A 72,089-nucleotide genomic window follows, 5' to 3' on the forward strand; every position below is an offset into this window, starting at 1 on the left:
CTCTGCCGGTGTCCCCAAGTGCCACACCTACACATCTGTTAAAGCCCTCCAGGGGTGGGGACTCCATCACAGGCAGCCTGCTCCAACATCCATCTCCCTGACTGTGCGCATTTGGTCACACAGAACACGCAGAGTTCCCACAAGGAGTGACCATGTCTCATTCTGACCCAGAAGTGCCTCATCAGATGTCCAAACCAAGAAGGGGTCTTAACTCACATCATCCAGGCTGGCCAGCCCTGCTCACCCACCCTAAAAGCACCTTATTTCCTTTCTCAGCCCCAAAAACAGAGGGTTTCCCCTCAGGCTGTTGGGTCTGGATGAATTTGTGGTTTGCATTGAAGTCTTGTGGGTTTAGGGGAGACCCCTGAGGCTCAAAAAGCAATTACCCAAGAACTTCCAGGTAGGGTCCTGCCTGATGTCTGAAAGGACACCCCCGTCTCCTTAATTTGGGCACTGAATGACCAGCACAGAACTTTTTTCCTCCTCTTCTCTCCTCTCCCCAAGTACTTGTACAAGATTGCCTGTGACATTTAGAGCAGCTAAAATTATCTCAATTAAATATCTCCACTGGTTTCCTTTTGTTCTCTTCTCCTTTCTAGTTCTTTCCCTCCAGACAGCTGGAACATGTTCTTTAGACACTCTTTAAAGACATAAGGAAAAAAAAAAGCCCTCCCTACCCCAAACACCAAACAGCTAAAACTCACATAGCTTCAGCTCAGCTTTATTTAGAAACACAGGTGAAATCAATGTTGTGAAGAATATTTTATGTTGCTCCAGGATTCATCCACAGGAGACAGGAGAGTGGCCTCATCCTGCCCAGTAAAGTCATTCCTTTGCAAGTTGCAGCTCTGTGGAGGTGTGGGAGAAAGGGATAAAGAGCTGTGCACTGATTTTTGGGGGATACTTGGTACCATGAGATGAAAAAAGGCGTTGTTGGCCTCTGTGATATCCCCCCTCTTGCCCACATGTTCATGATGACAACACCTGACCCTGTCAGCTGACCTCTCATCTTTACAAACTCCCTGCCAATCTGTTCTGGGAGAGCAAATTCCTTCCCAGCATGAAATTTGGCAGCTGCCTCATCCCTCTGCTTGAAGCATGAATCACCAGAGTTAAGTAACAAACCCATTTATGCATCAAGACACCATCACTGTCCAAGCAATCATTCTGTGCTTTTCAATGTGAAGCCCATTATTTGTAGATTCTGTTTATATTCATCTTTTCCCCCCTCTTTTCTTCCATTGTTTTTTTGTTGTTGTTGTTGTTGTTTTCCCTGTACCTTCTGGATGTTTTGCAAAACAATGAAAAAAACTTCAGAAGGGGGCTGGGATGTTAAGCAGAGGCAGAAAATATTTCCCAGCCTCCAAGAATTGTTATTTACTATTAATTTTAGGAGTTTCTGGGAAATCTCTCAGGGAACCACACCAAAGAATGTTTGGCAAGAACAATTGGTTTGCTAATAAGGTTCTGGGCCACCTGGTTGGTGTATTAATATCTTATAAATATATTTACACACCCCTACACATTTTAAAGCACCTGTTATTTTTACAAATATTTTCTTGGTGCTGCTCTTCTGTCTTTTTAGCACCTATTTCGTTCCTCTGGTCTATTGACAGTTATTAAATAAGTGGTTCCCGAATGTGTTTGGTTTATTCTGCGGAAAATGAAGTTTTGCTGGGTTGAAATAGCAGTGGGTGATCCATATTGGAAGGAAGATCTGGGGAAAGCACAGGCACTGCGAGTTTGTGGGGGCAGAGCAGGAGCTGCCAATGTTATTAAGGCTGGGAAAAGCAGCAGGACTTGAGCTGAACTGCAGCACTGCCATACCCAGGAATTGGCACAAAACAAATTTAGGACAAGACTTGTGTCTCTCACTGCTTGCTCCAAGACTCTCAGATGAGGTTTCTCCTGCTGCCTGGTCAGCTGTGTCCATGCAGGACACAACCATGGACATGGACATTGCCCTCTCTTTTCCACACAGAGCTGAGGTGCTCTTATCAAGCTCAGAAAGTTCTGCCTTTAATAAATTCCTTTTTTTCTGGTTGGAAACTACTATTTGGTGAACACAGACCTCTGCTTTTCCAAAATTGCTCTGCCACTCCAAGCGAAATGCATCCAGGATGTTGCCCAGAGAAGCTGTGGCTGCCCCATTCCTGGAAGTGTTCAAGGCCAGGTTGGACTGGGCTTGGAGCAACCTGGTCTAGCAGAAAATCCATGGCAGGGAGATGGGAATGAGATGATTTTTAAGGCCCAAACCATTCCAGGGTTCTAAGATCTCTCAGGTCTCTCTCTTTCATAACAGAGTCACTACAAAACACTAAAACATGGGTTTTCTCAGAAAAGAGTGATTTAAACTTGGGGAGAACTTAAATTCCACATGTGGGGTTTGTCCTCACTGGGCCTCCCTACCAGTGAGTTTGTGGGTATTTCACCACAGGGCAGATTGCAAATATTCACCCAGACCCGGATTATTTCTGCGTTCCTCCACCCAAAGTCTGCGTTTGCAATGCAGGGATACTGCACCTCAGGACAGCAGAGCTGTTGTTCATAGCCTGAATTACTAAATTAAAAAAAAAAAAATGTAAAGAACCCCTAGTGCCACATCCCACCCTGAATGATGGACTGACAATCTCAGCATCTTTTAGACATCAGGCTTCAGGAGGGAAAGGGAAGGCTGTGTGACAGGCAGAGTTTGGCAGCTGGGCTTCATTAACTCTGTTTTTCAAAGCTGCATTTGTGTCTCCAGAATAACAATGAAGTTATCCCAGGCCTCTTATTCCATCCCCTCACAGCCATTGTGCCCTGTGTGCCATTATCTCTTTCTTTCCCTAACGCATTAAACTGCCATCAGAGAGGAGTTTTGCAAACATGGTTTGTTGCCTATTGGAGCCTTACATTTCAGAGGTTCTGCTGCTGCTGCTGCTGCATATTTTGTACAATTTCATTTTCAAGCGGTCCATTTTTTCCTAGTGGGCTCACTTGGGGGTCTGTTCAACCGGAGGGGAAAATGGAGCCGAGCAAACTTCCTGCTGAGAGACCTTTACAAACCTTAAGGAACCTTTCTCAGAAACAGGAGCTCCATGTTCTTAATGAGATCATTTTCATAAAAGCCTGCGGAAAGAGCAGAAAGAGAAAATAGTGACAGCAAAATAGAGATAATCACTAAAAATGCTTTTCAACTAAACCAGGAGCCCTCTTGGTGTAATGAGACAGAAAAATTTCAAGAAGCCTAAAGGAAGAGCATGTGTTTTGTTTTACACATCAGAGCCAAGTCAGGGTGTGAAAAGCAATCACATCTCAACCCTGCAGCTGGATGTCACTCCCGTGGTGCAGAGATGGGGAAAGAGTGGGGAAATGGGACAAAATCCCATCAAGGGCAGAGTTTGGTGCCAGGATGTCTCCAAGAGAAACTAACATCCGTGACAAATTTGATGTGCTGAGTTGCGTGGAAAATATCACCTCACTGTGCCTCCTTGTGGGTGATGCCCTGACCCCAATTAAAAAAGAGTGAATTCCACAAGAGGTGGTGAATCCATGCTGGCACAGAAAGGCCAGCACAGCTCTGGACAGGGACAGGAAGGTTGGGATAATTTGGTGGTAACTAATCACAGAATCACAGAATGGCTTGGAAATGGGTTGTAAAGGACCTTAAGGATCATCCAATTCCAACCCTCGTGCCTGGGCAGAGACACCTTCCACTATCCCAGGTTGCTCCAAGTCTCATCCAACCTGGCCTTGAACACTTCCAGGGACGGGGCAGCCACAGCTTATCTAGGCAGCCTGTGCCAGAGCCTCACCACTCTCACATGAAGAATTTCTTCCTAATCTCTAATCTAAACCTACTCTTCTCCATCTTAGAGCCATTTCCCCTTTTCTGTCACTCCAGGCCCTTGTAAAGCATGTCTCTCCAATTTTTTGTTGGCTCCCATCAGGCACTGGAAGGCCACAATTAGATCACTCTTGAGCCTCCTCTTTTCCAGGCTGAACAATCCCAATTCTCTCATTTTTTCCTCACAGCAGAGCTGCTGCATCCCTCTGACCATCCTGGTACCTCCTCTGGACTCACTCCAACAGCTCCATGTCCTTCCTGTGCTAGATACAACATTCCAGGTGGGATCTCTCCAGGCTGGAGCAGAGGGACAAAATTCCTTCCCTCACCTGCTGCCCACAGTTCTTTGGATGCAGCCCAGGACACAGTTGGCTTTCTGGGTTGCATGGATGTAATTCCATAACCTTTGAAAGCTGTTTCTGGCTGATGGCAGATGGGTATTTGAGAAAGTACAGGCAGATCGGCCTGGAGTGGTAGGGAAACTAGAAAAGATGGGAGGAGGGAAAGCGGGGACAGAGGGATCGCCTGTCATCTGTCATGGCCAGAGCCTGAGACGCCCACGTGGGAGTGGTGATTAAACACTTGGCTGGTGGCATGAAATGACACCTCCAGCACATCTCTGCCCAACATGCCAGCAGGGTTTCACAGGCTGACACCATCCTGATGCCTCCAGGAGCCAGAGCATGAGGACAAGGAGGTACCAGAGGAGATGTACAGAGGAACATCCAGCTCAAAACCCAGTCTGCAACATTTTCCATGAGTTAGTGCCTAAAAAAGAAAAAACAGCATGGTGTTATATCACCAGATGCTCTCCTGATCTCCAGAGATTTGTGGCCCAGGCCCTGCATGAACCAAAGCCAGAAGTTCCATATTTGCATGCTCTTCATGGAGTTTTTTTCCTCCATAGATCTTCCCAGTCATCTTTTAAACATTTTTACAATTGGGGGATCTATAAAATCCTATAGCATGGAGTTGCACAGATAACCAGACACTGTGAGGAAACTCCTTCTTTTTCTTTGTTCCAAGCTTGGCACTTGCTCTTTTCCAATGATAACCTTTAGTTCCTGCATCAGAAGAATCAATAAGCCATCAACGTCTAATGATTCCTCTCTAGATCCTAAAATACCCTTTCGTTCTCTAGATCCTATAATATCCTTCCCTTTACTGTTTCTTTTCCTTGACTGGTTAAACAAGGTTTACACAGCAATTCCCTGTGCAGAAGGGACTTTACTAATCCCTTCCACTGGTTAGTTTGTTGTTAGTTTTGTTTCACATCCTTCATGGGATGAAGGCACCAAAATCACCCCAAAGAGTAATCAAGATGCGAATGAAACAGGAGATTTTCCAGGCGGAATGAGGGCAGCAGGAGATATCCCAACTTCAGTCCTCTTTCCACTTCATTCTCTCCCGATGGAGCTCCAGCCCCAAGGTCTGAACTGAGATGGAAAAACAGGTTTAATTTCTTCCTCTTCAATAAGGAAAAGTCTGATCTTCCAACTTCTTCCATGTGACACGTCAAACTGGCACCACAAGTCTGACTTCTGATGACTTTGCCCACAGACTTTCAGTTCTGATGTTTCACCAGCTGAAAAAGCCAAGTTCCCAGCGAGTCAGCTCCTCAAATTTCTAATTTAACTGCAATGTAGCACTTCCTTCAAGGCTTGTTCTCTATCAGATCCTTCACTTCTTCCTTTCCACCAACACTGCTGAGCATTTGCAATGCAGCAGTGTAGCTCAGCTTTCCACAGGAATTTTGTACCCAGCTGAAGCTCGAGTATTTCCAGCAAGGCAGAGTGGGCTGTCAAATACCACAGTTTCCATGTTGGGATCATTTCTTCCTGTCTGAGGAAAGCTGGTGGGAAGCCACTTTCCTTGGCAAGAAGAAAGCTGGTGAAGCAAAAATGGGACAGCTGGAAGGGCAGAGCTAAGTCCCAAGTGAGCCAGGCTTCCACATCTTCCCTTTCCTAGGGAGAACCTGCAGATGGACCCTTGTCACCCACTGAGAGGGTGATGTCACCTCTATGGGGTGACAGCTTAGTTCAGCCTCTGAGAAAACTCTGAAGTCTCCAACTTCAAAAGTTCCTCTTCCTCTGGATTCTGGAGTGAATCCGGAGGAGACCATGGAGATGTTCCAAGGGCTGGAGCCCCTCTGCTCTGGAGCCGGGCTGGGAGAGCTGGGGATGTTCAACTTGGAGAAGGCTCCAGGGAGACCTTAGAGCCCCTTCCAGTGCCTAAAGGGGCTCGAAGAGAGTTGAAGAGGGACTTGGGACAAGGGATGAAGTGACAGGAAAAGGGGGAATGGCTTTAAATTGACAAAAGACAGGGATGGACTGAATATTAGGAAGAAATTCCTGGCTGAGAGGGTGGTGAGGCCCTGGCAGAGGTTGCCCAGAGAAACTGTGGCTGCCCCATCCCTGGAAGTGTTCAAGGCCAGGTTGGATGGGGCTTGGATCAACCTGGTCTAGCAGAAGGTGTCCAGGGGGTGGAACTGGTCCTTTAAAGTCCTTTCCATCCCAAACCATTCCATGTTTCCATGAAGACCAGCTTGGCCAGGTGTTACCACTGCAAACGTGGCTGCAAGAATAATTCCAGTCCTGGGTTTTTATCCACCACAGCCATTCTCATTCAAAGACCTTTGATAATTGTTGACCTTTTTGGTGTCTGGTAGTTGATGTTTGGGCCAGGTGTTCAAACACTAAAAAGAGGCAAGTGTCCACTGAGCCAGTTTGAATGGTAAAAGTTTGAAAGCTCATTGTGTTCCAACAGGTTTTGGGAAAATCTGAGCCTCAGCAGAGCTGAAGTAGCTCAGCTGGGAGAGCGTTAGACTGAAGATCTAAAGGTCCCTGGTTCAATCCCGGGCTTCAGCAGCCTTTTCCTGCAATTTTGTGGGCCCAGGGCTGGGCTTTCCATTACAAGAGAGAGACCTGGACATCCCGGAGAGATCCAGCCAAGGGCCAGCAGGACTGGAAAGGACTGGAGGGGACTGGAGCATCTCTGGTGTGGGGAAAGGATGAGGAACTGGGACTGCTGGCCTTGAGAGAGTGTGGAATTCCACTTCTTGACATATTCCCAAGTGACCTGGAAGTGGTCCTGGAGGAGTGGCTGTAGGTTCTGCTTGAGCAGGGACCTCCATGAGGTCCCTTTGGACCTCAACCAGTCTGAGCCTGTGACACAGGGACAGGGTTTTACAATTCAACTTTTTCAGCAAAAAAAGTGAGATAAAGTGATTTTTGTTCCTTCCACTGCCTGTTCCCAGTCCTATGCTATGGACTGCCCTGAGAAGAGGTAGAAAGGTTGACCCTGGCTTTTATTTGGTGCTCTTTTTTGGGGTGTAATGGCAAGGCTGTAATGGCAAGCAGGAAATCAAAACTCTTTTTTTGGGAAAAAGAAAAAACACCCTACCCAAGAGAGTGATTTTTAGCATCAATCACAACTGACCTTGAAGCAGCCCCTCTCCCTGAAATTTGTATTTTCCAGGCTGAAGAGTTCCAGTGTGTTTACCTGTTGTTTATAGGGAAACGAATCCCAATATCAGAGCTGAATTAGCTCAGCTGGGAGAGCATTAGACCGAAGATCTAAAGGTCCCTGGTTCAGTCCTGGGTTTCAGCAATGTTTTAGGAGTTGGAATCAATGACGCATCCCTGGAAGGATGCTCTGGCTTAGTTGACAAGGATGTGATGGGTCAAAGTTTGGACTCTATCTTGGAATCTTTTGCTGTCTTAATGGTTCTGTGATTTCATCCTTGTGGATCCCTTCCAGGTCAAAGTATTCCATGACTCTCCAACGAAGTTTTCTACTTTTTCTGGACCATTTCCTATTTTTACCCTAACCTTTATCAAATGATGGTGTTCAATGTGCAGACACCCCACCAAACTGAGTAACTCTGCTTTCTGTTTGTTCCTCTGTCCCTTTCTAATTCCTGTTCCATGGAGTGCTTCAGGCAAACACCAAAGACAGGACATGAAATGCCAGTTGTCCAAAAAGAGAAGTGAGAAACAGCAAACTCTGACCTTCTCAAGATCAACACCAATGCTCATCCAATCTCTTCTTCATGGCAGGACAGGGACTCCTCTTTCTCCTTTTCCTTCTCATGGTGCTCTAAAAGCTGTGGGCATCAGGCTGTCTGATCCTGCAGCAATCCAGGAAATGACTTCCCTAACCAGGATGGGATTAAAATAACAAACATCATCACCTGCTTGAGCCTTGAAGAGATACCAGGGGTCTTGCTGGGGAAATGGCTCTGCCAAGAGCCACCACCCAAATATAACACCGAAAACATGACACCACAGACATGACACCACAAATACAACATCACAAATGTAGCAGCTGCTCACCCACAGTGGACATTTGAAGACCTGGTGCCCTCAGGCAGGATCATCTGGCTCAGGGATGCACCAGCTGGAAATTAGCCTTTACTCCAGCTGTCTTTGCCTGGATTTAATTTAGGCAGGAGCCTCCTGGTCCCTAAACTGGATCAAAGTAGGTCAGAACTCCCTGTGTGGTCCATGTGCAGGACTAAATTATATCAAATTTTGTCCATGTCTTGGGCCTCATTTTGTTATGAAAACAGAGCTCAGGTGTTATGAACACCCCAAATATTGCCCCCAGATTTGAGAGCAGTTCACACACTGTGCTGATGGTCTCTGACTGCGTTAGCCCCCTGGAGAAAGGCAGCCCTGAGCCCCGAGGGCAGAGGCAAATCCCATACCAGAGACACTGATCTGATGGTGACTTTAATGGCTTAAACGTGACAATCTGTGTCATCCCAGACAATGCCCAGACACAGTTCCCTGCATAGCAGGAGCCAGGGACTACTCCCAGGAAGTGGTTTTGACATAAGAGGTCTATTTTTGAAGAAAGACCGAGAGTTGTGATTGTTCAGACTGGGGAAGAGAAGGTTTGGAGAGACCTCTAGAAACCCTTTCAGTGCCTGAAGGGGCTCCAAGAGAGCTGGAGAGGCACTTGGGACAAGGGATGGAGTGACAGGACACAAGGAATGGCTTCCCACTGCCAGAGAGCAGGGTTAGATGGGATATGGGGGAGAAATTCTTCCCTGTGGTGTTGGTGGTAAGACACTGGTACATATTTCCCAGAGAAGCTGTGGCTGCCTCATCCCTGGAAATGTTTGGCCAAGCTGGATGAGGCTTTGAACAACTTGGTCTAGTGGAAGGAGTCCCTGCCCATGGCAGTGATGCCTTTTCCTCGTCTTAAAATCAAGAGTCATACATGGTTAGAAGGGGAAAAGGGATTTTACCTTTGTATTTATTTTTAAGGATCCTTAGGTGTACACGTCCAGGTTATATGCATCGAGATGCACCCTGCTGAGTCTATCCCCCCAACATCAGGTATAACATTATAGGTTTTACTAATTAGCATATCTATCAAAGATTCCCCAATGAGACGCTCAAGTGAGCCCCCCTCCCCAAGGAACCTTCCCCTGGATGGTTCTATCTTGGTTTACAGAATGTGTTCTGGAGAGGACCTTGGGGTCTGGGGCACACTGATCCCTACCTACGAAGCTTCTAAAATGTTGAGTCTCTTAGCTTGACAAACAAGTCCAAGAATGTAGGCAAAAAGCACTAAGAATACAGAAGTTGTAAAAAGGTATAACAGGGGTATAAAAGAAAAGGCAAAAATCTTCATGGCATCAGCAGGGGGTTGGAACTACAAGATTTTAAGGTCCCTTCCAATCCAAACCATTCCATGAATCTGTGATTCTGAGATTTCTGTTGGGGTGGAGAGGGGATGAGGTTTTAGCCCTGCCAGATGGATTTAGTCCTAACAAACAGGACAGACCAGTTCTATTTCCTCTGGGCACTGTAACACCCCGTGCAGGGGACCTGTTCCCACTCCTCACTGGGTCTCTGCTCACAGCCAGCACCAGGGGATGCCCACTCAGAGCCGGCACCGTTGAGCCCATGGAGGTGACAGCAACATCTGGGCTTGTTCGCCTCAAACACAGGTTCAGCACATGGAGGTAACTCCAACGAAATTGTTTTCAAGCCTGACCCAGAGCTGGTGCGAAGGCAAAGGAAAGGCCCCCGCTGGTGCCAGCACTCGGGATTCATGTTGCCTCTGCAGGACACACAGAAATCCCACAGACCACAACGCAGCTGTTAGAGGAGATGAGAGAAGTTTTTTTTACTTCTCCTGACAACTCGTTCCCCTCCTGGCTGAAACAGCTTTGACTCACACCTCAGCGCCAGAAGTTGCCAAGTTTCCCTGGATTTGGCTCAGAGAAGGGTTAAAACCTGCCCGTGCTCCTGGGGAGGCTGCGAGGGAAGGAGCGGGATGAATAACTGCGGTGGGCGGTAGGAGCGTGGGGGCGGCTGCCCTGCCAGCACCTTCTCCAGCCCCCTCACACTCTGCTCCCTCCCCTCACCCCCGCTCAGGCCCCTCCAGGGCCCCCACACCGATCAATCAGCGCACGGCAGATCCCAAAAAACATCTTTTCCCGAGCCCCTGCTCCAACCCGCGGCTCTCCGCCACAAACAGCTCTGCCGGTGCCCTTTGGTTCTGATTCTCTGCCTTTTATTCCGGTGATTTCTGCTTCTTTCTCTTAATGCTTTCAGTCCTGGTTTGCTGCTGCTGTCCTTCTTCCCCATCCTCGTGAGCTTCCCTCTTCACCTTTCCCACCAAGAGCATGGGCATGGATCAATCCACACGCAGGGATCGATCCTCACTCACCCACCCTGACCTCATAGCACCAGAGCTGCATCTCACTGCTGATGAGATGAAAAGCCTGAATGGAAAGACCAGGCAGATAAATATATGGGAAATCCTCAGCAGGAGATTAAAATCTTTTACTCCAGGAAAAAAAAAAAAGGAAAAAAAAAGAAGCACCAAATAAAAACCAGGAAAGTCAGATTTTGCTGATTGTTTTTCTGATAGTTTGCATTCCCACAGAGTGATTTTGCTTTTGCTTTCTTTTTCATTAAATCATAGAAAGGTTTGGGTTGGAAGGGACCATAAATATCACATAATTCCAGCCCCCCCTGCCGCAGGCAGGGGCACCTTCCACTAGACCAGGTTGCTCAGATCTACTTTAATATATGGGATAATTGCACATTTGCTTTGTGCCTTGCTCTGCCAATGGCTGGCACAAGGAAAAGTCAATTCCCTCACTCATGTCTCAGTTTCACCCCTCAGAAAATTGGGCAAAGTTCTCCAGAATCCTGGGGAAAGCACTCTGGGATCCACCAGAGGGATCTCACCATGGCAGAGGCAGCACATGCAGACAAGAAAAGACACTGCCAGCCCTGAAGATTAATTTTCTAAATTACAAGGCAGCTACAAGATGAGGGAAAAGAGAGGATTATTATTCGCATGCCTTGGGAGCAATAATCCTGCGATTACCACTCCAGACACAAAGACATTAGGGGTTGGTTTGTGCAGCAGCATGGAGCTCTCGGAGCCGTGCCAGGAACATGCAGCTCATGCTGGGCTGGGAAGGGAACTCTCATTGTTGGGGGATGGAGCCCAGTCCTGCTCACATCAGGAGAAGGATCCAGCAGTGGGAGGCAGGAGCTGCCATCCAGACCCTCTGACAGCAGATTAGGTTCAGTTTTGTCCTCTCTCGTCCCACCTGAGCAGCTCAGGTTGGCCCCCAACATTTTGGTGGCTGAAGGCTGAGTTGAGGTCTGAGGCACCAAAAATCCTGAATGACTTTAGAGGGATCCTGGGATAACCAAGGTTTTTATGACTAAGGAGAAGTTTTGCCCCAGAGAGCCTCAGGAAGAATTCCATGACCTAGGAGCTCACCCTGCACCATCCAGAGGGGAGTCCAGCTGCTCCTATGAGCTCAGCTTTTCCAAAAACTGAGCTTAGGGCTGTAAATCCATCCCTGCCTGCCTTTGGCAGTGGGAATTGTCTGGATCTCTGGAAAAGCACAGGGTCTGAGTTCAGCTGGTGAAGATGATGTTGCAGGTGACTTATGCAGAGCAAATATGACTTGGAGCTCCTCTGCTCCAGAGCCAGGCTGGGAGAGCTGGGAATGTCCAGCCTGGAGAAGGGAAGGATCCAGGGAGAGCTCAGAGCCCCTTCCAGTGCCTAAAGCAGCTCCAGGAGAGCTGGAGAGGGACTTGGGACAAGGGATGGAGGGACAGGAAAGGGGAAACATCTTTAAATTGATAGGGGGCAGGGCTAGATGGGATATTGGGAAGGAATTCTTCCCTGGGAGGGTGGTGAGTCCCTGGCACAGATTGCCCAGAGAAGCTGTGGCTGCCCCATCCCTGGAAGTGTCCAAGGCCAGGTTGGATGGAACTTGGAGCAGCCTGGGACAGTGGAAGGTGTCCCTGCCCATGGCAAGGAGGTGGAACTGGGTGATCTTTGAGGTCCCTTCCAACCCAAACCATTCTAGGATTCTATGATTTATTCTATGTGTGCATCAGAACACTTCTTTCACTCAGGTCATCCAACAAAACCCTGGAAAAAATTGATTTAGGATTTCTCTCATTGTCTAAGCTGTGTCTTAAAATGGGATGTGGACACATACCATGAAAAAAAAAGCAAACTAAAAACAAACAAACAAACAAAACACAAAAAAAACCCACAAAAAACCAAAACCAAACAAAAAACCCAAACCAAACAAAAAAAATCAACCACACACAAAAAACCAAAACCAAACAACAATAAAAAAACCCCTAACAAAAACAAAAAAATAAGACAAAAAATTCAAATGCAACAACTGTTCAGGACTTGCTCTGAACAACAAACACTAAAACTGGAGAATAAAAAAATGCTTTTTAGACCTAGCTCAGTTCCTCACAGGCACTAAAGTAAACAGACTGTCAAAATACCTTTAAAAGGTCTTGGCTTTACTATCTGTGGCCGATTAATTAAATAAAATTGAGGTAATTAATGAGGCTGTTAACTTTTGGGGCTATGGGTTCTCCTTTCTCTTAGGTTTGAATAGCAAAACCTAATTCTAGTTATGACTGCAGGGTGCAAGTGGAGGAAAAGGAGAGAACGTGAAGCACTGCTCATTCCAAGGGGAAGTAGGCTATTTAAATATGCAAATTGTGCTCAGAAAAGCAGAGAGAAATAGGATTGTGGAGCTTCCTGCTGTCGCTTATTAGATATGGAGATTTTTATTCCCCTGCCCAGGGTGGGATTCAGACTGGGACAGGAGTAAAAACTCTTCTGGCAGCTTCTGGGAGCATCCAGGAGGTGACAGCTTGGGGAGAGTTTGAAATTCCACGCAGAAAGGTGGGTGGATTTCAGTTTGGTTCCTAACAAGTATCTACAGCACAGAAAACATCCTTGGCAAAATGCTGCAAATTCGGGAAAGTACTTAATGTAAAAATATATGAGGATCCAGTAGAGAAGTGATTTTAATTACTCTACAGCATGTAAGGCTTTAAACTACACTTAGATCAGCTCTTTAAGCTCCTTGACTTGTGCCACACAGGTTGGAAACGTCTCTTTTGCTTTCGAAATTCAATTTTGTCTTTTAATCCCTCATTCCAAGCAATTGGAAATATTTAGGAGAAAGCTTGACCTGCTGAGTTGTTTTTTTTCATGGGGAAAAAAGAAAAAAAAGGAGATTTGAGAACACTTCAAGTCCCAGACAAGCAGCAAAAGGATAAAATTAGGAATTAAAAGACAGTAGGAAGAAATTAAAAAACGACTTCATAATGAGCAATATCCCTGTCTGTGGTCAGAAGATGCTGGGCAGGTGTCCCATCCCCCAGGGATTTTGGTGGAGCTGATTCCTCATTCCCATTTCTTTCACCCTGACACGGGGAAACTCCTTGAGTTGTTTCGCATTGGTGCCTCTGCCTCCGGTATTTTCATGCCAGCCTGGTTCCGTGGGTGATTCTCTGCTCCAGTTTTCAAGCAGAAGTTCTCACGAATTGATGGAGGAGGCTTTGGCACCTCCACAGGAGGAGCGAGAGAGGGAGAATTTTATGGAGGAGGAGAAGTGAAATGGGCTTTGGAAAACCATAAAATTTGCATAGAAAACGGCGGTAGTTTTTTTTTCCCTCAGACTCTGCTTAATCAGCTGCTGGTTTTGAAGTGACCCCATTAAAGATTCTCATGGGCATCCACAGATGTGCTGGGCTGCTGGAGGGAAGCTGGGTTTGCACCTGAAATCCTCCAAAAGTGAAGTTCAGACTTTCCCTCAGCTCCAGATTTGCCCTGCAAGCTCCCTTCTCTTGGAGCCAATCCTTTAAATAAAAACCAAGAGCAGATGTACAGAAAACCAGGAGTAAAACGCTTGAAAATCCACTGAGGGTACTTTTTTTTTCAGCCCAAGGATTTTTAGCTCTTAAGGTCTCAGATCATCACCTCTAACTTTAAACTTGGAGATGAAGTTTCTAAGTTAAGAGCTGCTTTTCTTTTCATTTTTTTTTCTCCAGCCTCTCAATATAGACAGTAGATTTAAAACTCAGTTCCGTTACCATTTTAGTCCTTTTCTGGGGGAAAACCTGTTAGCTCAGGGTATGAAGTGGGGGTCAGATTTCCCTAATAAATAGAATAACACCTCTCTGCTGCCTGGTAATTTTTGAGTAAAGGTGAGGGACCTGCACAGAACCTCAGCCCAAGTTCATGGATGACATCCAAATGTCCAAGCCTTGGACAGCTCTGGATGTTTCACAAACTCACAGAATATTTTGAGTTTGGAGGAACCCAAGAGGATCATCAAGTCCAACTCTCCAGTGAATGGCCTGTACGGGGATTTTTGTCTCAGGTCTTCCCAGTGGTGGTTGGCTGAGAAGGGGTAATATTGAAAACAGAAATAATATCGAAAATAGAAACAATATAGAAAATAGAAATAACACAGAAAGTCTTTGTTCTGCCAGCCCTGTGAGGGTTCCTGCATTGGAAACACAGTGACACAGGAGCCTGGAGCTTGATGCAAGGACCTTCCTAAAGATGTTTTTACAGAGGAGCAGGACCTGACAGCAAGAGAAAATATGTCCAGAAATACAATTTATCAGCTTGTGCATGTGCTGATGAGGAATACAATGACTGGATGGGGTTCTGAGTGACCTGGTCAAGTGGAAGTTGTCCCTGTCCATGGAGTGTTGGAACTAGGTGATCTTTAAGGTCCTTTCTAACCCAAACTCTGATTCTGTGATTGTGTGAATCAGGGGCTAGGGCGACCTGTGAGAGCCTCAGCTCAGGTGTGGAAAGTGAGTTATGACTTCCCAGGTGGGTCAAACATCTTCTCTTGGAGGAGATGGAATATAAACTATTAAAAAAAAATAAATTAGATAGAAGATGTCAGGAGAAGGCTCCAAAACCCCACAAACACCTGCAAATATGCCTACAGTCATCTGCAACATAGTTCCATCTGAATCAATCCTCCAGCAGCGCTGAGGAATTTGTCCTGTTCCAGGGCTGGCAGCTGTCAAGATAAATTGTTAAAAGTCGGTCTCACACACTGCAGCAAATTAAACAGTGCTTGAAAATGTGAGAGAGAGATTTCCTGAGGAATATGTGAGAGATTCATTAATCCAAATGAGCCAAAACTTCTGGATCATATTGATAAAGATGTCAAGACACCTCTTTGAAACCTTTGTCTCTCTCACCTGCCCACCTTTGGTGCCCCCAGATCAGGTTCAATCCAGAAAGTCCCTCTCAGAATGCAGCCGTGGCATTTCACAGGATCCTCCTGGTCTCTCAGCTCCTCCAGGGACAGTTTGTTTTCCCTTCCAGGTGGACTTTTCCCTCCCGGCTCAGGCTGGCCCCCTCTGGCAGGTGGGTGTGCTCTGGCGAGGGGGAGGGAGGCACAGACAGAGCATGGCAGGGCTCTGGGATGTGTTACTACTTATTCCCACTCCTTGTTTGAAAGGTTCTGCTGTCACTCCAGGAGACACGAGATCCCTCCCATGTCTGTCTTTCCCAGGAACTTTATTGTTGGAGGGGATAGGAGAAGAACAGTTGGGATAGGCTGAAAAATGAGATTACTGATCTTTTTCCTTCCCTGCCATGGCTTTCTATGAAACTGGGTGCTTCGAATCATGGAATAATTTAGGTTGGAAAAGACCTCCAGGATCACTGAGTCCAACCATCAACCCAGCACTGCCGAGGCCACCACTAAACCATGTCCCCAAGTGCCACATCCACAAGGCTTTTAAATACCTTCAAGGATGAGAACTCCATCACTGTCCCAGGCTGCCTGTGCCAGCACTTGACAAATCTTTCAGAGAAATTTTTCCTAATATCCAACCTAATTCTTCCCCTGGTGCAACTTGAGGCCGTTATCTCTTATCCCATTCCTCATTACTTGGGAGAAGAGACCAACACCCACCTGTCAGGGACTTGTGGAGAGCCAGAAGTTTCTCCCATATCCTCCTTTTCTCCAGGCTAGGCCCCCCCCAGCTCCCTCAGCTGTTCCTGGTGCTCCAGAGCCTTCCCCAGCTCTGTTCCCTTCTCTGGACACGCCCCAGCCCCTCAATGTGTTTCTTGTCATGAGGGACCCAGAACTGAACCCAGGTTTGAGGTGCTGAGTACAGGGGGATGATGACTGCCGTGGTCCTGCTGGCCACACTATGCCTGATATAATGATTTAATAATGATTTAAACTTTCTGATAATGAAACTTTCCAGTGAGCCTGTTTATAACCGGGATTTGAGGGAATGGGGGTCTCCATGTGAATACAGGAATGGAACAAAGACGGCTTTCAATCACTTCAACTTGATGCAGATTGATTTAGGGACACCTTTATCTTTTCCCTGCTTCTGTGTGATGGCCACTTCTCTTGCCAAAATGAGCAAGTGTCCACAACCAGAAGCAGAGCCCATGAACCAAAAGTTATCAAAATGACCAAGGAAGTGTTTTAACAGTTTTAGACAAGATCTTCGTGGACAGGATTATCGATTCAATAACCAAGGTTATTAAACATGGTAGCACCAAGGGAACAGATCTCTGAGCACCTCTAGTTTTGGCAGCTGGGATAACCAAAATAAAGATTGTTCCATAGCTCCCTGTATCAGAGTTCTGGGCTACCACCTCAAAATCAAAGGCTAATACAATTTCAAAAGAAGGTTAAACCCCAGGTGTTTCCCTGAGTTTCGTGGCTTATACAAGGCCTCAGATTTCCACTAAAAAGAAGAAGGAAAAAACCAAAAATCCACATTTAAATACTAATAGTGGAAGGAGAACGGGGAAGAGAAGGTTTTGATTCATCATGTCTTCTTTATCCACTTTGTTATGTCTAATGAGACCTGAGCATCCTCAGAGGGATCAGCCACGGTGGCAACAGAGAGGGTTGTGCAGCAAAACAAAAATCAGGGATGAGAAGGTGGTTCCTGGCCAACACATGGCAAAACCCTTTTCCCAGACATCCCACTACAAGCCTTTTCTGGCATCTGTTGCCCTTTCTGGAGGACAGGAAAGCGCTCACTGACAGCTGCTCTATATTGACTGGTATGAGCCTCGGATTTTTCTCTTCCTTAACCAGTTTAAACCCCTTCCTTACAGTGCTGACCTCTGGCTCAACCACAAATTCCTAATCCTTGGTGTTCACCTCCTTCAGATCCATACCATCAACACTCAACCTCGCTAACCTTTGTCGTGATAGGCAAAATATTCCAAGTTTTTCTCATCTCCAATAACCTCTCCCTTTCCAGATGAATCCCAAAGCCTTTCCCAGCCATTTGAAATGTCCTGTATCAATGGTGATCCAGGATTCTGGATCTCCCGTCAATCGCCTGCTTTCCCACATGGTTTCCTCAATATTTACCTCATCTTGCAGTGTTCCAAGATGATCCGTCCTCTCCTTTCTAATCACTCCCTCCTCCCCATTTCCACCCCACTCTGAGGTGAATCCACCTGCAAGTCCCAGGAGTTTCTTAGGAACAGACTGCTGAGCACAGCTCCCTGACGCTGGTGCCGCCATTGTGAGGGCTGTATTTTCCTGGATAGCGTGACTGTTCCTAATTCTTGCAAATAAAAGGAATTAGAGAAACAGAGGACTCAAGAGGTGTATGAGTAATCCAGCATCATCCCTGGGGACACGTGCTGGGATAACACACAAAAACAAGCTGGGAACACAGAGTACTTTCACCTGCAAGCTGACTCTTCCCACTCTCTGGGAAGGAAAGGGAAGTGTCAGTGCTACAGCAAGGGAAACTGAGGCACAGGGATTGGCAGAAATTCAGCTGGTTTGGTGGAGAGCCTAAGGCAAGGCTCTTCATGATCAGTTTGGGTTGCAGCTGCCTGAATTATGCATTAAAGTTCAATTTATTTGCATAAAAGGAAGACAAAACTGTGAACTCCATCCTGGGGAAGCCATGTGAGGAGCAGCTGAGGGCACTTGGTTTGTTCAGCTGGAAAAGAGGAGACTGAGGGGAGACCCCATCACAGTCTAAAACTTCCACATGAGGGGAAAAGGAGGGGTGGACACTGATCTCTGCTCTGTGGTGACCTGTGATGGAACCCAAGGGAATTGCCCGAAGCTGTGTCAGGGAGGTTTAGGTTGGATATTAAGAAAAGGGTCTTCCCCCAGAGGGTTGTTGGTCACTGGAACAGCTCCCCAGGGCAGTGGTCACAGCCCCAACCCTCAGAGAGCTCAAGGAGTGCTTGGACAATGCTCTCAGGCACATGGTGGAATTGTTGGGGTGTCCTGAGCAGGGCCAGGAGTTGGACTCGATGATCTTTGGGGGTCCGTTCCAACTCAGGTTATTGTGTGGTTCTGTGGTTCTGTGATTCTGTGGTTCTGTGGTTCTGTCATTCTGTGATTCTGTGACTCTCTGACTCAGAGCAGTTGTGTGTTCCCGTGCATTTGGATCTCTCCATGATTATCCCAACTTGGCTCTTCCTCACCTCACCACCCCTACCCTCATTAACATCCCAGTGAAACCTCTCCCATGTCTTGCAGCCAGATGACCAAGTGTTGCCTTTACCTCTTCTTTGGGTTGCCCTGGAGCCTGGTTTGGGGTCATCTGACCAAGGACGAAGCCCAAAATCATTCTGCCACCCAAGGACACTGTTGCGGCGCAGTGCTCTCTGTTTGCATGGAGCTGGGATCCGTTCCACCCGCCGACTTCCCCACCTCCGAAGTCTGCAGCTCAGCGAGGGGAAGGAACATTCCATAGAAGGGAAGCAATCTCTGCCAGGCGCTGCAGAAATGGGACACAGATGGTGCCTGAAACGGGAACGGAAGTTTATTTGGGGGCTCTGTGCGTGACGTCGCACTGCAGATCCTGCAGCAGATGACAGGCACCGGGATTTCAGAGCGGGTGAGGAGTTCAATTTGAAGGAGCCTCTATACACTATTAGAGCTGTTAGTTTGACTGAAAAAAAAGGAAAAAAGGAAAAAAAGAAAAGAGGAAAACTTCACCTTGATAATATTTTAAGGATAGGAGTGTTTAAGTTTGCTTTTTTTCATGTGTTGGTCTGGTTCTTCTGACACCCTAATCTTGATCCCTGTTTGTTGGATGCTTGGTCAGCCAGGATGGTTGCACGGATTGGCCAGGTGGACACTGCTGATAGAAAAACCTGAGGATGACTTTGGCCTGGCTTTTCCCTGCCCTACACATAAAATTTTGTCTTTGTCCTCTACTCACTGAAGAGTTGGAAGGGATTTCTAGACATCTTCTTGTGCAACGCTCTGCTCCAGCAGGGCCACCCAGAGCCAGTCATCCAGGACCACAGCCTGACTTTTAAAAATTTCTCAGAATGGAAACTCCACAACCTCTCAGGGCAACCAATCCATCTCATCATTTCCTCATAAGAGAGGGGCTCCAGTCCTTTCATCACCTTGAGTCGGGCCTGTTCAGCCTTGAGAAGAGACAACTGAGAAGAAACCTCATCCCTGTCTGTCCCTGTCTGCAGGGAGGGCTCAGAGCATGGACCAGGCTCGGCTCCAGGGGGCCCAGCAATGGCACAAGAGGAACAGGCGGGAACTGATGCCCAGGAAGTTCCACTTGAACCTCAGAAAAAACTTCCCTGTGCAGTGATCAAGCCCTGAACAGAGACCAGAGAGGGTGTGGAGTCTCCCTCCCTGGAGATATTCCAGAACTGTCTGGACACAATCCTGCACCATGTGCTCTGGGATGGCCCTGCTGGAGCAGGGGGTGGCACCAGATGACCTCACTGTTGTCCCTTCCAACCTGACCCATTCTGTAATTACCTTCCTGGCCCTTGGCTGGATCTCTCCGGGATGTCCAGGTCTCTCTCTTGTGCTGGAGAGCCCAACCCGGGGCCCACAAAACTGCAGGAAAACGCTGCTGAAGCCCGGGATTGAACCAGGGACCTTTAGATCTTCAGTCTAACGCTCTCCCAGCTGAGCTACTTCAGCTCTGCTGAGGCTCAGATTTTCCCAAAACCTGTTGGAACACGAGGATTGTTCAGCCTTTAGTTGACTTTAGTTGACAGATTTTAGTTGACTTTAGCTTGGGAATCAAAGAATTGTTTCTGGGAACGGGAGAGAGAATGGCTCAAGACACCTGGAAGTGTTCAAGGCCAGGTTGGACGGGTCTTGGAGCAACCTGGGATAGTGGAAGGTGTCCCTGCCCATGGCAGGGGGTTGGAAAGAGATGATCTTTAAGGTCCTTCCCAGCCCAAAACATGTTGGGATTCTGTGATAAAACACAGAATCTGGAATTAAACAGCAGCCTTGATGTGGGAACCAGCCGGGAGCAGTAGCATTAGACAGAATTTCCTGACACCTTTTCACAGAGCCCACGGGACGATCTGGAATTATCCATGGAGCCTGGCCAATCTTTTCACATCAATCTGTCTCTCTCCACCTAAGGAACAGGAACCAGGCATCTTCATGCAGTGATATGGGAGATGTTTGGCCAGCCCACCAGCTTATCCTGCAAATAATTGGCTCTCAGGACAATCTCCCATCCTTTCCCAGCTCCAAATTCACATCTTCCCAAAATACATATGTGAAAAGCACAGTAAATTTTCCATGTCTGTTAAAAATCTGGTAGTGAAAGGTGTCAGAAATATATTTAATCTGGGTTGGAATGTTCATCTTGACAGCAGCTGATATTTCCTCAGTGAGATTTATTAGATAACAGTTCCTGATATCTCGGGCTCCCAAACTAGGCTGTGGAAGCTCTTGAAATATCCAGGCACCAGGATCATTCCCTAAGTGGGTTTTCTTCCTCCAAGACCACTTCTAGCACTGGATCCCGATGGTGATCCCACCCATGGCCACTGAGGAATTCGTCATGGGTGGCTGAGGGTCTCAGCATCTTTGTGCTTGTCAGATGGACAATTTTTGGATAGCTGAGCAGTGCTACAGAATTTCTGCTTCTTGACTTATAAATTACCTCCTCTATGTGACCTAAAACATTCCAGATCCAGCTTTTGAAATCTCTGTAGTGCCAAAAAAAAGGTGCACATAACAAATCCAGGGCGTGGCTAAAGACCACAGCCAGCAGACAACATAACCCCAAAACCAATTCTCAAAAACCAATTCCATTTTGTGTCTGGTAGAGCTGCTGATATGAGAGGAATCTACAATACTGTCCAGGAATTTGGAGCCACAGGAGGGTGATTAGGCCTCAGCCCTGAAATGGGAATGAGCCATCCTTGTCTCCTTCATCTCCACTTGGACCTCAGAATCCATAAGAAGAAGGAAGTTGGGGATTGGCCCCAGTAAGTTTTTCCTATTGTCCATGAAGGAGGATGAGGAAAAAATCTTATGCTGTGTCCTCTGCAAAATCATCCCCAAACCCAGGCTGTGTGTTCAGAGCAGGGCTGGTTATTTTTATCTGCAGAAGGTTTTAAAAGGAGCAATTTCTTGAGCTCAGTGACTGTGGATCTTACAAGTACAGCTTGGATCAGATTTTAGGAACAGAACACTCTTCCTGGTGTATTTTTCCACACTTGGAGGCTGAAGGAAAGTGAGAATTGCACAGACAGATGATTTCTTAGCTGACTATTTTGGAGTCTCTCCTAAGTGTTTACTTGCATGTAAAACTTTGCTTTGAAGGGTTTTTAATGTCTGGAGTGTGGACTTGCTCCAGGCTTAATTTTTCTTCAAAGATTCTGTCTTTGAAGGCAAATCAAAACAGACCAATGTCTATTTTGAAACATCAGTGCCTCTAATTCTGTGAAATAGTTCTGGTTTGTTCTTCCCTGAAGAGCTGTGAGCACTGACCAGCTGTACCAGCAATGACGATTTCCAAATTCCTGGAAGACCAGGTGGGCACATTCGTGTGACAGGGAGCAAAGACCATAAGAGAAGATCTGACAGGACATTTTTTCTGTAAAACTCAGCAATTTTGAAAAGGTTTCTCGGGTGGGATTCATCTCACCTGACTTCTCAGAGGCCAAAAAGGCAAATCTCTACTCCTGACCCAATCACAGAACTGTTTGGGTTGGAAAGGACCTTCAGAATCATTTCAGTCATGCCCAGAGCAACCAGGTTTCGTCTCTCCATGGGGTTTTCCAGAATCTGTATTAAGCCAGTGCAGAGATAGGCTGAGTCCTATCAGAAGTTATTTCCCAATTAATTACAATAAATAACCCACAGCACTTTTAAGTCTTCACAAATCTGATTCATTTTCAGCTTTTCCTGAATTTTTGAGAGGGAGATCAATGCATTTGGATTTAGGGCTATCTGGCTGGATGGAGTCAGAGCAGATGAAAGCCTTCCCAAGGCCAGTGGTGCCACCTAATGGGAAAATTCCCAGGGAATCCATGACTCGGAAGTTCAGTCCTTAACTGGAGTGTTGCTAGGTGACGTAGAAATGGAAATGAGGAGCTCTGACGTCAGTCCCTCTTTACTGCTGCCTTACGACCATTCCTCCGTCAATCCATTCCCTTTTCCCAGGCATCCGAGCCACAAACCGGAGACTGCCCTTGGAAATTCGTTCTATTTCCTGCTTAAATCCAATCTCAGCAATCCCTGAGGCTCCTGAAGCGTTTTTGTCCTTCATGACGCTCAGTCTGTCTGGAGAGGAAATGATCCCAGATTTTGGGATTATGGAGAGCCAAGCAGAAAACGAGATGGAATGAGGGGCTGCCATGGGAGAGACCAGGACCCTGGGGGTTTTCTTAGTTGCAGATTTTGCAAATGAGGAGCGAGACAAGTTCTCTGCATTGCAACATCCACACTCAGATCCATCTGGAACCACACTGTGGCTCTGCAAAAGAAGGGATAATGTCTCAAATACCTCAAAAGTTCCCATCTGGCAACCCCCTGCAGCCATTCCAAACCATGGATAACCATGAGCTGCCAAGCCTATCCTGGTCTCCAGGTTTTATTGTATTCCCTGACTGTGTTGTCTTCCCAGCACCTACAGCTATTTTTCCATGACAGTCTCAGTCACCACTGCATCCCTGACACTTTTATTTTTCAGGAATATGTTACAGGGTTTAGACCAGGTCTTCCTCAGGTCTCACCTCAGTTCTACCATTAATAAATGAGAAGTTTTAATCTGTCTCAGACAGGCTTTATTTATTTCCTTTTCTCTGAAGTTCAAAAGTTATTTCCAAGATTCTTTCAATTTTTCCTGGGATCAAGATGTTTGCAAGGGCTCATAAGAAGGAAAATATGTAATGTGATGTCGAAGCGTTGTTTCTGCTGTTCTGGGGAGAGGGCAAGAGTGAAGGGAGAGGAGGATCCAGTCCCTCTTTCAGTGCCTCGCTGACCCAAAATGTCCCCACTACAGGCAGGAAGTCAACTCACAGAGCCCCTGTGCAATTCCATGGCTGGAGAAAGGATTAACATTTAGGGCAAAGGGGAGAAACTTTTAATTAAGCAGACTCGATTAATTCTAGCAAGGAGCTGAGCTCTGCTGGTAATGATGACTCTGCAGCTGTGCCTGGTGCTGCTCAAAGCCTGGAACGCTGCCTGGCAGAGGTGGTCAAGCATGAGTGATTGTCCTAAAAGCATCATAAAATCATGGAGTGGTTTGGGTTGGAAGGGGCCTTAAAGATCATTGAGTTCCCCTCCCCTGCCATGGGCAGGGACACCTCCCACTGTCCCAGGTTGCTCAAAGCCCCACCCAGCCTGGCCTTGAACACTCCCAAGGATGGGGCAGCCACAGCTTCTCTGGGAAACCTGTGCCAGGGCCTCACCACCCTCACAGGGAAGAATTTCTTCCCAATATCCCATCTAGCCCCGCCCTCTGGCAGTGGGAAGCCATTCCCTGGGTCCTGTCCCTCCATCCTTTGTCCAAAGTCCCTCTCCAGCTCTCCTGAAGGCCCTTTAGGCACTGGAAGGGGCTCTGAGGTCTCCCTGGAGGCTTCTCTTCTCCAGGCTGAACAAACCCAGTTCCCTCAGCCTTTCCTCATAAAAGACAAGTTCCATCTCTACTAACCTTTGTGGTTTCCTCTGGAATCTCTCCAGACTAAACAGCCCCAAACTGCGTTGACCCAACATTACCACCAGTTTATAGGGCAGTCCATGGCATAGGACTGGGAACAGGCAGTGGAAGGAACAAAAATCACTTTATCTCACTATTTTTGCTGAAGTGCTGCAATTTTAAAACCCTGTCCCTGTGTCACAGGCTCAGACTGGTTGAGGTCCAAAGGGACCTCATGGAGGTCCCTGCTCAAGCAGAACCTACAGCCACTCCTCCAGGACCACTTCCAGGTCACTTGGGAATATGTCAAGAAGGGGAATTCCACACTCTCTCAAGGCCAGCAGTCCCAGTTCCTCATCCTTTCCCCACACCAGAGATGCTCCAGTCCCCTCCAGTCCTTTCCAGTCCTGCTGGCCCTTGGCTGGATCTCTCCGGGATGTCCAGGTCTCTCTCTTGTAATGGAAAGCCCAGCCCTGGGCCCACAAAATTGCAGGAAAAGGCTGCTGAAGCCCGGGATTGAACCAGGGACCTTTAGATCTTCAGTCTAACGCTCTCCCAGCTGAGCTACTTCAGCTCTGCTGAGGCTCAGATTTTCCCAAAACCTGTTGGAACACAATGAGCTTTCAAACTTTTACCATTCAAACCAGTTTGCCCAGTACCCCTCTGAGAAGAACCATGGAATAGTTTGGGTTGGGAGGGACCTTTAAGATCACCCAGTTCCACCCCCTGCCATGGCCAGGGACACCTCCCACTATCCCAGATTGCTGCAAGCCCCATCCAGCCTGGCCTTGGACTCTTCCAGGGATGGGGCAGTCAGAGCTTCTCTGAGAAACCCATTCCCCTCAACACTGACTGTGAATGGTGTGACTGACCACATAACAAAGAAAGAGAGAACAAATCTCAAGAAAACCCAGGCCAGGAGCAGCCTCTTCCCACAAATAAGAGATTTCCTTGATGGACCATCAGCTGGGAAGCCGACATGGAAAACAGACTTGAAAACTTTTCAGTTCTCTTGGGCTATTATGTCATATATTGCACCAAAATGTGCAATTGTTTAACTGCACTTAAATCACTCTAAACTACATAAATTGCCTCCAATGATCCCTCTTCTTTCCAAATGCTGGCATTTTTTTGTTTCAGAACACAGCAATCTTGCTATCTTCTATATAATTACGTAACATATGTAGTTCATCGCTGCCTCTCCAATAAATAAGTATTATGTTCCCCAGTATGCATCCAGTAACACCTCATTTTCCCCGTCTTCAATTGTTTTAAAAAGAAAGGCATTTGGAAATGACTGGGGGGAAATTGGTGCTTAAATGTAAAGGGTTTGGGATCAAAAAATAAGAGAAATTTGCCCATTTAAATGTTCTAAATGTTTTTGTTTAACAACTTGATTTTTAATCAAACTCCCCAAAGCTGCAAAGAACAAAGAATGTGTTGTTTGGTTGTGCTGCTGCTTGGGAATCCAGCTCCAGCTTCCTGAACATTCCTGAGCATTCCTTGTGCCGGGGATTTCAGAGGGAACCTGGAGAGGGCCCTCATCCAAAGCACTCCAAAATCTGGGTGTAGAGTGAGGATAGATCTGGGAATGTAAGCAATGGACACCTCCAAGAGGTGACACCCTCTGGCTTCCCTCAGCTCAGAAGGAAAGCAGAGAAACCACAAAGTTTCCCTAAAGTTTACACCAGGATCCTGAAAAGCTCCAGAACATGGGGAAGTGGAGGAAAAAGCTGAAGTATCTTTGACATCATCAATTCGCTCAGTCATCAGTTCACTCATGTGCTTCATTCCCGTGGAAGATCCATGGAATCTTAGAAACATGGAATGATTTGAGTTGGAAAGGACCTCAAAGACCATAATGTTCCACTGCCTGCCATTGACAGGGACACCTTCCACTATCCCAGGTTGCTGCAAGCCCTCTCCAACCTGGCCTTGGACACTTCCAGGGATGGGGCAGCTGCAGCTTTTTCTTGGCAACCTGTGCCAGGGCCTCCCCAGCCTCACAGGGAAGAAATTTCTTCCTAATATCCAATCCAAATCTACACTCAGTTTGAAGCCATTCCCCCTTGTCCTGTCACTTCATGTTCTAGTCAATAATCCTTCTCCATGTTCCTATTCAGCCCCTTCAGGTACTGGAAGGCCACAGTTAGTTCACCCCAAGCCTTCTCTTTTTCCAGGCTGAAAAATCCAAATTCTCTCAGCCTTTCCTCACAACAGAACTGCTCCATCCTTCTGATCATCCTGGTGCCTCCTCTGGACTCTCTCCAACAGGTCCATGTCCCTCCTGTGCTGGGGACCCCAGAACTGGATGCAGCACTCAAGAATCCCTCCTCACATTAGATCTGGCTGCTTCAAGGGTGGGATCCAAAGCTTTACCCTGTCTAAAGTCTGGGTGAATGATTCAGCTTCATTCTTTGTCCTTAAAAAAACAGGTAATCTCTGGCAAGGAGAAAAACCTGAATGTAAGAGATGGAAAAGGATTATGGCATGTGGCAATGAAATGCATGGAGGATGGGAATTTCTGCATTTTCATGGATATCACAGCTGTGATCCAATCCTGACGTGCAGCTGTATCTCAGCACTGGGAATTACTTTTCCAACCGTGGGAGACTCCTCCAGGTACTCACCCCTTTCACATATGAGGTGTATGCTGCAACTTCCCATGGCTTCTCCTCCAAAATTCCACTATTTCTCATGGCTAAGCCCCAGCTGTGAATTTGGCAGCTCCTGCCATGCACAGTGAGCTTCCCTGGGTAGACAGACATTCATTGCCAAGATCTGAGACTGTGAGCGCCAGCTGGAGGTATTTCACGGGATTTGTTGGGAAAGGGGAAACATGAGCCTCCAAATCTTTTTGGAAGTCAGGTAGTTGAGAGGTCTCCACTTAGGATCCAGGCCTGGAAATCTCTCCTGGCTAAGCCAACCTACTCGCATAAAAGTTTGTTGCTGGAGACATGTGAGAAATAAATTGGATCTTGCTCTTGGAGTTAGACAGGAGATGAGGTTCAAGTCCTCAGCCTGTCTGAGAAGAACTTTCAGAACCTGCTCACCAGGAATCCTGGAGACTCTATCGTGGCCTTCCAGTACCCAAGAGGGGATACAGGAAAGCTGGAAAGGAGCTTTTTGCAATGGCAAACTGTGACAGGAAAAGGAGATGGTTTTAAGCTGCAAAAGGGTAGATGTAGATGGGATAGTAGGAAGAAATTCTTCCCTGTTGCTGTGGCTGCCCCATCCCTGGAAGTGTTGAAGTCCAGGTTGGACGGAGCTTGAAGCAACCTTGGATAGTGGAAGGTGTCCCTGCCCATGGCAGGAGAGTTAAAACAGGTTAATCTTTAAGGTCCCTTCCACATAAAACCATTTTATGCCATTCCCAGCAAACACAGACAGGATCAAGCCCTGCAAATAACACAAGCCTGGTGGAGCAACCTGAGTGGCTCCATCTCCATTTTGACATCTGAAATATGGGAATAATTGGACTTCTCTTTGACTCGGCTGTTAGAAGGGCACTGCTTTAAGCCAGAAATGTCCACAAGCCATAAACAAGATAATGGCATCAATAACCCAGCCCCAAGCTGTGCAATTGATTCTCCACGGATAATGCATCCAGCGGGAAATGGACCCGAGTGACACCAAGATTGATGGGAAGATTGACAGCTTTGAGGCGTAGAAACATTGACCTAAAGGGACTTTTGGTAGCTTATCTGGGCCCTGTGTGGCAGGACTGACACTGGTGTCCAGGATCAAACATCCAGCCAGGATCTGGAGGCAAGGAAGGCTCCTTTTTCCCCTTCCCCCCATATTTCTCAAGTTAACAGCTGCCAATAAACCCTCTGGACAGTCCAGATGTAAAATAATAGTGATATGCCCTCCCTGCCCAAAACATGATTTTCCTTCCCCCTCTCCCCTTCTCCATTTTCCAGCTTCTCTTGCTGGCACCAAACTTTCACCCTTCATCGGGAGAGGAGAAAAAAAAACCATTACAGCCACAAAATGCTGCACTCTGGCTTTCAAACCCCTTGTGCCCCAGGTGGGAAATGACAGCGAGCAGAGCCGGTAAACAGAAAATAGCAGAGCAACTCCCACTCTCCGAAGCTGCTGCCTCTCCCTCCAAAGGCAGCTCAGGGATGAGTCAGAGCTAAAAGCATCTCTCTCCCCGTGGGGCCGGGGCTCTGCCTGGCCCACCTGCCTTCCCCCGCCGAGGAGGTGGCTGATGCAGCCCCCCGGGCACTGCCTGTGAGTCAGGAGACCCTTCGGAGTCAGAAATATCCCCAGGGAGGGAGGTAAAGCCACTTGCGAGCTCCTTCTCATCTGACATTTAAAGGGTATTTTATCCCAGCATGGTTTTAGAGGGGTGGAACTGGGGGAGAAGGCTCCATCAGTCTCCTCATTGCTCTGGGAAGTCTGTGATGCCCAGTTCTTTTGGGGATGGCTGAAAATCGGGGCCACCTGAGGTTTTCAGGAAGGTGGTCAGACCTTCTGCCCCATCAACAGCTTTTCCCTATGAAAAAATTTTTTCAGGATCAATGATCAACCCAAGAGCAGCATGAGGGGGAGATTCCAGGGATTCACCTGTAAACCTCTGTCACTGATAGCAATTATGCAAATGGGCATAATTAAATCTGTGAATAATCTCTATCCTTCATGATGGCTCCCTGGATTATTTTATGTCTTCTTTAATCCCTCTCACGAGACCTTCTCCCATTGAAATGTCCTAGAGCTGGTGGCAAAGGGTGGTTTTTGTATTTCTTAGGAATTCAAAGATTTATCCCTTCCCTAAAAAATGGAAAATCCTTCAACTGAGGGTTCCCACTTAAAGGAAGACAAGTCTAAATACAAGGTTATGAAGGAAAGGGCTTCTTTTTTATTTAATACAGAGGAAATTGAAGGGGGAAAAGGTTTGGCCCTCAATGAATTTTTAAATTGTTTCAGCACCAAACCCTATATTTCTGTTAGTAAAGGATTTTAATTTCATCAAATAATCATGGAATGGTTAAGTTTGGAAGGGACCTAGAAGATCATCCAGTTCCAACTCCTCTGCCATGGGCAGGGACACCTTCTGCTATCCCAGGTTGCTCCAAGGCCCACCCAACCTGGCATTGGACATTTCCAGGGATGGGGCAGCCACAGCTTCTCTGGGAATTCCATTCCAGGCCCTCACCACCCTCACAAGGAGGAATTTCTTCCTAATACCTGATCTAATCTACCCACCTTTAGCGGTTTTTTTGTCCCAAATTAAAGGGTGAAGTTCAGTTATACTCCAAATAAAGGTTCTACTGATGTTTAACGAGGTAGAGGGAAGATAACCACCCCTAAAAACTCTCAATAGCTGCTAAACTGTGCATTTGTCACGCTTTAGATTTGTTCCAAACATATAACTATGATCAGCAAGCAACAGCCAAAGGGAAAAGGAGAAAAAAAAAATGGAAAAAAATATGTTGTTGGAAAGTTTTGAAAACAAGCAAACTCTGTGTTTGCTGAGTCTTCCCCCATCTGCTGCATTTCACTCTGTTCTCACAATCTTGAGTAACAGAGCCCAACTAATTGCACAGTTTTGCCTGCAAATCCACAGCCTGGTTGCTTTTAGCCAACTTTTTTTCTTTTTTCCCAGCATCTCTCCAGGATGTAGAAAGGCCATAATTTTCCCACCTTCCTAATGCAGGCAGAAGTGGGTGGTGGGGGGTTGTTGTGTCCATTAGGAGAGGACAGGAAGATTTGTCCACAGAGAAGGTGGAGGAGCAGCAGTTGGCATTTCCCATGGGTGGTGAAGCCTAAAAGTGAAACCTGAACTATTTTTGGTGGGGATTCCAGGCCACATCCTCACCCAGGTGGTGTTTTTGGAGCTCTGGGTATGACCCACCACACGTAGGGAGGATGTTGTGGATTTTGGGATATTCTCCTTTCCTTCTGGGTCATGTGGGCAGTGCAAGTCCACTCTCCCCCTTCACTTGGTTCCAGCAACACAGAAATAACAGCAATAGACTCAGAATTGTTTGGGCTGGAAGGGACCTTAAAGATCCTCTCATTCCAATCCACTACCATGGGCAGGGAGACCTTCCACTAAACCAGGTTGCTCCAAATCCCATCCAGCCTGGCCTTGAACACTTCCAGGGATGTGGAATCCAACCTCCTGATGATTAAACCTCTGAGAAGGGGCCTGAGGTTTCATCTGAGAGCTTTTTCCTTCCTAAAATGGAAGAGAACAGGCTGGTAACTGATAACACATAGGGATTAAAAAAACCCCCGAACTTCTGTTAATTAAATGGCTGAGTTTGAGAAATGCCAGCCAAGTATTGTATGTAGAGAGGGATTATAGGTACCCAGGCTTAGAGGCAGATATACATTCTTAAAATAAAAATTATTCTTTCCACCAAATAGCACAAATATCTGTAAAACTGTGGCCAGCCTTGCCAATAAAGGATATTTTCCCAGCAGTAGTGGGAGTCTCTATTGCTGGCAGGATTCTGTCATGCAGGACATGCCAGGATATCTCCTTATCACAACTGACAATGTGAAAACTAATTGGGATAAAACCCCCACGCAGCTGCTGGGCTTCCCCCAGGAGGAGACACAGCCCACGCGTGGGGTGGGTGGGTGTTTGCAATGTAGGTCACGCCAAAAAGCTCTATTTTGTGAGGGCCACCTTCCTTCTGGGTGAGTGACAAGTGTGTCCCTCTGCAGCCCCAGCAAGTCTGGCAGACACCATCACCTCCAGGGCTGTCTGATGAAACCGAGGATTTTACGACAAAAAAGAAGAGTTGAGTCTGTAAAACTCAGAGCTGGGGGAGAGAAATTGGAGCAAGGTGAACAGTTCATACCTGAACGAGTTTTTTTCAGCTCGTTCTGGGGCAAGAACATTGCAGGGTCAGGATGTGGAGGAGTCACCATCCCTGGAGGTGCTCAAGAAACGCCTGGATGTGGCACTTGGTGCCATGTGCTGGGTGACAGAGTGGGGATCAGTCAAAGGTTGGGCTCAGTGATCTCAGAGGTCTTTTCCACCTAAAAGATCCTGTGATCCTACAATTCCCAGCACGCCAACAACCTGAACCTTTTCCATATGTGCATTGGAAAAGGCTCTAATGCCAGAGGAATCCTAAAAGTTCCACTCGTCTGATTCCTTTAGAGGGGTGGAGCACTGCCCTTGTGAGGAAAAGCTGAGAGAGTTGGGATTATTTGTTACAGTGCGGATACTGCAACACGTGTATCAGACAACAAGGCCTGTGGAAAAGAGATATCTATGGACTGATTCTTGGTAGATATTTTCAGAGATGTTTATTTCTCCAGCCGCATGGCCGGGATCTGCTGAGGAACTGTCGCAATCACGGGACCCGAGGGTCCTTTGCCCGCGCAGGGGAACACAAAACAACCAATGGGGAACGAGGCTGAGCAGGGGCGAGGGAAGCTCCGTGCCTCCCCTCAGGGCCCCTCTGGGGGCCACATGGCAGGGGGGAGGGACCCCAACATTTCACCCGTTTCTTTTTAACAAAAAAAGATTTAAAACTTAACATTGAAAACAACTGGAGAAAATAAGTATCTCTGAAAATACCTGTCAAGAATCGGTCCATATATACCTCTTTTCCACGGGCCTTGTTGTCTGATACAAGTGTTGCAGTATCCCCACTGTAACAATTATTTATCATGGAAAATAGAAGGATCCAAGAAAATCTTACTGAAGCTTTTCAATATTTGAAGGGGGTTTATAAGAAAGATGGAAACAGAGTTTTTCATAGGGTGTGTAGGACAGGACAAGCGGTGATGGTTTTAAACTGAAAGAGGGGAGATTTAGACTGGCTCTAAGGAAGAAATCTTTTGTGTTGGGAGTGGTTAAACACCAGATGAGGTTATCCAGAGAAGTTTCCATCCCAGGAAACATTCAAGGTCAGGTTGGATGGGGCTCTGAGCAACATGATCTGGTTGAAGATGTCCTTGGTCACCGCAGGGCATTGGACTAGAAGACCTTTAAAGGTCCTTTCCAACACAAACCATTCTATAATTCTATTAAAAAGGGGACTGAATGTGACCAGCTCAGATGGAGTTCTCTAAGGTGGATCCCAACCCAAATTCCTCTAAATTAGCAATTCCAGGGACACAGTCCATCCTGGTTCTTGCATTAGATTGCCAAGAAAGCAGCCTAGTCATGGTCCTCCCTAAAGATAGAAAAGTGCCCCCACTCCCCATTTCTTTCACAGGACCAGAAATTTTGCTTTTAACTTTTTTTGGTTGCTGCAGCCTGAGGCAGAACTGAGGTGGGTTAAACCCTGCCTGGCCTAAGAACTTTGAGCTGGATGTCACAAACCCCCACAGGTCCAGACTGCTTAAAACTCTTTTCCAAAGGGCAAAGTCTGCAGTGTCCCATCCTTCTGGTGGGTTTAATAACTTGGCTATGAAATTAAGGATGTGAAATGCTGGATGTGACCTTTTGCCCATGGACATCTTTGTTTCTCTTATCTGCCACAGCCCAGATCAGACACTGTGTTGGACACACAGCTCTAAAATAGGATAATAAATAATAAACTCCTTGAAAAAAAGAGTTTATTACTGAATGAGAAACTTTCCGAATTTATAGATCATAATACTACTAATAAAAACAATAATAATAGTAATAAAAATAACAATAAAAGGGGCATATCTTGGTTGATGGCACCTTGAATCACACTTCTGCTTTTGTTTCTAGGCCTTTCCCATCTGCCTATTCCATCCAGGTCCTGACCTCTCCTAGTTTTTTTTCTTTCCTTATGGAAATCCCTGTCCCATCCCAAGGACCACCCAAGTATGGAGTTGGTGGGAATCCTCAGGCACAAGGAAACGTGGTGAGCCGTAGCCCGTCCACGATGGATAAATTCTAGTCAGTGATTTGGATGTCCAGCTTCAAGTGATGCCTTTTCCTGGTTTTAAAATCAAGAATCAAACACGGTTAGAAGGGAAAAAGTGATTTTACTTCTGTGTTGGGAAGGATGAAAGTTTGTTAAGAAAGTTTCACAGATATGTAGGCTTGGCAGAAAGATCTCTGAATGTAGAAACTGAAGATGAGATAGAAATGAAAGCAAGTTTTGATATAGAGTAAAAGATGTTCTGCTGAACCAGTGGTCACTGAATAACTGAGAAGGCAAAGGATGGAGATGAGTTGGAAGGAGATTTTTATGATTAGGACAAAGGTATGTGACTACAAACAAAGACGTTTTTCACCAAGTAAATAAGTCTCAAGAAGAGCATAAGTAAATAGAAAACATGTTTTTACCAAAAAGAGAGATATCGCAGGCAAACAAGAAATGTCAGTGTGGCAGGTAGAAGAAAGGTCTGAGAATTTTCCATTGTAAGCTTAAATTGTAACATACTTACTCTTGTGATTGGATAATAATGACTATAATATGGTGATGGTAGTAGCTATTATAGGCTATAGGCAAATGTAAAGGTATTGTGTATGGCGCTTATTGGTTGTTATGTATTAAGATACTCTGCAAAGAAAAGTATAAAATGCTTTGTAACTTGAACAGAAAGTGGCTTCAGGTATGCCTACAGCTGGAGCTGGCAGCTGTAGGGCTGGCTCTGGACACCCACTCCCTGAAATGCTGTAACTTCGCCTATGCAATAAACAGCTTTCAAGAGAGCCACCTGAAGTCCAGACATCCTTAGTGAACACTTCTCCTATACTTCTGTACTTATTTTAAGGATCCTTAGGTGCACCACATCCAGGTGGAATGCGCCACAATGCACACCCCCAAAAGATCGGGTATAACATTATAGGTGTTACTAATTAGCACATCTATCAAAGATTCCCCAATGAGAGGCTCGAGTGAGCCCCCCTCCCCAAGGAACCTTCCCTTGGATGGTTCTATCTTTGTTTACAAAATGTGTCCTGGAGAGGACCTTGGTGTCTGGGGCTTTCTGATCCCTAACTACGAAGCTTCTAAGAAGTTTATTCTCCTAGCTTGACAAAATAAGTCTAAGAATGTAGGCTAAAAGCCACTAAGAATACAAAAGCTATAAAAAGTTATATAAAAGGGGTATAAAAGAAAAGGCAAAAAATCATCATGGCATCACAAGTGCTTCTGGAAATAACTAAAAGACACCTTCACCCCACTTTCTCAGGGTGCCCAGCTCCATCCAGGAAGGTGCCAGCAAACTAAACGAGGAGAGATCTAGATCAGATGTTAGGAGGAAGTTCTGTACTCAGAAGGTGGTAAGGCCCTGGCACAGGTTTCCCAGAGAAGCTGTGGCTGCCTCATCCCTGGAAGTGTTCGAGGCCAGGTTGGATGGGGCTTGGATCAACCTGGTTGGAATGAAATGGTCTTGACGGTGCCTTCCAACCAAACGTTGTACGATTCTATTCTATGATTCCGTGGTAAGTAACCACCTTCTTTCCCTTTGTGCTTGCCTGGAAAATCCAAACACATTTCAGGACACCAAAATCATGGGGAAATGATTCTGTCTCTATAGGGAGAAGTCCTCTCTGTCCAGAGGACACACTAAAACCTCCCGGGAAATAGCAACAACCACTGTTTCTCTCAGGGATGTATTCCAGGGGTTTAAAAAGGAAGAATTCCAAGGGTTTCAAAGGCGACTTGAAGGTTGCTTCTTGTCTGGTTTCTTGGGATGGTTTGGTAAAGGGGCAGTGGGTCTGAGTCTGATCTGTTTAATTCAATCTACCACTAATTCAGGTGACAAGATCTTTATTAAAGCTGGAATTGGGGATAATTTGCATTTAGAAGCAACTCGAAATGGCCCTTTTTTTGGCATCAGCTCATTCGACACAGAGAGAGCGAAGGCCACATTTAGCCATAGTTCTTGTGTAGAAATCAGAGACCTGCTGGAATTTACTAAGAACAGAGCTTAGATTGAAAATTGTCATCCCTCATTGCAATTTAACATGGTAAGAAATTTAACTAAGGCATATTTAAATGGTAATTAAGAGTGTTATGGGGTTTTTAATTGATAATGTAGCAGCTCTGAAAGTCCCAATATTATGTGCCAGACACATTGATGTGAGGTCACAGCTCTGAAGAGTATTTAGTGTAAAGCTCCAGCCCTGCGTCACTCTTGCCACTAAAATTTTCCACTAGACCTAAATTCTCATGTTAAAAACAGATGAAAATTGCCTGGTTTGTAAATTCAGAATTATTCCAGAGTTTGTCTTAGTTTCACAAATTATTCGGTCTCAGACAGACAAACAAAAAACAGCAGGAAGCAGAAAATGTGTAGGAGATGCAGCCTCTCATTTAAAAAATATTTTGATTTTCTGATTGGAAATGACATTTATTCCATCAGAAGTACTTTTGAATGTAAATCAAAATCCGAGCACTGAAGTGAAACACTCCCTTTGAGTGAAAGCATTATCAACTTTCCAGTTTACCAGAGGAAAACAATGTTTGATCAGACTCTATGCAAAATAGGCTACTGGGCTTTTTCTTTCTGCTGCAGACCACAAGGAAAATAGTAAATCCCTTTTCCACAAGGTCTCCTATTAAGGGGGTTCATTTCTGGGTTGGGAAATGTGTTTATCAGAAATGAAGATGCAGGATCTGGAGGGACTTCATGATACTTTTAAAAATGCCCTGACAAAGTTTCCCACTTCCAAAAAATATTTGGAAGCTTATCTCTCCCTGGAACAGCAATATTCAGAGTGGTTAGAAATTCCTTTCAGTATTCCACACACAATCCTTAATAAATTGGTCAGCCAGCAAGATGTGGAAGCTGCAGAAAATATCACAGAAAGTCAACAAGTTATGAAGACATCATTTAAAAATAACACTGGGTTACCCCACTTTTCCAGCAAAGTTCCTCAATATGTGCATGATTTCCAAAGCTGGGCTCTGCCGAGACAAAATTCCCACTTGAGATTTATGGAGTGGACTTGGAGGTGCTGGAGGAACCTGGATTTTCTGCCTTCTAAAAGGGGATTTACAGGCATGTGGACACTTCTATTTCTGCCTCACTGCTAAAGTAGAGCACGAGCCATCCATGCACTACATGAGGGGAGAAACACATCCACAGTTCACAGGGAAAGTAGGGAATGTCAGAGTCTCGGCTGAGGAGATGAGAAAGGTGCTGTTTGCATTTTAAAATGCTAAGAATAGGTATTCACTGCAGAAATGGAAAGCAGATTCCTGAGGGCTGCCCAGATTGGTGTTTATGAGCCTGAGGGTAGAATCTGGGGGGAAGAATCCTTTTTTTCTTTTCCTGACTTGGGTAAGGGGATTTTATAACCAAACAGGGCAACTTCTGCTCTGTGCTGCAGACCAGAAAATCAAATTTGTGAATTACAAAACAATGGAAAAATAATCTTTTTGTACTCAGTGGTGCCTGGCACATTCAACTTCACCTTGAGGGTTTTATTTGGTACTGATCTGGTCTCTTTGCTCAGCCCCAATAAATAACAAGAGAGATGTGACTCTATTTTCCAGAGCAGTTTTCATCTGAATGGAGCCTAAATCTGAGAGCCTAAATTTATGAAGGTGTTTGTCTCTTCTGTCTTGTTTACATGGCTTTCCTCATTCCTGGAAAAATCAGTCTAAGCTGATTTTAAAGAATTCTATTCAAAGAGACTGAAATTCCTGGGAAATCTACACCACCATTAGACTCACCTCAGCATTACGAAGTTTCTTCACAGCTTTCTTCTGCAGGGCAAACTTGTGGCTTCTTGTGGTGCCTTCCACAGTCACCGAATCATGGAATGGTTTGGGTTGGAAGGGACCTTAAAGATCATGGAATTCCATCCCTGCCATGGGCAGGGACACCTGCCACTATCCCAGGTTGCTCCAAGCCCCATCCAACCTGGCCTTGGACACTTCCAGGGATGGGGCAACCAGAGCTTCTTTGGAAAACAAGAGGCCAGGGCCTCACCACTCTCACAATAAGGAATTTCTTCCTAATATCCAATCTAAATAGCCCTCTGTGAGTTAAAAGCCATTTCTGCTTGTCCTGTCCCTCCATCCCTTGTCCCAAGTCCCTCTCCAGCTCTCCTGGAGCCCCTTTAGGCACTGGAAGGGGCTCTGAGGTCTCCCTGGAGCCTTCTCTTCTCCAGGCTGGACATTCCCAGCTCTCCCAGCCTGGCTCTGGAGCAGAGGAGCTCCAGCCCTTGGAGCATCTCTGTGGCCTCCTCTGGACTTGCTCCAGAAGCTCCCCATCCTTCTTATGTCAGAATCTCCAGAGACGGAGACAGTGTTCCAGGTGGGGTCCCTCAACCTTCTGATCACACATTATAGGTCTAGAAATAATCCCATCTCTTCCATTTTTCCTGCTCCAGGGTTTGGTAATTCTGCATTCAATGAAGAGAACCTTGGAACCATGAATGCCACAGTCCCTCTACATCCAAATTCAGGTTCCAAAACTTGTTCTGAACTTGAGCAAGGGTTCTCCTACACCGACAAACTCTCTGGTGTTAAGGATTAGAGCTTAAGGGATTGGAGCACATTGAGTGAGCCAAGATGAACTTCAGCCCTTGGCCAAATCCTGAAGAGAGCTGAGAGAGGTCAGCTTTTAAAAGCTTTAGATTAAATCTGATCTATGGCTGATTGGTTTAGGAAGAACTTATTTATTTAGGGGGTGCTTTTGCTGAAGACTGGAATGTGGAAAAATGGTCAGATAGAGAAAGGTGTTAAAACAGGCTTCAGAGTAGAAACAGAGAATCAAAGAATCAGAAAATGGTTTGGGTTGGAAGGGACTTGAAAGATCATCCAGTTCCAACTCCTGCATGGGCAGGGACACCTTCCACTAGACCAGGTTGTTCCAAACCACATCCAAGCCCTTGAACAATTCCAGGGATGGAGCAACAAATACTCCTGCAACCTGTGGTTCAACTCTCTCTTTTCAAAGCTTGGAATTAATCCAAATTTGCTCATGTGCAAACAGTGGGATGGTCACCGCAAGCTGATAAATGCTAAGCTGACCTTCCTAGGCCACAAATCTACCATCACCAATGTTCTGGAGATTAATTCCAACCAGTATCCCCAGTTAGTCAGAACAGAGACCAGCAAGAGCTAAAAAAGCCCAAAGAAAAGCAAAATATGAGCTGTCCAGCAGTGAAGTCACTGCCAATGCACAATGCACAATTCCATTTTCAGGACTGCGCTAAAACACCAAAAGCTGCTGCCTGTAATATTCAAAGAGCTGTTGTTTTAGCTTTCCACTTGTGTCAGCGTCTGGTACCTTTTAAGATGACACCTGATTTGTAACTTGCTCAACCTGATGCCTCCTGAGCAATGAAATGTGCCCCTGGGATATTCTTTTTTCCTCTTCCTCTCCGTCTCACATTTTACATCCCTCATACATTTCAACAAGTTCATAATAACCTTGCTTTGCCTCACTACTCTGATTGCTGCCATCCCTGGGTTATTTAGCGAGTGGAGGTGCTGCTGCAGAGAGGACAAACAGATTAAGGAATTCAGCACTTTGCTGCGCCAATAAGAAAATTGCCTCTCTCTCTGCACATGGAGAAGAAATGGGGCTGGAAGTGGCACAGCAGTCAACCTTCGCTCTGCCTTCTGGATCGTGGGGACAAAGAAGCAGAAAATGACATCTTTCTCCTGAATTTTCAGAGAACATTGCGGTGTTCTGGCTGCAGAGAACATATCATGGAAATAACAGTGTTTTTTTATCTTTTACATTTTATTAGGCATGATGGGGGAGCCACTGTTTGAGAGCACCACCTAAAAACACATTTGGGCTGAAAAAACAGAGCTTTAAATTCCTTTATGCAGAAGGCATATGTTTGGAGGCACCAAAATTCTCCCATCATTTGGGAACCCCAGGTTTGTAGTCAAAATCCATCGGCTGAGTCTTGCAATATTCCCAGTGCACCTGGATTAGTGCATCTCATTATGGCAGTAAGTATCCAATAGATTTAACCTTTAAACATTTATGGAATCATGGAATGATTTGGGTTGGAAGGGACCTTCGAGATCATCTCATTCCAACCCTATGCCATGGGGACACTTTCCTAGACCAGGTTACTCCACTTGAATTTTTCACCAGCTGAGGCCACAGGTGTTGCAATGAAATACTGGAGAATTTCAGCAGTATGGAAGTTGATATTTCAACTTCTTAGAAAAATTTAAAGAGTTTTAGAAGCTGTTTTGGGATCGAATTCCTCTTAACACATTTTCAAAATCTGGAGACCTTCCAAAGGAATGAGGGCCTGTGGACATTTCATCAAGTGCTTGTGTGCTCCTTCCAACTCAGGATATTCTGTGATTCCATGTGGTAAATGCCGGACTGTAAAGTCTCATCCTCAAAAAGTAAAATCCCTGTTAACTCAGAAGTTCACCAAAATAGAAAATTCAAAGTTAAAAGTATTTCTCCAGCACCAGATGACTTTGTTCTCTGGAAAGTAGGGCTTGTCAAAGAAACCTGTTATCTCTTCAAGGAGATTTCATGTCTGAGTGATAAAGACAGTCATGATGATAAAACCTACTTTGGTTCCGCTGGATTGTAACCAGGTGCCTTCAGGATTGAAGCTGCTGCCAAATAAAGGAACAAAAAGACACATCCAACATCAATTAAAACCTGTCTCAGTCCAGCAAATTCTAATTTGAAAGGGGAGCAAAGGATTTGCAGTAAATTTTATCTTCACTGCAATCACTTTAAGAGAAGATTCTGGGCAAATATTGTTCAATATTTTTATCCCAAGGAAAAATGGATTGAAAGAGAGTGGATTTAGATGGGATTTGGGGCAGGAATTCCTTACTCTGAGTGTAGTGAGGCCCTGGCAAAGGTTTCCCACAGAAGCTGTGGCTGCCCCGTCCCTGGAAGTGTCCAAGAGGAGGTTGGACAGAGCTTGGAGCACCCTGGGATAGCAAAAGGTGTCCCTGCCCATGGCAGGGGGTAGAGCTGGATGGTCTGTGAGGACCCTTCCAACCCAAACAACTCCATAATTCCATCATCCTGTATGAGCTTTAAGGTGCAAAATCACATCAGTTCATGAAATTGGATAAAGAGTAGATTTCTTGTGTAGTTTTTCAGCGTTTAACAGAATACCTGAGATATCAAGGAGAAAAAACATTATCATTTGGAATTGTGCAAGAGAAAGTTGCATGAATCAAAGAGTTGGAAATTTAATTTAGTTGAATTTAGCCTTGAAATAAGACAGTATTTCCAAAAAGTGGCAATAATTATATTCACTGGGAGTTTAAAGGTGGAGGAAGTGGACTCAGAATTCCCTGGAATCTCTGAGACAGAAATAGGAGAGTTTGCTGAAAATCAGGATTTACCATTTGCTGGTCTTTTTGAAAGACATCTTCTAAACTAGGAAAAAAAGCAAAAATCATCCATATTTCCATGAAACTGGAAGTTCCCAGATCCCAGAAGTTGCTCAGTAAATCTGACGCTCCTGTACACTTCATTACTAGCTGGCAATTAGCAAGTGCATTAAATGCTAGTTAATGAGAATGCTAATTGCACTGAGCAGCTGCAGGTAGCTCCCAGCACTCCCAGTTCCAGGGCAGATCCTCCATCTCACTGCCCAAGGCTGGGAAATATCCATCTCCCCAAATCCCCAGCTCTGGAACAGCCCTATCAGAGCATCTGCTCCAGAGCTGGAGAGGGCACAACAGATAAACACCCAGAGCTGGATAAATCCAGCAAAGCACCAACATAATGTGAGGAAAAGTGATCCTGGCTTTGAGAAACACAGCTCTGGAACTGACCAAAGATTGTGGAATCCCAATACTGGGCACTGGTGAGGCGCCTCCAGTCCTGGGGTCAGTTTTGGGGCCCTCATGACAAGAAGGACATTGAGGGGCTGGAGTGTGTCCAGGGTAGGGAACAGAGCTGGGAAGGGTCTGGAGCACCAGGAGCAGCTGAAGGAGCTGGGAGTGCTCAACCTGGAGAAAAGGAGGCTTGGGGGGACCTTCTTGCTCTCTATAATTCCCTGAAAAGAGGTTGTGGTGTGGTGAGGGTCAACCTCTTCTCCCAGGCAACAAGTGATGGGACAAGGAGAAATGGTCTCAAGTTGCACCGGGGGAGGCTCAGGTTTGACATTTGGAAAAATTTTTCCACTGAAAGAGTGACTAAACATTGGAGCAGGCTGCCCAGGGAAGGGGTGGGGTCACCAGCCCTGGAAGTGTTCAAAGACCAGGCCAATCTGGCACTCTGTGATGTGATTTAGTGGACATGGTGGAAATTCATCTGGAGGTTGGACTTGATGGTCTTGGTTGCCTTTTCCAAACTCAGTGATTCTGTGAACCTGAAGAAAATTTTTAATAAAATCTTTTATTTAAATGATTTGTCATTTTCATGTGTTTTTGTGGCAAAAGGATCATAACGGGAGCAGCCAGGTTGATTCTGGGAGGAGGGAAATAATAATTCCATGGGTACCTGTGGCAGAGCAGGCCCTGGTGTTCCTTTGAGAGGGGAATTCTGCCATGGAGTGGCTGGATTGCAAAACCAGTCAGACTTTCAGGGGTTTCCTTCCCAAAACTTTCACACCTGTGGCTTGCAGTGATGAAAGATCAGTGTTCATCCCAATCTTCCCTTTGTGACAAATTTCTGTCACTGTGGCAGCGTTGGGAACCCAAAGTACAGATAAACCACTACAGCTTTTGATGTTAATTCCAACAGAACCTTCCAGCATTGAAAGTTCAGCATCATTATCAATACAAAACCCTTTGAGTGCAGCACTCCACCCCCAGCCCTGTGCTCCACACAATTCACTTTACTTTTATTTCATCTAATTACAAAGCATTACTCATGAGAATGACGGATTTTATTACTCACTATTATACAATTTCTGTGTTCTCCAGTCCTAACAAAAAGAAAGTACAGAAAAAGAAGTTATTTGAGAAAAAAAAGGCCCCTCTTAATAATAAATAACTTAATTTTAAGAAATAATTTTGATGCCAAGACACAGCTTTTGCTGAATTTGCCAGTTTGGTTCAAACTTTTCCCATGTTTGACATCTAATAAATGCCACATAAAGCAATTTTGTAATGAGCTTCAAATTTGTCACTCTCGTGACTAATTCTTTTTAATTAGACTTAACAACATATAAGAAAAAAATGTCATCATTTAAAGTGAAGTCAGTGATGTATTGATTGGATAAGGACTTAACAGCATAAGTAGTTTGTTAGAAAATTACTCAAGTGAGCATATTTTTAATTTCAGGCCATTTCTTTTCACTCTCCTGCGTCCCACTGTACCTAACAGCAAGATCCTTCCTGATTTTCCCTACATCCCACACTCACAGGTGCACAATGCTTTAGGAAATTCTGCCATAAACATGGTCATTTCAAGCATATGAATTTAAGTGATTAAATATTCTAATAAAATGAGGCATTTTGAAGACATCCTTATCCCAATTATTTTGACCACAGTTGATACCTGGCTGTAACAGCAAAGGCAAAAACAATGGAAATTTCTCCCCAGATATCCAAGGAAAGAAAATGTGAGAAGGCAGATTGTTGACATCACCTTTCAGCCATACATCTGTGACATCACTTGGGATCATCCTGTGCCACTACACAAAATCTGAAGAAGTTTCCAAGATTTTTTTTTTTGCTTGTGTCGAAGTGTCTGAAAAGCTCCTCTTTGGGAGTTGAGATTAGTCTTTGTGCAGATCTCTCCTGTTCAGAACTCCACTCCTTTATGTGAGAGTTGCCTTCAGCATAAATGCATTGCCCGAAATGGTGTCATCTTAACCCAGATCTTTTCAAAGCACCACTGGAGTTTATTCCTTAGCATCATGATGGGCATGGAATATCTACAGTGATGGAGGGTTGTTGTACTTTTATCCATGTTTGCTTGAAATAGAATCTCCTCCTCTTGCTCTGCTTTTTGTACAGAATGAAATGAAATCTTACTGAATTGTCATTTAAGACGGCCTGAGGAAAACATCAGATCCTGAAAAATCTGTCCAGATTTAAGGCATCCTTCAACTCCTTCAGTGCACGGGTCCTTCCCAGAGGAAGAGCAGCCTTGAGGGATAGCTGTGGGATCTTTCAAGTAATTCCCAACATTTGTTTGCAAGCAGTTGCTCCACCCTGAGCAGTTTGGATCTCAGAGAACTCTTTTGGGAAGAGGAGCAGGAAATTAAATGAGGTTGGGAATTCAGTCTTATATTTCTCCTTTGTTTATTCCAAAAGTGCTGCAAAACAATTAATTTAGTCCTACTCATTAGTCCTATGCTAACGAACATCACTGTTAACATCTGAGTGATCTCCTGAATTACTTAGGAAAGCACTGCTCTTCCCCTTGTGTCCATTGCCAAGGGTTGATTTATAGTAATTAAATAGTTGATTTATAGTAATTAAATAGTTGATTGATAGAAAGAAATAGTTGATTTACAGTAATTTGTGAAGAATCCAGGAGAGCATGGATAGACCTGGGATCTGCATCGGGACAGAAGTCTGAGACTGGAGTTTCTTTTGGCTTGAAACCTGGAATTTCTCAGCAGCAATTCCACAACGTGATAACTCAATGCAAGAATAATGAGGAATTATTAAACCTGTAGGACTTATTGTGGAACAAATATCAGGAAAGTTTGGGAATATCAGGAATACCATGACCACCGAAGCAGATGGATGTGCTGAGTACCAGTTCCTGACCAGAGGAAGGAAGACCAGCTAACTTTAGCTGATATCTGCTTGTGTTTTCCTCTGTTTTTCAGGAGCTGAGGGGAAGTATTATTAAGTCTGTAAGATTTTCCAGTGTCAATCACCCATTTTATTCCACCCAGTCCATTCCTTTTTTCCTTTTGTTTTGTCCTTGGCAGTATCCTATGGAAACACTGGGTAAGGATGATGTAGCAAGATAAAAACAGTGACTGTTTGTTTAGGCTTTGAAATCATCCTAGGGATTTATGTGTTTAATTCTGAAGTAATTTGTGCCCATCTTTTCCCCTTGTCTAATAAATCTATGGGACAAAAACTGACTGTGACACTCAGGATTTTTAAAAGACTTCAGTGCCTTCTGCAGAAACGCCTTTGGAGCAATTTTGACAGAGAATTGCCGATGTATTTTGCCCTCCCATCCATGCTTCTCTAACAGGAATGTTGTACAAGATTAGGTGAGTTGGTTAATCCATAAAGCTGACCAGATGGGCTTCTTGTCATTCCACACAGGATTTCTGGTAATAATTACCATGCTCACGGTTCCTTCACTGATTAAAAAAAAAAAATTAAAAAAGCAAAACACAAGAAACCCCAACTTGTTGGTTTATTTCTAGCTTGAATTGCAGAGTTAACTTATCTTGCTTCCAAAAAAACAGAGTTTTACTCATGTGGTCCAGTAAATAGAAAATATTCCAAAGCAAGTAGGGAGGTTGGCCCCAAGTCAAGCCCTGCTCAGGCCCAGTGCCAGCAGACCACTTCAGCTCATTAGAGTTGTAAAAATGTGTCTGATCAATGGATTGGGATTGTATGATGAACCCTGAATTAATACATATTGGTTCTGACTACACAAACTTCTTCCAGCAAGAAATTGAGTTTGGCTGGTTTAAAGCTCAAGCTGCTGTCTGAGACACTGGACAAATCTTTTTCACATTAATCCATCCTTTTCTCTTCCTTCTCTTTGCTTCCCAAGGATATGAACACTGATTAGGTCTGGGAGTTTCTTGCACTGTGGGGCACAAAGGTGATGGTTCTGCTGATGATGTTTCCAAGAGGCCTTGCTTGCACATATTAATATGCACAAAAAGTCTGCATATTAATGCACATTTTGAGCAGCAAAACTTACCTCTGGATTCTTTAAAAATGACTGATTTGGCTGGGTTTTATCCCTGCACAGTTCCCATGCCCAGGCAGTATCAGGTAACAGACTTTAGTCTGTCAGACAAAGGATGGTGAAAGTGTGTTCTGAAGACATCCTAGAGCCAGCACAAGTGAAGGGTGTAGCACTCTCCTGAGGTAAAAAATCCTCTGAATTTAGGTCCTAACAGCCAATAAAGTCTTCTTTTAACTTCTACACAACAACTCGATCCCTCAGTACAGAACAATTTCCAGGAATAATCTTATACTCAACCTCTAAAACCCCAGGAAAAACACAATGGGTCCCACTCCTCAGCAACAGGCCTCGGTCCCTCCTCTGTTCCCTCCCAGTGCACTTTTATGAATCAATCCACTCCTGGGAATGCTCAAATGTGAACAGAAGCACCATGGGAAGGGTAGGGAGAGGTTGTTTCTTAGCAAGAATGTCTACATAACCATCTGAGAGTTCCCTCTCCTGGAGGATCCATGTGAGGCAAGTGTCCTTTGATGAACTCCAGGAGGATTTAAAGCTGATTGTAAACACATCAGGGATGAGAGAAAGTGAGGCAAGCCAGAGAAAGGAAAATATCATCCTCTAAAGCAGCTGGAATTTATGATGAGGGGTGAGAATACACCATCAGCAAGGAGACTGTCCCCAGAGTGGCCTGTTACAGATCTCTGTGGAGACTCTGGCATTAAATTCATCCTATATCTCAACCTCCTCTTTTTCCTCGGAGGAAAACAGCTGAGAGACACCCAACACCATCAAGTGATGATTCTTATTATCAATATCCCATATTGGTTTCAAGTAGCAGCAAAGAAAGTTTCCCTGAACATCAATTTACAACTCACCTGTTCTGGCAGTAAAACCAAACCTTGGCAAAAAACTCCTCAGGAATTGATGAATTTATTGCATTCAGCCATCCACATCCTCTTTTTCTCTGTGGTGACTTGAACCAGATTTCTGATCTGAAGTTTAAAGGACTGGAAATAGTTCCTAAATAATGAACTACCTCGTAAAAACAGCATTTTGCTGAAGCCCAGTGGTCAGAGCATGAATATCCAGGTCTAGTGGGTGGATCTGCTCATGGTGGGGGTGTTGGAATTAGATCATCTTTAAGGTCCCTTTCAACCAAGCCTTTCCATTATTCTATGATCTGTATTCATTCTAATTAATCTCTTCCTCCTTATTTCCATAAAATCACAGAATGGTTTGAGCTGGATGGGACTTTAAAGCTCATCTTGTTCCACCCCCTTGCCATGGGCAGGGACACCTTCCACTGGATGAGGTTGTTCCAAACCCCACTGAGCATGGCCTGGAACATTTCCAGGGATGGGGCAGCCACAGCTTCTCTGGGCAACCTGTGCCAGAGCCTCACCACCTTCACAGTAAAGAATTCCTGCCTAATATCCAATCTAGCCCTGCCCTCTATCAGTTTGAGCCCATTCCCCCTTGTTCTGTCACTCCAGGCCTTTGCCAAACATTTCTCTCCTTGTTTCTTGCAGGCTGCCTTCAGGCACTGGAAGGCCACAATTTGGTCACCTCAAAACCTTTTCTTCTTTCAGGCTGAACAATCCCAGCTCTCTCAGCCTTTCCTCATGGCAGAGCTGCTCCATCCCTCTGATCATCCTGGTGGCCTCCTCTGGACTCACTCCAGCAGCTCCATGTCCTTCCTGCTCTGGGGACCCTTCCTCGTTGCCCTTTTCAGCATGCTCTGAAGGTCAGGGGATTGTGTGAAATGTTCCCACACACCCACAAAGAAGGGTTGATACAGAGAGGTGTCAGGTGAATTCTCCTCACTGAAGCCTCCTGAGAGTTCAGACTCATTCCCAAGTTATTGCTGAATTCCAAGGACAAAAGCCAAGAGGAATTAAGATGCAATGTCTGTGTATAAGTGGAGGTTTGGATTACTTTAATGTGTTTACATTAAATTCACACAATTCACACCTTTACTTTAGGATAAGGAAAAAAGAGGGATTTTCTTCGTCACCAGCTCAAGTTCAGCTGCATCCTGAACCAGGTCCCACTTGCTGAGCTGATGAGGCCCGATATTAAAGCCACCTCAGATAATTTTCTACCACACATCCTTATCCTGAGGACAATGTGACAAAACCTTCCTGAGGACATCAGCTCCTTTTACAAACAGAGAACAATCTCAGCTCCTGGAGAACAGGCTCAAGGTTTGTCACTCATTTGGTTTTTAGTAGAAGGTTTTTTGTTGTTGTTCCGTTACTGTGGGCAACCAGCTGCCTCCCAGGGTGCTCCCAGGAAAAATGCCATGACAGGAACTTTCATTTCAGCAGTAAACAACTGTTCTGAGGTGTTCTGAAGATGCCTGGCAAAGCTCTGGCACTGGACTGGGATGAAGAAAAACAGCACTGAAGGGTAAAAACCTTCCAGCAATGGCAGCCTTGTGAAAGGATCCCTCTGCCTGCAGATTTCCATGGATCACATCAGGTTGGGTGTTAACGTCAGTGATAAGGCAACAAATGCACAAATCCTTTTGAAAGCAAATAAGTTTTACTTAAAATGCTGGGCTGGGATTGTTATGGACTGAATATTTCCTGACTTGAGATGGGAGTGGACAGTGAAATTCCCCATCCAGAATTAATTCCCCATTTATTCCCTGCTCCCTTCTTATGCTGGTGTTGGAGTGAAAGCTTCTCTGGACCCAGGCCCAGAGGAAAGCCAAAGCACAGGGGTTGAATGAAAACCTTTGGACAAGCTGAGATACATGAAGCCACACCAAAGTGAAACAGAAACACAGATTTTTAACTTTTAGTAGAAATATATGCTAAGTGCTTTAAACATTGAAAAGCTGCAGCAGAGACCTTAAACACAGTTCTTACTGCAGCAGTGTTACCTTTTCATAGAATTCTTTACTTTAGACAGAATATAGATAGAGCTGTACTGCTCACGTTTTTTAGATAGAGTGTTCACATAAACAACAAGAGATGATAGAAACTGTACACACAAATCTGTGTAATACCTATGCAACACTTGTGTAAGGCTTACGACTGTTAGAATTAGACCAGGATAGGTTAAGAAAAGAAAAACTAGAATCGTGTGTTAATCTTATTGGTCAATTAACAAATATAATCCACACTTCTGTAAGAAAGAATGAGAAACTAGAATTAGAAGAAGAAGCTGTTTTCTACTTGCTCTTTGCCTGCTGCTGCTGTTGCTGCTTGGCCTTATCATGTAACCCCTTCGAACTCTGCCTTCAAGAAAGCTGTGAGACTGTGAAATAAAGAACTCAGCAGGACAGCAGCCTCCTCTGCTCTCTCACCCTCCTCCAAAAAGGAAGGGTATCCCATCAAAAGCTCAACATGCTGGTTCATTCATGCCCCAGTGGAAGACCACAATGAGACTTTCATGGCCCATTGATGCTCTGATTTGTGTGAGGCACGAGGGAAAGACAAGGTTGTAAATAGTAATAGTGGTGATTTGTTCCCCTAAACTCACAGACCTGTGGCCACTCCACAGTAAAAGTGGGATTTTGTCCACAACTGAGAAATCTCCTTATCTAAAATCTCCTCTTTACACTCTCTTGCAATGGGATTTTTCACACTTGTAAGATTTATTTAATAAAATCCCAGAATGGTTTGGGTTGGATGGGATGTTAAAGATCATCCAGTTCCAACCCCTGCTATGGGCAGAGATACCTTCCACTATCCCAGGTTGCTCCAGGCCCTGTCCAACCTGGCCTTGAACACTTCCAGGGATGGGGCAGCCACAGCTTCTCTGGGAATTCCATTCCAGGGCCTCCCCACCCTCCCAGAGAAGAATTTCTTCCCAATATCCAATATAAATGTTCAAATTGTCTGGACATCCAAGAGTTTCCTTAGTCACAGGGTGATATTTCTGCTTTCTCCCAACTGCGGCTGCAGTTGTACTTGAATTTCTTTTTCTCAGCTGTAGCTGTGGAGTTATGTTTATTCATGTAAAATTCTGATTTTTTAATGTATTTTCCTGCATTCTATCCCCCAGTCCTTGGTTTCCTAAGCAATATAACTGGAAAATATATCATGAGAGGGTGAGTTTATTGATGGCAGACACTAAATCCACGTGAGAAGGAAATGCCAGAGCCTGAATAACAGCCAAAAAAAAAAGAACCAGACACAGAATCACATCCAAAACCCTGGCAAACAACTATTTAAAAGGATCTATCCAACAAAATCTTCAAACAAACAACCCATACCATCCAACAAACAAGACCAATTAGCCAAACCGCAATTCATTAGCAGAGAGAGGAGAAAATATTCAGAACTTTCATTCCTGGCATAGGGCAGCTGGGCAGGATGCAACCCCAGCCAAGAGAAATATGAGTTTCTATGTGGAAAAAGACAGCAGGAGATGAGGAAGCAGCTTCTCTGATGGATTTCCTGATTGCTCTGAGCCCCTCAGAATGTAAAGATTGGGTATTTTTATTGTTTTAATGGATCTCATTTACAGAGCTGATGGGATATTTCACATCCAGCACAGGTTTTTTTGGATTAATTCTTTCTTTCTTTTAACTTTACCTTATCTCTAATCCCCACCATCAATACCAATATATACAAGACCTCTTTCTACAACCTGGTCAACAACAAAAAAATCCCCAATAATGAACTTTAGGCAGCATTTAGGAATTTCAGTGATTCTCCAGTTAAACTCCTGGCTCCTGAAATCTCAAGGTCAGTGACTGAAGGCTAAATGAAACTTCCAGAGATGCTCTTCCAACCTGATTTCCTCAGGAAATGGACTGGGGCAAGTTTTTTGCACGTGTGAGCAAAGATATGAATTTCCGTTTGCTCAGTTGTCACCTGCATCTGTCGAGGAGGCAAAATTTCCACGTTATATTGATTTCTTCCACTGTAAAAGTTGTTTCTGAGTGTTCACCACCCTTATTAGAGATCAGTGATCATCACAATCCTTTGTGTTGATTCAAAACTGAACTGGAAATCGCTGCAGTGCTGATAATTGACCAAAACAAAACTGAAAACCAGTTGGAACACTGCAAGGGAAATTAAAAATTATGAACACTGTTCATTTATTTATATATATTTAATCAAAGACTTCCAGCATGTCCAAGCATTTACAAATGAGGAAAAGAATTGAGATAAAACATGAGAAAAAGAAGGTTTTTATCCCTATTTTAGTAATAGGCAGCAAAGATGCAGAACTATTTTGTGATTTTTTCCAAGGTTATGCCCTGACAATCAATAAAGAACACAGCAACTCTCCTGAAATTTCCTAACAACCAGGATAAAGCAGGAGAAATTTTTGTCACTTACGGATCTTATTTTCCATTGCAAACGGATTTCTCTGAATGCATTACAGCTCCAGCCAACATGTTCCCATAAAACACCAAAATGTGGTTCGATGTTTTGAAGCAACAGGTACCGTTAGCAGCTTCTGAAACATGAGAGAGAAGGGAAAAGAAAAACCTTTTCCCTTCCCTTTGTTTCCATTTCTGTGGAGGTCTGAGCTGAAGACTCCAGGAACTTAATGCCAAGAAGAAATCAAAGCACAGAGAGCAGCAGAATTCCATTTTCGTGTTCCAAAGGTACTGGAATTGAGCATTTTCTGCCCTCAGGGTTTGTAGGGAAAGGATGTCCCAAACAGCTTCCAGGGACACCAGCTCAAGCCCAGGTCTGCTAGCAATGCTTGGATTTGAATGGATTGGGATTGAGCCCAGGGAAAAGGTTGAATCATCGTCCTGGATGTGTTTACAGCAGTGTCGATGTGACACCTGGGGACATGGATTAGTGGTGGAGCTAGCGGGGCTGGGGAATGGTTGGGCTCGATGATCTTGGAGGCCTTTCCCAACCTAAACAACTCCATGATTCTGTGATTCTCTACCCCAGCAAATCCCTTGGCTCAGATCCCCAGTTTATCCCTGTTTATCCCAGTTTATCCCTGTTTATCCCAATTTATCCCTGTGGAGCTACAGTTGATAATTTGCAGCATGGACAGTCCATGTCTCTAATAAATGTTCCACCCAAAAGGCTCTGTCAGATAAGCTCTTATCAATTAAAAATGCCAAATATGTTTTTTTCAGCATTAACATTACAGTAGCAATCTGAAGCAGGTCTGGAAGATGGAGTTTTCCCAGAGAGGAAGAAAGAAAAATCGAAATTATGCTGCTTTTCAGCCTTTAGAACTGGAGCAGAGAAGTGAAGGAGGAGACCTCAAGAATCAGGAGGGGGAAGGCAGCACCTCTGGACTGTGTTTGTGATCACCCACAAACTTTCGTGAGGGATTCCTTGTGTGTCAGGGGACTCAAACCAGCTTTAGCACTCGGGAGATGTAGAATCCTAAAATGGTTGGAAGAAACCTTAAAGACCATCCAGTTCCAACCCCTAACAGGAGCAGGGACACTTTCTACTACCCCAGGTTGCTCCAAGCCCTGTCCAGCCTGGCCTGGAACACTGCCAGGGATGGGGCAGCCACAGCTTCTCTGGGCAATTCCATTCCAGGGCCTCCCAGGGAAGAATTTCTTCCCAATATCCAATCTAAACCTACTGTCAGTGGGAAGCTATTCCCCCTTTTCCCATCACTCCAGGCCCTTGGAGAGTGATTTCAAAGTCTCACAGTTGTTTCTCAGGGACTCAATGCTTCGCATCATGGGGATGTGTTACAAAAAATGTAGAACACAAAACTAAATTATTAATGATGGATTTAATGCTAAACTGCCTCCTCAGCTGAATTAACCTCCCTGCTAAATGCCTCTTTCTTTGGATAATGTGGAAATGCACAGAATTAGGAATCATTTAGGTTGGGAAATGCCTCCAAGACCATCAAGTCCAACCTGTGCCCGATGCCCACCTTGTCACCAGCCCAGAGCACTCAGTGCCATGTCCAGTGGTTCCTCGGAAACCTCCAGGGATGGGGACTCCACCACCTCCCTGGGCAGCCCATTCCAATGCTTGATAACCCTTTCCACAGAGAAATTCCTCCAAATGAAGAAATTCCTCCTGATTTCCAGTAGCTGAAATCCTTTCAGTTACTGTCAGATGGAGCTTGGGTGTGTAACATGAATGTTATTTCTCTCTTCACTCCATTTCTATCTCAGCAACAAAATGAAAAGAACAAGTAATTTAAAAATATTTAAAAAAATGTTTAGACTCTTCTTTACTTTGGCCTCTTTGAGAACTTTAGACTAAATCCAGGTTCAGGTATTTGGTATCACACAACTTCGAGGTGACATAACCCTGCTGACAGACTTGTTTTTCCTCAACATCTTCTGAGTGAAATAACTATTTTTGTCTAACACATGTCTGGTTTTGGCTGCGTTTCTCCCTTCCAATTTCCCGTAGGACAAAAAAAAAAATAAAAAAGGTAATTTTTTTATATACCATTTTATCTTCTTCCAGATTTATAACAAGTCTTATTTTGTCAGCAAAGTATGAGAAGCAACCACATTCTACAGATGGTGTAAATTGAGGAATGCCTCATAATTCCCCCTTCAAAGTGTAAAATCTTCTCCAGAGCAGACTGTCCCACTCCCACTCCTGGATTTCAGGAGAGTTTAGTCTTTATTATTACACTTGCTAATGGAGAACCACAGAATGAATTTTTTCACTGTAAAAAAAAGCAAATTCCACTAAAATGTAAACATTCAGACAAATCACACCCGTTTCAGTGACATTTTCGATATTGTTATGAAAAACATTCCAACCAGCAATTTAATGAAGAGTTTTTCAGCTTGTTTTGACTTTTTAAAAAGATTAACATTTTCACTTCTCTTTGAGAGGTTGAATTTCTCACATTTTAACTTCACACTTCCCATCTTTTTACTGTGGAAACACAAGAGAAAAGAAGTGGAATGGAAGTGATTTTCAAGACGCTTCGCCAATGCTACTCCTTTCGGTTCCATTCATTTTTCAAAGGAAAGGACAAGGGCTAATTTAAAAATTAAGACAACATTAATGGCCTAACTTTGAATTAAATCCCTCTGAAAAAGCAGAATTATCAGGCACTTCAAAGAAAACCTTTCTCTGTTTGCTTTTTCTTTATGAAATCCAAACAAAACTAAACTTAAACTATTCATTATCACCTGACGTGGTTTTACTGCCTCGTATTCCATTCGTTCTTTCTTCCTTTTCCTGTGTTCTTCCTTAATTAATTATACAGCCAGCAGATGATTTCAATATAATTTCTCAGGAGGAAGATTTATTCAAATACTCCTAATTTCAGTGAAACCTGTGGCTTGAAAGGAGAATAGAAAGAGGTGTGAGATGGTGAGAGATTCCTTCACAACCCTGATTTGATGTCAGATGATCCACATTGATCCTGAGGTCCAGGTAGATTTTCCCAGGAAACCAACAGTGGGTTTGTCTGGTGCTGCTCAGAAAAAGGAATGGGAATTTGATGATCCTTGTGGGTCCCTCCCAGCTCAGGATATTCCATAATTCTGTGATTCTGTGTTTCTATGATTGTCTGATTTAGGGTGGGTGTTTCTGACTAACATGATTCCAGCTGGGAAAAACCACTGGAGGCTCCTTGCTTCACCTCTGGAGAGCAAGGCAATGGGATTGCTGGAGTTTGGGACATAATCTCCACTCTACACCTGCACAAGGTGAGACAAACAATGTCCTACACTCATATGAGGCTGTTTAGAGGTTCTTTGTTTAATCCCAGAACGATTTGGATTGAAAGGAACCTAAAAGCTCATCCAGTTCCATGGGCAAGGACACCTTCCACTATTCCAGGTTGCTCCAAGCTCCATCCAACCTGACCTTGGACACTTCCAGGGACGGGCCAGCCACAGCTTTTCTGGGAAACCTGTGCCAGTGTCCAGTTCCTGTCACAGAGAAGGATTTATCCTTCATATCTCCTCTAACCCTGCCCTCTGGCAGTGGGAAACCATTCCCTGTGTCCTGGCACTCCAGATCTTTGTCCAAAGTCCCTCTCTAGCTCTCTTGGAGCCCCTTTAGACACTGGAGGAGGCTCTAAGTTCTCCCTGGAGCCTTTTCTTCTCCAGGCTGAACAAACCAGCTCTCTTTAATTATTAAAATAAAGGAGATCAGTGTAGCGAGCTGAGATCTGAAATCAGGTGACAGAAACCCAGCCCTGGGCTGGTTTGCCTGCCTTTCTAACTGTTTTGTTGCTTCCCTTTTGAAGGCATCCCAGGAAGTTTATTCCATCAGGAATTACCAGAGGTTTGTTCTTCCAAAGCCTGTGCTTTCCAGCAAAACATCCAAACAAAACCACCTCTCCGTGCCGAACACATTCCTGTAATTACATCTTTCAGCAATTCCTTTACTGTTTCATCCCTTCACTGAAGGCAAAGAGAAGCAAATCAGCCCTTTCTTCTCCCAGCGCTTCTCGTCCTCTGACTCACCACCATGGAGAAGGCTTGGAATCAGGATCCATCCCCTCGGAAATGGAGGTGAAGCAGATGAAGGATGCCTTTGGAAGTGAAGTGGGAGAGAAAGGCATGTGATTGTTAAAATACAATTAGAGAGACACTGCCAATTAGTAGGTGCCCCACTCTGCCAGGAGCTGACGGCAGCAAAGGAGCAGGAAACGGTTTTGACGGATGATGTAACAGGAGCTGTTGTTGCTACCTGTGCACCTCAACAGGTAATTAACCTGGTAATTAACAATCATCAGATGAATGATTCAGAAAGAGGAAACTGAGGGGGTCATCCAGCTTCACAATGGGAACTGCTTCAGCTCCAGCAGTTCCTCTGCACTGACAGAGGACCAGAAATGGGTGTAGGTGAGGAGGGACGATTCTGGCAGCTCCTCCAGCCCTGCTAATTGTTGTATAAAGCCTGGAGCCATAATGAGCCACTAATTAGGCTTTTGGGTATAATTGTCCTCTTGGAGAGGAGCAAGAGTTACATTAAGCAGAATTAGGTCACCTCTGGCCCAGGCTGTCCAGAGAAGCTGTGGCTGCCCCATCCCTGAAAGTGTCCAAGGCCAGGTTGGACAGGGCTTGGAGTAACCTGGGGTAGTGGAAGGCGTCCCTGCCCACGGCAGGGGGGTGGAACTGGATGGTTTTTAGGTCTCTTCCAGCACAAACTATTCTGGGATTCTGTGATTATTACATTACATGAGTTTTCCAGAGGGATTTCTCTCACACTCTGCTACCTGGATGTTGCAGATAGAACAGATGCAGCTGACAACAGAAACAAAAATCAGTGTGGAAAAAAAAATCCCCCATCTGCTCCCTCCCAAGGGGGAAAAAAATGGTAAAACAGCACCTGAGATTGAGCTAAACTCTTTCTTTTGATGCAGAAGTGACTTCTTCAAGTTAGTCCACCTATAAAAATATCAACCATTTATTTTATACTGAAGTCAGTTTTTCAAAATTAAAAACTGCTATTTTGAAATCAAGGGTGAAAAGGTTTAACTCAGAGAAATGTCAAAACAAAGGGATTTGGCATTTCCAAAGTGAAACTTTTCATTTAGAAAATATAAAGGGGAAATACCCTGACATTTAAAACATATTCCCACATTAATGGTTTGCAATTTGGGGTAGAAACACCAGCTAAATTCAGCCTAATTCTGTAAAGATTTTCATGCCTGTAAGAATTTATTTTTAGTTGGAAGAGCTAGGTGCTGAAATGAAAAATAGAAATACCCATGTTAGCTCTAAATGAATTTATAATTAGCTTTATGATTTTCTACCAAAGGTTTAATGCACTGATACTCAGTTTAAGAACAGAGGGCCCTGCTGCATTCGAGCTGGCTGAGCAGCCAGAAAATATTAAAAATCGTGGAATCATGGAATATTGAAAAATCGTGGAAAAATGGAATATCCTGAGTTGGAAGGGACTCACAAAGATCAGAGTCCAACTCCTGGCCCTGTACAGGACATCCCAACTATCACACCCTGTGCCTGAGAGCAGTGTCCAAATTCTCCTGGAGCTTTGGTGTGGTGCTGTGACCATTCCCTGGGATCCTGTTCCAGTGCCCAGCCACCCTCTGGCTGAAAAACCTTTTCCTAATATCCAACCTAAACCTCCCCTTAAATAACTTCATGCCTTCACACCAAAAATATCTGTATCAATCCCACTTTCTCCTCTATAATTACCTGTTAATTCCTGATACACCCAAATTAAACAAATCACTTCAATGCCAAAGTATGTCCTGGACTGGAATCTTAAAGGAACTCACACATAAAATTTTGGCCAAGATATAAAGCCTCGCATTACAAATGGCCACAGTTGCCAGAGGTTGAAATAACTGATCTAATTCCCGTCTAAAAAAGATGGGATAATAAGGATAACACTCTTAATGTCTTGGAAATACCACGTGGCTCCCTGGAAAATCAGTATTCTATAGGAAAGAATGAGTTTATGGCAAATATGGATTGTCGGTAAAGAGCCAACGTGGCTCTGTAAAGGCAGATGAGCAGCAGTTCAGGAAGTGCAAGACTCTGCTGGAAATCCAGCGGAAAAGTATGTCTGGACTTTCAAAAAGCCAAAATCCCTTCAAAAATTCCTTCAAAAAGGAACATTTAAAAATATAACATGCTACAGGATTGGAGAAGAGATTCCAGTCCTTCTCCAGAGAGTTTAAAAGGAAAACTAGGACTGAATGGTCACTTGCCAGGTACAGAAGAAAGGGATGAAATTCCAACTGGAGCTCCAGAGGAACCTCACAAGGATTTGAATTAAGTGAACAGGAAAGTGTCTGCTTGAGCCCAGATTGGATGGATCCCTAAATAATTTGGTCTAGATGAGGAAAAATAAATTTATTTGTCTATGGAAATGCAATCTAAACCACACCTGCACTCTGCTGTGCTCCAAAGTGAAAATTCAGGAAAGACATCCTGGTCTTGCCACTGGGAGCACCCTGAAATCCCTGGCTTTGTGTGCCCTTACAGCCAAAAATGCTGGCAAAAAGCTGGGAATCACCATGGATATTTTTGGACACCAAACAGAGGGAGGGATTTTGTTGTTACACAGAATTTTGATGCCCTCTCATATTGAGTTGTTTGTGCAGTTTTTTTCTCTCTCAAAACAGACCCAGTTGAGACAAGAGAAATTCCAGATAAAGTAAAATAATCGGGAATATGGAGCATCTGCCTTTACAGGAGAGACTGAAGAGGCTGCAGAGACTCTTCAGTGTGGAGAGAAGAAATCTGGGGAAGAGGAGGATGAGGATTACAAAATCATTAAGAGGGTGGGATAACCAAATGGGGACTTGTTTTCAACAAGATTAAGAGCAGAAAAAAAGACCAAATTACTTCTTAATCCAAGAGATAGAACATGGGACTCACTGCTGTCCATGGCACTGGAGTCTGACAACAAAATTTAAGAACAAAAGTTACTCAAAACAGACACAAAGTGGAACTGGCAGAACTGTTCCCTCTACCTCCTCTCATACAACAGCTGTAGGTGCATGGGAATAAACTGCAGAGAGGGGATGATATTTTTTGCCCCCCTAATTCCAGATTTCCATGCTGGACAGGGAATCTTGTGCTGAAAGAACAGAATTCTGACCCCAAAATTAATTTCTTACACCCTTATCCAAGTACTGAGTAACAGCATGACACGTAGGCTGTTTATTGAATTGTTAACAAGCACTTTCTGCTGAGGTTTGATGTCACGATTTCCCTTTTACCCATTTGAATACAGCTTATTTTAAAACCTGATTTCATCTGAGCACTGGAGTGACCCAATTACAACAATGGGGGGGTTGTGAACACATGAGTAACAAGGGTATTCAATTATTCTCTGTGGTTATAAGAAGTTGATTTAATTCAGGAACCACTGGTGAAATATGTATTAAACAATCTATTAATCATTACTACTTCTAGGTAAAATTTGAATAAGCACCCAGAATAAATGACCCAGATTTCAGTCTCTCTGCATGGATTTTGTATTTTGGGTGCTTAAATGTGGGAAACTATGGATATATTAACTGGAGTCCAGACCTTGAGAATACCTTCCATAGGCTGCACAGTCTGTCTTTCAATTAGAACCCAGCTCAGATCTTAGGTCTGGACCTATGAAAATTTTTATTGTTTTTGTGACTACCAACTCATGTTCACAAGTTTAGTGAGTTCAACTCAAGCCTGATTAATTCAATCTGAAAGAGAATTAAAATAAATCAGGTCAGAATTCCATCCAAATAAGGACATCTCCATTTGCTTGTTTAATATGTTTATAAATTTCCAAGTCACAATTCCATGTGAGTTCAGTTTCTGATGATGCCTCCTAAACAAGTTCTTGCACAGAATTATATCTGAAACCCATAAAGCACTGAAAAAGAATTAAAACACAGTGATTGAGTAGAGCAGAACATTCATGCTTTGGTTTTATTGTGACTGGGAAGTGTGTGGAATCTGGGTGTGGGTTTGGATGGAGGACAATCAATTGTGCAGCCTCCTAACTCTGCAAACCTTGCACAGCCCAGATGGGGCCACACATCCTGAAGCAGCTTTTCCAAGGCTATAAATTGGCATAATTGAGGTCACTTCTTCACTCCCACCAGGAATTTAGCCTCCCATTGCTGTCCTGCACTCAATGCTCCCTGAAGAGACAGAAAACGTGATCCTGGTAAAATTCATCTGCCCCAGAAATCCTAGGGACCAGCAAAGCCAGCACTTGCTTGGACAAGTGAGGATTGAAAACAAAGGACTAAAAGTAAACATCAAACTAAAATCCACAGGAAAACCGGTGGCAATTCCTCAAGGAAGGCATTTTGTTGTTCATCGCCTCCTGCAAGAGCAACACTCAGAGTTTGGAGTCCAGATCCTGGCTCTCCACCAAGATTTCTTCCCAAAGTATTTTGCTGTTCTCACATTAAAAGCATTTCCAGGGGTTCTGTTTCAACATCAGCAGCATCAGATTATTCCACAGGGTAGCCCAGCCTCACTTGCAGTTGTCCACACCGGGACTTCCAGGGTGTATATCCGTATTTCCCTGCCTAAGCAAAGCAGGGCATGGGATATTAGGGAGGGGGTGCATTCCCATTGGGTTTTTTCGGAAACGGTGTCACGATGTGGTCAAAATGCCCAGTCTGGGCTAGGACTGCAGTAGAAACTTAGAACAAAAAGTCCTCAGGTTAAAAAAAGGGCACATCCTCCCCACTGAAGGATTCCTGTTATTAGCTGTGCTCTGTGAATTATTCAGCACAAGAGAATTTAAAGGACTGGAGCTCTTCTCTGGCCCAAACTCTAACTGGGATGACACAGTCGGGCTCCGTGATCCCATAAAGCAGAGTGGATTAATCCTAACCCTTCCCCAAAAAGCAGAGTGGATTAATCCCAACCATCTTTCACAAAAGGTTTACAACTGGTTTTAACGCCCAAGCTACACCTGGTTTTGTTGGTTTGGCTTTTTTATCCCATTCCATGGTCCTGTTTACTTGGCTGTGTCAATACAGACATTTAATCCAGTTACATCCCATTTATCCACTGTTCAGGGGATTTTACTAAGCCTGGATTTTGCTCTGCTCTGCAATTAACACCAGCCAAGGTGACACCCATCAATCCCTGCATCCCACAGCACGGTCCTGATAGAGCCGTTTGGAAACATCCCATTTCTGCTTCTTAAAACAGGACCAGTCCAACCCTATGGATGGAGGGTGTCTGTAAAGACATCAATATTTCTATTTTAAAGAAATACATTTATAATAAATTTATAGAAATTTGGTTTAAAACAGGATGCTCAGGATGGACGTAATTAAGTGAGTAATTAAGCCTTCATGGATCAATGGTTTCCTCCACAAAGCAACGTAAGAAAACACAGATGGGTGAATGTTGGAGCAATGAATAAAGTGTTTCAGTTTCAATGTATTCAATTTCAATATATTGCAGATGAAAACTTCAGGTTCAGAAATGCTGAAAAATTTCACTTGGATCCTTTCAATGTGTTTGAACTTTCAGTGCATTTTGATTTCTGATTATACTGGTCCTTTAAATGTTACTGTGAAGAAAAAGGTGGGGAGGTTAAAGAGAGGGGATAAAAAGCCCTAATTAAAGCACAGCATTAATTTGGGGATGAAATAAAGTCCTTTAGACTGACACCAACCTTTTTTTCCCCCTCATTTGGTCAAGGTTGCTCTGCTTGGTTTTGGTTTGCTTTCACCTGTACCCATTGGTCTCCACTTTTCTCACACCTCCACTCAAACCTTTTCTTTCCTTTGATCTGTTCCATTTTGCTCTGCAAATCCTTTTGATCCCCCGGTGTTTTCTTTCCTTCACTGCTATTTGTCATTTTTTTCCATTTCCCTATTTTGTCACTGCTAATCCTTCTTCTTCTTCTTCTTCTCCTTCTTCTTCTTTGCCTACTTCTTCTCTTCCTTCTTCTTCTCTTTCTCCTCCTTTTCCTCCTCTTTCTTCCTTGTACATCCCACCCACTTCATTTTCTCTCCAGCCCTTTCCAAAGTCCATTTCCAAACTGATCCTGATCATGTTGAGGCAGTCAGATCTCCTTTTCAACCTGGGGTGAACGAGGTGTGCAAATTTCAGACCCCTTGTGCTGTGATTCCAATCCATTGGCTCAGGCAGAGACACCTGAGGACTGAGCACTGGATAACCCAGACATGGAGACATCCAAAACACCAATGACATCCTGGCCTGTGACAGAAGAAGTGTGGCCAGCAGGACCAGGGCAGGGATTGTCCCTCTGTACTTGACACTGGTGAGGCCGCACCTCAAATCCTGGGATCAATTCTGTGTTCCTCATGAAAAGAAAGACATTGAGGGGCTGGAGCGTGTCCTGGGAAGGAAACAGAGCTGGGGAGGGGTCTGGAGCATCAGGAGAGGATGAGGGAGGTGGGAGGGCTCAGCCTGGAGAAAAGGAGTCTCAGGGGGAACCTTCTGGCTCTCCACAATTCCCTGACAGGAGGGTGCAGCCAGGTGGGGTCAGGCTCTTTTCCCAAGTAACAAGCATTTGGACAAGAGGAAATGGCCTTAAGTTGCACCAGGGGAAGTTTAAGTCAAATATTAGGAAAAATTTCTTGACCTCAAATGGTTTTTAAGCCCTGACACAGACTCCCCAGGGGCGTGGTGGAGTCACGACCTTTGGAGGTGTCAAAAACTTGGCACTTAGGGACACGGTTTAGTGCTGGACTCAGTAATGCAGGGGGTAACAGCAGGACTTAATGATCCTAAAGGCCTTTTCCAACATAAATAATTCCATGATTCTAAGAGCTGTGAATAGCTTTATCCCTGGGACTTTCCCATACAGGTGGCAGATCTGTAAACTCCCCTGTTCAGTGCAGCCTGATGGAAATCAGTTCCTGATTGATTTCCTGGCTCAGGCACTGGGATAAAAGCTTTCAGCCTGTTTTATGCAAATAAGCCTGGTGCTGTTATTTTTCCAAGCAGTTATTCCAGCAGGGAGGATCCCAGTGCCAGGCTGCCTGGCAGCAGTTTTTTGAAGGCCTTATTAAAATCAGGGTTGTTGCCCCCAGTTAATGGCTGGGCAAACTGAGGGGAAGTGCAGGGTATCTCCAACAAGTTTAGGAATAAAATCCAGATCTCCCGAATCTGTGTCTGTTGTAGCAGTCATTAAAAAACATCACAAATGGGTAAAACTGAACTTTGTTGATTTCAGCTGAAATCTGTGACCCCTAAAAGCAACGACCATTCAATTTTTCCATTCTTTTTCTGAAGTCAAGGCCTGTTGTTCACCTCTGAGGTGCATTCCCAGCTTTTGTACAGAGTGGAACCTCAGCCAAGCTGGGTTTTTGCCAGCTCTTGGTTCGAAATTTAATGAGATTCAGCTTATTCCGTAAACACCCTGAATTATGGGATATGAAAGCAAAATGAAAGATGTTATTTTGTTAACAACATGCAAGGCTCATAAATAAGTACTTTTTCAACTGCAGCATAATGCCTGTGATGGCCCAGAATGTTTTTGATGAGCTGTAAGAATTTTTCATGAGTTAAAACCACCCCCCATGCCCACAGAAAAAAAATGTGACAGAGACTTTGGGATGTTAAAAAGAATGAGGAAGAACTGAACTCAGTTTTTGCTATATAATTTCTAGTGGCATCAAGCTCTTTGCAAGTTGTTGAGGGAATTCATGTGCTGGGAAGCTCAGCACTGGCACAGTGTCACCAATCAAGATTAGAGGGATGAAGCACCTTTCCTATGAGGAAAAATTGGGAGTGTTGGGAATGTTCAGCCTGGGAAAGAGAAGCTTTGGGATGATCTAATTGTGGCCTTCCGGCACCTGAAGGAGGCAACAAGAAAGATGGAGAGAGACTATTTACAAGGACCTGGAGTGACAGGACAAGGGGAAGCAGGTTCAAACTGAAAGAAAGTAAATGTAGATGGGATAATGGGAAGAAATTCTTCCCTGTGAAGGTGGTGAGGCCCTGGCACAGGTGTCCCAGAGAAGCTGTGGCTGCCCCATCCCTGGAAGTGTCCAAGACCAGGCTGGACAGGGCTTGGAGCAACCTGGGATAGTGGAAGATGTCTCATGGCAGGGTGGATGGAGTTAGGTCTTCTTTAATGTCTTTCCCAATCGAAACCATTCTATGATTCCATGATTTTCTGGCCATGTTCATATGCAACAGCCACATGGGAATGTAAGAAATCGAGTTAAAAATCAATTTTCTCCACTCATATTTTTTCCAGCTTTTTGGACATCTGGTTGCAGCAGGAAACCACAACGAGTGCTGATCCCTCCTCTCTTGGATGGGCTTCCAAGAGCTCTGTAAATCTCACTGGGTACACACCAGTCTCAGGAATTTCATTCCACTGCAGGTTTCTTATCAAATCACACTTTATGCATTAACCCAATTTCCGTGGAAGTCACCCACTGCAATCAAAGACCTTGCACACGAAGAAATGGTGCAAGATGGGCTCAAGTTGCACTGGAGGACGTTCAGGTTGGATTTTAGGAAAAATTTATTCTCTGAAAGAGTGGTCAACCTTTGTCCCTGGAACAGGTTGTCCAGGGAAATGACGGAATCCCAATCCCTGGAAGTGTTGAAAAATGAGTAGGTGTGGCACTTTATGATGAGCGGGATGAGATTTGGCCAAGGGTTGGACTTGATGATTTTGGAGGTCTTTTCCAGTGTTGATGGTTCTATGAAAACTTCCCCACTGTTGCTTCCATCTGGACTTGTACCAACCTGGGAGATGTTCTTGGGCTTCTTATCACCCAACCTTTTGAAGAGCAAATGTGGAAAATGTAAGGAGTCTTCTGGATCAGGATAAAACCTTGCCTGAACAAACTAATGAGTGTTAATTGGCTAAATCAGCTGTTTTATCAGCCTGGCTTAGCAGTGCCCTCTCTAAAAGCACCTGGGCTCTGTCCCTCAGTGAGAACAGAGTCCTTGTCCCCTCCTGTGACACAATTGTGGTGCAGGTGTCATTGTGTGGAAGTGGATCATGTTAAATAGATGGGTTAGAACTGCCCTGATTCTTCCTTCATTGGTGAAGGAACATTTTGTGGACTTTGATTAAGTATCTCTTGGGAAACTGAAAAAAAACCTGAGCAAAATGTTCCAATCAAGCTGAAACTGTCTCTCTGACCTTTCCAGCACATAACATTTTCATTCTTCATTTCCAAATTACTTTTATTCTTAGCTGTTCCCTCCCACTGACTGTAAATTCTGTGAAATCATAAAGAGTGAAATTAAAAAGTAAATATCAAAGGAGCCCATTTCTGCTTTGGTTAAATGAAATGTTTTGATTTAACCGAAGCTTTTGGCCTCCAAAGGTTGTGTGACACCTTGCCACTACCTGGTTTTCTTCCAGGCAGCTTCAAAATGAACTGAAAAAAGGATTCTAGACAAACAGAAAATCCATTGTCAGTACTGTTCTGACAGATGGGAAAAAATAGTCACAGAATATGATTTATATTCTCAGGGAGGACAAGTTCCTGGCAGGCAAAATACCTATTTTAATGCGGCCTCTGTAGAACCCAGGGGTGATCCCCAAGGCGGTAGCTGGATCAACAAAGGTGTGAAGCCACTGCATTCTCCCAAATTTCTTCCCATTGTTGCCTTTGTCAGGACTTAAAGAATTCTGACAACTCATCTCAAAGCACTGTCAAAGATGGAAATTCCCACAAGAAAAGCCACCACAAGAGGAACTTAAGGTAAGCCCAGAGGGCAAAGAGGAGGAAGTTAATACCAGACCCAAACAGAGGTGAGGGTTTGGAATTTGCACACCGGAGGAAATCCCACAGTGCAGATACAACAATGGGAATATTCCAGGCCTGGTGAGGCAGATCTGGGTAACTGATCTAGACAAAAATTCCCACCAAGGCAAGCTGTGGGAAAAAGAAGCAACTGCCTACACACAAGCAATCCCAAGTTGTGGGAATGGAACTGACACCTCTGGATACCCAGGACTGTATAAAAATGGTACCTCCAGAAGAATATTTGGGGATGTCCACACTGAGAAGACCAGAAGAAGAAGGGCCGATGGGACACCACAGGGTGGTGACCACGTGGGGGTGACTCCTTTTATTTAATCTGTCTCTCTTTGTCTTTCTCTCCCACCCTTTACCTCACACTTGCTGTTAAATAAAATCTGAACTCGCGATTTTTATAGCCTCATTTGCACCTTAATTCAGGCAGAGGCATCTTTGAGTAACCAGCCACTAACATTATTTTAGTTATCATAACATTATTTTGGTGTCAGAAGTGGGATCGTGACAGTCTGACCCAGCAGCGCCCTCTTCTCATCCTTATTCAGCTCAACCTCCCTCTCTCAGTGTATCCGTGTCCTCATTTTAGAGGTGACAAAGCCCTTTAAACACAGACCTTTGCCCAGAGAAGGTCAGAGAGATCCAGCTGGCTCTAAAACACCCCTTAATCGACCACAGGGTGCTTCGTCCCCAAAGTAAGAATTCCTGAACTCAAACCGTCCCCTGCACATCTTGCAGTGCTCACACTGTGACAAAACCATTGGCAGCTTTTTATGGAGCAGATACTTGTGAAGCTGTGAAAAACCAAGCTCCTGTAGCTGGCTGTTCCCATCACTCAGGAAATGCATTTCCACCCTGGGAGTCACAGCAGCCTCAGCACTCAGGATGTTCCCTTCTGGTTTTGAGGCCAGTTTTGTCACTTCTGACTTATACCAAAAAGTCAAACAGCAATAAATATAGATTCAGTGAGGCACATCTGGAGTGCTGTGTCCAGTGCTGGGGTCCTCAGGACTAGAGGGACATGAGCTCCTGGAGCAGGTCCAGAGGAGGGCTATGAAGATGATGAAGGGACTGGAGCATCTCTGATAAGGAAAGGCTGAGGGAGCTGGGCCTGTTCAGGCTCGAGAAGAGACAGCTGAGAGGGGACCTCATCCATGTCAGTGTCTGCAGGGAGGGCTCAGAGCATGGCCCAGGCTCTGCTCTGTGGGGCCCAGCAATGGCACAAGAGGAACAGGTAGGAACTGATCCCAGGAATTTCCACCTGGATATGAGGAAAAACTTCTTTAGTGTCCAGGGACCAAGCACTGAACAGATTTCCCAGAGAGGGTGTGGAGTCTCCCTCACTGGAGTTATTCCAGAACTGCCTGGACACAATCCTGTGCCCTGTGCTCTGGGATGGCCCTGCTTGAGCAGGGAGGTTGGACCAGAGGAACCACGGTGGTCCCTTCCAACCTGACTCATTCTGTGATTTTGTGAATCACCAAATCATAGAACCACAGAATGGTTTGGGTTGGAAGGGACTTTCAAGATCATCTCATCCCAACCCCCTGCCATGGGCAGGGACAGCTTCCACCAGACCAGGTTGATCATCTATGGCTTACACAAGCCAATTACACAATTTCTGTGTAGAAGGTTGGTCTGGACATGAGTGGAGTTCCCATCACAGGAACACAAACCCCACCTGAGTGCACCTGGAGTGAGAAATGCACACATGGATGGGTCCTGGACCACTGACCACAAGTTCCTGAGGTCTCCATCCCATCCCACCTTGTTTTAGTTACTTAACTGCACCATAGAATAACTTTAAAGCCTACTTAAATGAGCAAAAACCAGCAAACATGATGGAAGTCAGCTGCAGAGATGTTTTCCTGCTTCCCTTCACCTGCAAACACAGCCTGCATAACTGAATCCGAATTTAACCAATCACTAATTGCTAACTGTTAATTTAAGCACCTAAGTAGAGGTGAGCCTAGGCCTGAAGCACAAACCCATTTGCTGGCTAATTCCTATTCACTAAAGCCTCACTTTCTAAGTCAGGAATTCTTTGAAATCCCATCTGCTGAAGACAAGAGAAATAAATTTAAATATTCTCTCCCCTTTTCATAGAGGCTGTGAAGTTCTGCCTCACCTGCCCACGGTTATGGCCTTGGCAATGGTGACAATCAAACCCAGCTCTCTCTTGCTTGGAGAAAAGATCCAAGACCTCCAGGTTTACACTCAACTTTCCTGAAGGTACAAAAGGAAACAAAAGAAGTCATTTTCCAGCTCCAGAGTTTTGAGCTTTGTGACAGATCCAGGGATATAAGTATTAATTAAAACACTATGCCAGTACCTAGTGGGAATTATTTGGCTGATATAATTAGGAAAGACAACATGTCGTTATGCCAACTCCATGATGTACAAACAGTAACAACATCTCCTGTAAATTACTACAGCAATAGCAATTAGCTGTAGTTCTAATCTAACCTATTGTAATGAGCCATGAAAGGAAACCCAGGGCACAGTACAAGACAGCAGCTGCTGAATCCCAGATAGATCCCATCCATGGATTTGGTGAAATGCCGTATCAGAGGCTGAAGGTTTACAGGGTGGCAAAGCTGAGATGGGAATTTGAACACAGATGTGGATCAGGACCCAGGAAGGGCATGGGACAGATTTCCAGGATATAAAATTATTGGATTCAGCTGCTTTCAGCTTGTTTTCAACCTGGAGATTGAATTCAATTCCCTTTTAATGCAGTGAAAATCCCTCTGCCCTCCCATGCTGGGATTATCCTGTGGAGTTACCCTCACCTATCCTGAGCAGAAACCTAAGTGGTTGTTGATTAAACACTGTTAATTATTCAGATTTTTTTAGACATTAACTTTCCAGGAACGTGAAACAGGCTTACCCTGGGCACTGTGACTTTCTTCTGCTCAGAGGAAGAACAGTTCTAGATGTGGACAGTGGTGCTGCAGGTGCTCTTTTCATCCCCTTTCCTCCTGGGTGACTGTTCCTTCTCCCAAATGCTCCTGTTGGTCTCCTCTTCCCCTCACTCCAGTTTCCCAAATCCACCAGTTTTCTTCCTGTGCTTGGCCTCCCTTGGAGCCAAGCTGTGGTCTCTCAGTGCCATTTGCAGGTGGATTCTGAGTTCCTGGAAGGACAAACACCCTCCTGACTTCTCCAGTGAGATCCTTGCCCAGCTCTCTGGTGATGATGGCATCAGGACATGTGGCTATAGAGGCTACAACTCCCTAAAATTCTCTTTCCTCTTCTGCTTGCAGAAGATGGAAATTGTAGAATAAGTCAAGTTTTGCTTTTCGCCCAATTTTCACCCAGCTCAAGTAGGTCTCTTCCCACTGGTGTCATCATGTCCTGTCATGTCTCAGGCTTGGCCTGATGGAGTTGTTTGTGAAACACAGAGACAGAGGCACAGAAAAAGAGGCTGTGTAAGACAAATTCCAGAGAATCCTGGAATCATTCCAGTTGGAAAAAACCTCTAAGGTTATCGAGTTCACCCAGCACTGCCAAGGCCACCACTAAACCATGTCCCCAAGTGACACATCTGCACATCCTTTAAGTACCTTCAGGGATGGTGACTCCACCACTGTCCTGAGGGAGCTGCTCCAGGGACTGATAACCCTTCCAGTGAAGAAATTCTTCCTAATATCCAGCCTGGACTTTCCCTGGCACACCTTGAATTGGTTTCCTCTTGTCCTGTTGGTTTTTTCTGGGAGAAGAGACCAATCCCCACCTCGCCACAACCTCCCGTCAGGGAGTTGTAGAGAGTGAGAAGGCACCTGAGCCTCCTTTTCTCCAGGCTGGGCCCTCCAGCAGTTGCTCCTCCAGACCCTTTCTCAGTTCCTTGCCTTTCTCTGGACACGTTTGACATCATCTCTCCACTACACGGCTCTGAGTGTAGGATTTCCCTTGGCTGGGACCCACTGCAGGGCTTTGGGAGGGGATTCCTGTATTCCCACATCCTCCAAGTGCTTGGAGGTGGTGAAGGGAAATAATTCCAGCTGTGTGAGGCTTCCTGGAATATTTCTTGGCAAACCAGGAGCAGTTCTCCTCTGCAGTTCCTTTCTCCTGCCTTTCTTATTCTGCTCACAATAAATTGCAGACCAATTACTGCTGGCTGCTGGATCAGTGGGAAATGAAATATGTCTCTCTTTGCCAGGGCAAGGAGAGAGGGAAAAAACGAGCCAAATTTACAGTTAACTCATTTTAACTTCTTTTCATAGGTATCAGAATTAATCTCACTAATTTAATCCAGTCTTAAGCACTGAGTGCTTTATAGATACGTATTTTATAGCTGGAATTATTGATACTGAAAGTTCTATATTGAGCTTTTGCATGGAAAAGAGAGCCACATCTATCACATCGACTTTTTATTGCCAAATTGAAATTGCCATCAAAAGGAAAATTGATTTAAGGATCCTTCTATAAATCTGCATATATGTTCAATAATGTTTATGAATATATATTCAAGAAGAAGTTGATATATAGGGATATCTATAAAGATAGACACGAGCTGTGTATTCCTGTGGTGATGGAGTGTGCTGGAAGAACTGATAAAACACTCACAGAGCAATCCTTATTGTTATCTGGAGGAGACATTTCCAGATTGAAATCCCTGATGATTTCATTTGTTCCCTGGGACTGGGGGGAAGGGGAGGGATGAGCTAGTAATGGAGCAAATTGTTGGCTTCCTGCTGGGGATGAGCTGTTTGGTCAACAGGGCCTTGCACCAGGAAATTATCCCAAATTAATATATCAAATAAAGATATCAGAGGGTTTTGAGGGACTGCTGTCCAATGTGAATGCTGCAAAAAATTTACATCCAGTTCTTAAAAGGCAGCAACAGTTTGGCCAAATTCAGCCAACTCCTTATTTTTGCATTTATCAGGGAATTGTGGAACGGTTTGGGTTGGAAGGGACCTTCAAGATCATCCACTTCCACCCCTGCCATGGACATGGACACCTTCCACTATCCCAGCTTGCTCCAAGCCCCATCCAACCTGGCCTTGGACACTTCCAGGGGTGGGGAATAAATAATAAATAGTGTCCTGTCTGTAGGAAGAAGTGGTGCAGGGGAAGACAACTGTGGTATCCATGCAAGCTGAGGGAATTACTCCTGGAATTTACATAGGAAAAATCCAGCATCCATGATTAGAGGTCCTTAACACTAAATTACAGTTGAATTTATCAAAGGCTTTCCAGATCATGTGAAATGTTGCAGTTTGAAGGTGTTTTCCATTCTAAGATTAAGAGGGAACACAGGTTGAAAAGAAGGAACTGGATTCAATGCTTCATAAAATAAAACCCAAAGTTAAAAATTAGACCAACAAAAAGAAATGGCTGAGTAAAAATTACTTCTTTCTGCATTTTAGATCTTAAAAGTAACAAAAATAACCACTATTTTCTCTTGGAGAAGAACAAAAAAAAAGATCCCAAAATCCTATTGCACCAGCTCAAAAAAAGTTGTTGACAGTATTATCAAAATCTGGTCTTGCAGGGAGGAGGAGGAGTGGTTCTGAACACATTTCAGTAAAACTGACACCTTCGGGTGAGTTCTGACAGGATAAAAAACAATCCAGTACCCAAAATTTTCCTGAGCAGAACAGGAACAGCTGTAGGAAGCAGAGGGGCTGGTGGTTTCCATCATAGAATTATCAGGGAATTATGGAATGGTTTGGGTTGGAAGGGAGCTTAAAGATCCTCCCTCTTCCATAGGCACGGAATCTGCCTTTAGAAGGTCCTACAAGTCATTAGGGAGAAGTGTAAGCAAATCCTTCTCTTCCCCGAATATTCCCAGGCATTACTGGCAGCTTTCCTTTTGGGACTAATCCCAGTTGCTCTTTCCAAAACAGATGCTACCTCCATCCCCTCTCCTCCTCTCCCAAATTCCCCTGTCAGTCCCCTCTTCATCTTTCCCGACACCCACAAGACTTCATCCCAGGCTCCCCTTGGAGCCAAGCCAGAGGCTCCAGGTGCTCTTTGACTCTGAGATTTTGGGAGTTCAGACACCCTCCCAGCTTCCCCATAGGGATGAAACTGCAGCTTCCACTGCTTTTGGGAACACTGGGAGCTCATTTCCTGCCCTACACAGCCATCAGCTGGCTGGATTTAAAATGACAACGAGACTCATGATCCATTCCCAAACACCCCGGACTCTCCAGTTGGGATTTCTCTCTGGTGAACAGGATGTCACCTGAAGGAATTGCATCCTGTGTCCTCATACAGGGATGCCCTGCTCAGCAAAGGTGAAGCTATTCCAGGACTGTTGTGGGAATAATTCCTGAAGATTTTAAGCACAGAGGGTTGATACACTTGAGTGGGAAACCTCTTTGCTAGCTGTGCTGTTTGTTCCCAATCCAGCTCTGGAAAACCTGGAAAAACAAACCTTTACCCAACGAAGAAATGCACAATCTGCTATTCCTCATAATTCTCATATCTGTGCCTCCTCAAGAGGATTTCCCAAGTGAACCTTCCCAGTGGATTGTTCCTGTTGGAGTGGGACAAGGCAGCCTCCATCACAGGAATCAAAACTTCAGATAAACCAAACCAATCCTGCTTCAGGAAGGACTCACTGCTGAAAATTGTGCATAATCCAGAAAATACTTTCTTTCTCAGCTTCCTATTTTATCTGCCTCACTTTTTTCCCTCTTTTTCCATGCCCAGTGCCCAGACTCCCCAGGGAAGTGATGGAGCCACCATCCTTGGAATTGTTCAAGGAATTAGTTCATGTGGCTCTTCACGATGTGGTTTAGTGGGGATGGAGGTGTTTGGTCAAAAGTTGGACTTGATGAACTTGGAGGTCTTTTCCAACCTTAATGATTCTATGATTCCAGGATCCAAAGGGGATGTAAGAATGCCAAACAGCTCCAGCTCCAGTGACATTGCTGCCCTCTTTAGCTACTTCATGATGGAGAAGAGGTTTATTCCTCAAAGGTTTTGCAAATAATAAAAGCTTCAAAAGCACCAACTGAAGGGATGCTATCATTGCTTGTGTATTTTGGCCTCTGCTGATTTCATCCCAGACCCCAGTATGGAATTTTCTTTTTTCCTTTCCTTTCCAGCACTTTCTCCTCATTTCTTTGAGCAGGTCCAGCACCTGCAAGCATCAGATCCCAGATTTCCCACAATTTTCGTTCCTATCACATTACTCAGAGATTTTCCTTTACTTCCTATTTTTTTTTCCTCTTCCCTATTCAATCTTCCACGTTCAGTTCACTGGAGGTTTCTGACCTCTCAAGGTGCTATTGAGCACTTGGTTTTCTCTCCAGACCCTGGCGTTTCTCACCACTTGAAATTCAAGCCCATTATTATGCAAAAAGAAAAAGATCTTTGATCCTCACAGTCAAGGTGAGCTCCAGGATAAAAACGTCCACACCCCCAAGGAAGTTCCACCTGAGTGTGTGATTTCTCTGTGTCATTCCTTCCAATTTTCTGTGAAGCACTTTTTATTGCTTAATAGGGCAAATACCTACATAGAAGAAAAGACTTTATATTTATTATCAATATAAATTTATGCAGAGCCAAGTATTGGCCTAAATGAAATGACAATGCTTCCCATTCAGAATTCATCCAGCCTAGACAAACAAAATACCAATATATGGAGAAAAAACCCTGTAAGATTGATAAAGACAGCAGAATGATGACTTTAAAGTGGATTTTCCTACTTTAAATGCATAGGTTACATTTTCTTTATGCAGTCTTTAAATAATTCATTAGTCCCCAAGACAGTTTTATTAAGTCTGGGAGTATTTCTCTGGAATCCCAAGTAGCTGCAACTTCTCTGAAGCTTATGGGACCAGACAGTTGGAATGCTAAAACATACTTGGAATGAAATAGTCAGACATTGGTACTGGGAGACTGCATTTTGTCAGACTGGAGCTGCTTTTTATTCTCCAAGATCCCAGATCCCAAATCAGGAGCAATCTATGGAGCTGATCCGCAGAGATCCATCAAAATCCAGGAGCTTTATGGGCTTCTTTCCTACACAGCTGAGCAGGTGTCACTCATAAGGACCTCATGGGTTGGTTTTAGCAACCATCAAGCTTTTCATTTTAATATTTTATTATTTTATTGGATCATAGAATGGCTTGGGTTGGAAGAGACTTTAAAAATCATCCAGTTCCACTCCCCGGCCATGGGCAGGGACACCTTCCACTGTCTCAGGTTGCTCCAAACCCTGTCCAACCTGGCCTTGGACACTTCCAGGGATGGGGCACAGCTTCTCTGGAAAATCTGTGCCAGTGCCTTATCATTGGGATTTCTTCCCAATATCCAGTCTAACCCTGCCCTCTGTCAGTTTG

The 72,089-nt window shown here is 44.7% G+C and overlaps 1 long non-coding RNA gene and 3 other non-coding genes across 4 annotated transcripts; 1 reads left to right on the top strand and 3 right to left on the bottom strand.

The window, feature by feature from the left end:
• The first annotated feature begins 6,623 nt into the window (after positions 1-6,623).
• Positions 6,624-6,696, top strand: TRNAF-GAA. Its single transcript has one exon. It is a non-coding gene; the product is annotated as a tRNA-Phe (tRNA).
• Positions 6,697-10,266: 3,570 nt separating this feature from the next.
• LOC121668503 lies at positions 10,267-33,093 on the bottom strand. The gene is made up of 3 exons (XR_006017403.1): positions 32,990-33,093; positions 22,780-22,786; positions 10,267-10,277 (listed from the first exon to the last, which is right to left on the bottom strand). It is a non-coding gene; the product is annotated as an uncharacterized LOC121668503 (long non-coding RNA).
• On the bottom strand, positions 20,009-20,081 carry TRNAF-GAA. The gene has a single exon. It is a non-coding gene; the product is annotated as a tRNA-Phe (tRNA).
• On the bottom strand, positions 24,553-24,625 carry TRNAF-GAA. The gene has a single exon. It is a non-coding gene; the product is annotated as a tRNA-Phe (tRNA).
• Positions 33,094-72,089: the final 38,996 nt, after the last annotated feature.

Source organism: Corvus kubaryi, unplaced genomic scaffold, assembly GCF_017639235.1.
Source record: "Corvus kubaryi isolate FWS band 111438036 unplaced genomic scaffold, C.kubaryi_AGA036_p1.0 37385, whole genome shotgun sequence".
In the NCBI taxonomy this organism is placed as follows: Eukaryota; Metazoa; Chordata; class Aves; order Passeriformes; family Corvidae; genus Corvus; species Corvus kubaryi.